The sequence below is a fragment of the Micropterus salmoides genome, unplaced genomic scaffold (genome assembly GCF_014851395.1).
Source record: "Micropterus salmoides isolate LMB-PRFRI ecotype aquatic unplaced genomic scaffold, ASM1485139v1 Ms_hic_scaffold_5, whole genome shotgun sequence".
Classification (NCBI taxonomy): Eukaryota; Metazoa; Chordata; class Actinopteri; order Centrarchiformes; family Centrarchidae; genus Micropterus; species Micropterus salmoides.
This window is the reverse complement of record NW_024044237.1, coordinates 26,635,710-26,697,087: the sequence shown is the minus strand read 5'-3', so window position 1 is coordinate 26,697,087 and position 61,378 is coordinate 26,635,710. Positions and strand designations below refer to the sequence as shown.

Here is a 61,378-nt window from a genome sequence, read left to right as displayed (position 1 = left end):
TGTGAAACGAAATGAAATATCTTGCAGTGACAGAGATTGAGACAAAAAAGGATAAGAGTGGATCTAAGACTTTAGTTAAGTCGGCTCTGCCAGAAAGAGAAGCCTAAGGAGTCTAGAGACATACAGTGATAATGATTTTAACATTGAACACTGAAAAGTAGGATGCTTTTTGCCTCTCAGTTTGGTGCCAGTTGTCAAAGATAAGCATATTTACCAGCTCAGTTGATTGATCCATTATTGACCTGTCATGTCCAGGGTTACAGTAGGCACTCTTTGCTTCTGCTGATAAAAGCAAAGGCTTAGAAAGTCTTTACAGTTACACATCCGACTCGTGTATCTGTTACACATCCAACTCGTGTATGGTATCAGAGTATGACATAACTTAATACTACTAGAATTTAAGTATTATTTAATATAATGTTATCAGTGTAACAGCTTTGTGTGATTTCAATTAGACAAACACACATATTGTGTTACTCTTTTTCATAAAGTTTGTCAAATGAAAACAGAATGTTTGGATAAATGTCATAAATGTATTTTAAGGTAGTAATCTTGAAGTTTACCCGTTGAGTTTTTCTTAGATAAATTCATTCTATTTATTCCAAATTTACCACAAAACTGTAGTTATTTGTTTTCGAAACTCAACATGCAAAATGTATGGTGAGCTTATAAAATTACATTAATGTGTCTTATTTTTCTTTAATTGATTATTTAAAGGGTGAAAAAGATTAGACTCTTGTAATGTTGCCATGGTATCTTTTACATATGTTACCATAATGCATACATAACATTACTAAAACTGATAAATTACTACCTAAAGTGCAAAAAAGTTATTCAATAGTTTATAATTGCAAATGTAGGTGACACATAAAGGACAATTTCATGTTGGAACATGAGCATAGATCAATGCATTAAAAAAATCTAAGAACATTTGAGGAACATACCTTTGCAATATTTGCAAACTCTGATTCGATTTATGTGGAATACAAGGAGAACAATCACAATCACACAGCAGGCTAACAGTGCCCCGAGCACAATGGCAACAATTGAGTCGAGTTCTGGTCCTGCAATTATAAAAATGTCAAAAGAGGCAAATCATTATTCACATCATTCACGTTAGTTAATTTCAGTGACTACCTAGAGCAGTATTAAGCAATAATGCAGTTTTTTCAACATGCCTAATGAGAATAAATTAACAAATATAAGAAAGGCATGAAAAGAACAATTTAAAAAGAAAATGGATAGTGGATGTGAATGTGGATAGCTTAGTTGGTAGAGTGTGCAACACATGTGCAACGCTGAGTCCTTACTGCAGCGACCCAGGTTCGAGTCAAATCTGCGCCCCCTCTCTCTCTCCCTCATTACCTCTCTCTGTCCCCCGGCCTATCAAATAAAGGCAACAACAATTTGTTTTTCAAAAACCTCTTCTTTGTCTAACATTTAACATATGACAGATCTTTGATTCTGTCTGACTTAAGTATGCAATTTGAAAGGGAACTTATGCACATAGATTAGACATTGACATGAACTACAAATTTAATTGTGTTATGCATATATTTTGAGCTGTATAATGACAAATAAACAATCTTCTACCTTCTACATATATACATAAATATATCAATGAATTATTGATAGTCCTTATACGTTTTTGAACAACATAATGTATCAAAATTATACTCACATAATGAAATAGTTGTTAAATTAATTTAAAACTTGATGACTGGAGCTTTTTATAGCGTCCATTTTGAACTGGAACAACTAATTGGAAGCCATCAGAAAGCTAATTCATTACAATATGCTATGACATATCTAAATGGCTGCCATGACTGTTGCGTTTTTATCAAATAACATAATATTTTAATCTGACAAATCTGACCTGCGTTAATAGTTAAGATGTGTTAAAGATTCACATTTGACATTAAAGACTTTAAAAACATACTTGTCTCCACTTTTGTTCCTTCACCAAACAGGATCTCTCCACATGTGACCACAGCACAGTAGTAAGTCCCAGCATCAGAGGAGCTCTGTATAGTTTTGGACAGACTGTAGACACAGCTCTTTTCCACTTGTTCGTCACTGCTCTTCTTGGGAGTGTAAATGATGCTTGGATAGAATTTTTCTGATTCAGCTCTGAACCAGTACACACTGTGTTCACCTGGACACTGAGATGTGTTTCCTTTATTCTTGGAGGGAAGTGAACACTGGAGAGTCAATGTGCCTCCTGACTGGACTGATGCTGTCTCTGGAGTTTGTTTCACGTTGACAGATTTCTGCTGACTTCGATCTGTGTGATTGAGTTAAAAAAGGCAACATCAAAAGTGATTCACAATCTCAGTTATTTGTATGACTTAAAACTAATGGATGACTGTCAGTTCGATATGGAAAGTAACTAATTTTACCATTCACAGCCAAGAAGGTGCCTTTAACAAAGCTCTGTGAATATGGTGTTCCACTTTGACACAAGTATGTTGCTTCATCCTCTTTACTGACATTTCTAATGGTGAGCAAATACTCAGCCTGCCCCTCTGTGACTGTAAAACGTGAGTTGTTAAATTGTGCTGTAAATGTTTGTCGGTTAAAAGTTCCTGCAGCAACTGATTGGACCATATAGCCAAGAGACTGCTTATACCAGTGAAAGAATTTCCCTTCCTTCTCAGAAACTGGACAATGCAAAGTAACATTCCCACCAACTTCAACCACAGTCAAACAGATCGGGCGAGGATCATCTGCACTTTGAATCAGGTCTGAAGAGATAAAAAGAAATTTACAAAGATAAAAACAATAAATGACGGAAAGTATCTAGCGTTAGAAAGATTATTGCATTGCCTTCTCTTTTAACAACATTTTAGCGCAGGTCAATATATAAACAGTCATTGTTTAGAGTTGCACTTACACACTGTACTAAGCAGAATCAAAGCAGTCAGTCTTCCGGTCATTGTGGTAAAACAGCTTTCTCAAGCACAACTGATGCCTTCCTACCTAAATGAAGGTTTAGTCACAAGATCATCAAAGTCTACAAAGTGGAAATCGTCCTGATTGGCTGAAACGCAGAAAATGCACTTCCTCATACTTGCTTCAAATCCATGTTCCATTTTCAACGACTTTTAGATGAACTTGTATTGTTTATTATTGTTTTTTAGTTAGACTAGTTAATCGTGAGTCAAATTCAGGTGTCACTTCACTTTTTCTGTGTGTTGTCCCTAGTTTTTTTAATGTGGTTTAAAAATAACTGCATGTGTATTGTAACTAACAATAGCTTGTAGCTGTAGCCACCTCAGATGTAGTCTTTTCCTGCATTTGTGACATAAACCTTGTGAACAAGTTTATAAACTCATAAGCAATAAATACTCATACTAAAAGAGTCTGTTTGTTACAGAGTTGCCTCAACATTTGTGTAAAGGGTGTTCAAACTAGGTATTTTTTTCAGTTCTATTTTGTCAGTGTCAAAATGACTTACAATTCTTCTGGAAGCAGTGTGTCATAAACAGTATCGGACTGTCTGAGGGGCAGGGTCAAAAAGTGCCTGTGGTGAAACAGTAACCTACTGTAAATGGTATTGCACCACATTTTCTCCACTGGAAGGGAGTCATAGAGAGCCCTACATCAAGTTTTCTCCATTTTAAGGGCACCCATTAGTGTACTGCATAAACTTTTCTCTACTGCAAGGGCATTTTCTTGGTTGGTTATATGTTATATGTTTTTAATGTGCCGTTAATGTGTCGTTTGTTGTATGTTGGAGAACCTCAATGGCAATAAGACTTTTAGGCTTTATTATTGTGTGTCAATCCTCGATGATCGTTGAGTGTTGTGTATTTTCATGATGGGTGTGGAGAGCACTGACTTTCATGCTAGAGAGATCATCTATGACACCATGACTGTAATCTTTCTCTGATCTCACGTTTTGCTTTCCTGATCTGAAAAATACTGTTACATTGACTGGAGATGGGTACTTTGCCTTTCTTGTCTCAAAGCACTTCATAAAGGCATTTTGCATTTGTGTCTGGAGAACAACATGCAAGGCCACATGCAGAAGCTGCACTCATAGACAAGTTCTGTGACGGGCCATTTCTTACTCAAAAGAGAACTCAATAGGCTTCAACAGGATATGTAGCGAGGTTAGAGATGCAAGCAGCTACAAGAGGTTAATTTTAGTTTAAACAATGGACCTTGTTGTTAGTTACTTTTACTTTACTGTATATATGCACATTTATAGTGTAAATCACTGTCTAAAAAAATCTTATTTTAAAATTTTGATCATCATAAGGAGCCTACTTTCTTTGCATCCATTACGAAAAAAGTAAGGAAGTCAAGCAGTCAAACAATACACTGCACTTTTGATGTCAAACAGGATTCTGCATTACATGGTGCAAAGTTCAGCTGTGTTCTATTTTATTATGTGATGGATCTTACTGAGCACATAGGAGTGCACATGGACAATAAACTTGATTGGGCAAAGAACACTCTAACCCTCTACATGAAGGGTCAGAGCCAGCTCTACTTTCTGAGGAGGCTAAGGCCCTTTAATATCTGCAGGACAATGCTGAGGATGTTTTATGAGTCTGTAGTGGCCAGTGCTATCCTGTTTACTGTTGTATGTTGGGGTAGCAGGTTGAGGTTAGCGGATACTAATATACACAACAAATTGATCTGCAAGTGACATTGTGGGTGTGTTGCTGGACTCTCTGGTGGTGGTGTCAGAGCGGAGGATGCTGTCCAAACTGCATGTCGTCTTGGACAATGTCTCCGACCCACTCCATGACGTGCTTGTCAAACACAGGAGCACTTTCAGTGACTCCTAGATGTACCACAGAGCACCACAGGAAGTCATTCCTGCCTGTGCCTAACAAACTCTTTAACTCCTCCCTCAGAGTGTCAAACACTTGATCTCATAGTAAGTGCATTACCTGACATATAGTAGTATATTATCTGTTTCAACACTAATGTGCAACATTCTCTGCTTCAATACTCTGGTTACTCTGTCTCAATACTGGAGTTTTTAAGGATTGTGTCCATTCCACATCAACACTACAAGTACTCATTATGACTATTAGTTTTAATTATCTTCTTCTCTTTATCATTACACTTCTGTTAATACTGTAAAATACTCTACATATCCACACTCCTTATATTTAGATTTTAGATTTCTATCCATTCCATGTCAATCCTACCAGTACTCATTATTACTATCAAATTCACTACTACTATGTATATTACATTTCTGTTAATAAAAATACTGTACATATCAACACTCTTTATATTATATATATAATTATATATTTGTATGTTTTATATTTGCACATTTTGTTGTATTTTCTACTTACCAGTTTTCTATTATTATTTCTATTCCTTTTTGACATGCAAGTAAGCAATTTGTACAAAGAATTTCCCCTCAGGGATCAATAAAGTATTTCTGATTCTGATTCTGATCTTAAAGGAGTGGTTTAACATTTTGCTTATTCGTTCTCTTCCAAAAGTAAGAGAAGAAGATTGATACCACTCACATGTTTGTGCATTAAGTAGAGGAGCTGGAACAAGACAATTACCTTAGCTTAGCATAAAGCCTGGAAACGGGGAAACTGCTTACCTGGCTTTATTCCAAAAATAGACTGACAAATACACCTAAAGCTCACTAATAAGCACGTATGTTGTTTAATTAGTACATATAACAGAAATGTAAAAACATCAATGAGTGGTTTTATGCAGAGTTACATGTTATTATGAACAACAATGAACAACAGAGGTGCGGTGACTTCCCAGAATCTTTGATGTCACCACGTGGTTGCCCGGCAACCAGTGAAGACACAGCACAAACAATCTAGGCGGATTAATTGTTTTTTGTCAAGAAATAAGTACAGCACATAACTGCTCCTAAAACAACAAATTGTCATGTTTACAGTCTTTCTTAAATATAAAAGAGCCGAACTTTTTTTCTTGACACTCAGTGGATTTCCGTCTTCTTGCTTTCTATTGTAGGGAGCTCCACTGATTCACTGTCTCTGCCTCACCATCACCATAGATTAAGACAGGACTTAAGGGCTCACTAGAGCGAACAATGTTCATGAGCCTTTGGACAAACCAGCTCTGCTCACAAACAAGACTTATCCTGAAAAGTATACAGTATCTTTTGATTTCTTTACAGTAGAATGCTCATGCAGGGGTCACAGATACCTTGTGTTTTGATAAGTTAATTGTGCCAAATTGCCCATAATGGGTAATAATCTCACATTGCAAATTATGGCTTGTATGGTAACAAAATTTTGCATCACCTAGGCTTTCTGTGATGTCCTGGATTTTTCCCTGGATTTTTTGAATTTTCTAAAAAAAAATTAAAAAATGTTCTCCATGTTTGCAGCGTTACTAAACTTATCTTCAGTCTCTTGAGAAAATAAGAATGCCAATTACAATCACGCAGAGAGTCAATAGCATCACAAGGATGATGATAACCAGGTCCGATTGTTGTCCTGAAATAAAAGAAAATTGTCAGCAGAGATTTAACTTTTTGTTCCACATTTACATTTACCTCATTCATGAATTTTGGGGGGCTCAACACAAAAAATCTTACGTAATTCAAAATATATTTTGTTTAAAAAGTTATATAATTGAAAGTACAAATTTTTAATGATTTTAAGAACTATTTTGGTGTCTTGTGTCAGCCATTCCTGCCATGATTTGTGTGTCAGGTATCGTAAAATTACTTTCCCTCAGTTTGCCAAGATATGTTGCTGTTGTGATGTTTGGAACATGTTAACTTCGTAGCAGCAACTGTAGCAACAGTTTGCTAACCTACAACTTAGCTAGTAGTAAGCCCCAGCACAACTTGATTTTACAGGTGACATTTTGAGCTGGAACAACTAAATGGAATGCAGCCATCATTAAGCTAAGTCATTACACCATGGTATGATATATCAAAATATCTGCCATGAAAGGAATATTGGCTGCATGTTTTATTATCAAATAACATAATATTTGAATCAGACTAAATTTAATCAAATCTGACCTGCGTTAATAGTTAAGATGTGTTAAAGATTTCACAATTCGACATTAAAGACTTTAAAAACATACTTGTCTCCACTTTTGTTCCTTCACCAAACAGGATCTCTCCACATGTGACCACAGCACAGTAGTAAGTCCCAGCATCAGAGGAGCTCTGTATAGTTTTTGACAGACTATAGACACAGCTCTTTCCCACTTGTTCGTCACTGCTCTTCTTGGGAGTGTAAATGATGCTTGGATAGAATTTTTCTGATTCAGCTCTGAACCAGTACACACTGTGTTCACCTGGACACTGAGATGTGTTTCCTTTATTCTTGGAGGGAAGTGAACACTGGAGAGTCAATGTGCCTCCTGACTGGACTGATGCTGTCTCTGGAGTTTGTTTCACGTTGACAGATTTCTGCTGACTTTGATCTGTGTGATTGAGTTAAAAAAGGCAACATCAAAAGTGATTCACAATCTCAGTTATTTGTATGACTTAAAACTAATGGATGACTGTCAGTTCTATATGGAAAGTAACTAATTTTACCATTCACAGCCAAGAAGGTGCCTTTAACAAAGCTCTGTGAATATGGTGTTCCACTTTGACACAAGTATGTTGCTTCGTCCTCTTTACTGACATTTCTAATGGTGAGCAAATACTCAGCCTGCCCCTCGGTGACTTTGAAACGTGAGTTGTTAAATTGTGCTGTAAATGTTTGTCGGTTAAAAGTTCCTGCAGCAACTGATTGGACCATATAGCCAAGAGACTGCTTATACCAGTGAAAGAATTTCCCTTCCTTCTCAGAAACTGGACAATGCAAAGTAACATTCCCACCAACTTCAACCACAGTCAAAGAGATCGGGCGAGGATCATCTGCACTTTGAATCCGGTCTGAAGAGATAAAAAGAAATTTACAAAGATAAAAACAATAAAAGACAGAAAGTATCTAGCGTTAGAAAGATTATTGCATTGCCTTCTCTTTTAACAACATTTTAGCACAGGTCAATGTAAACAATCATTGTTTAGAGTTGCACTTACACACTGTACTAAGCAGAATCAAAGCAGTCAGTCTTCCGGTCATTGTGGTAAAACAGCTTTCTTAAGCACAACTGATGCCTTCCTACCTAAATGAAGGTTTAGTCACAAGATCATCCAAGTCTACAAAGTGGAAATCATCCTGATTGGCTGAAATGCAGAAAACGCACTTCCTCCTACTTTTAGCAAATCTATGATCCATTTTCAACAACTCTTGTTGAAAATTTAGACTGATGTACATGTGTTTTTTACAGTTAGACTATTTGATGTTTCAAAAGCAGTTTTGTTATTATGACAAGTTAATTGCTTGTTAATTTAAATCCAGGTACAGTTCATGCTTTTTCTGTGTGTCGTCCCCAGGTTTTAATGTAATATCAACTCTAAAAATAACTGCATGTGCAGATGTCCTGTATTTTTCTGCATTTGTGACATCAACCTTGTGAACAAGTTGATATTGTTAGTCTCCTTCTGATGTGCAGTGGACACCTTGCATGGCAGCCACTGCCATCAGAGTGAGAATGAATGTGACATGTAGTGTAAAGCACTTTGCGTGGTCAGAGGACTAGAAAGGTGCTATATAAGCGCAGTCCATTTTACCAGTTCTTAGAAATAATATCTGTGGGTGTTTGTGGCATGAATGAATAATGCCTCAGATATTGTAGAATGAAAGTGTAGGATTCATCATTAATAAATTTAAATATGGTGTATGAAACAAACCACTGAGTGAATTAAATGATTACTTACTCTTGCAATAAAGTCTCCTTCTGATTTTCCAGATAACAAAAGTAGGTCAAAGCTCTCAGGCGTGAGAGGATCACAGCTAAAACCTCTGCTCCTCTCACAAAGTTTTGGGTGTGACCAGTGACCGAGAAGCACTCCCCTCTCTCAGTGACAACCACTAAAGAAAAGCTGCAAACCCTAGACAAGCGCAATAAGAACACTGTGGCAGACAGTCCACAACTCTAGTACCATATTATCACATGATAAATCTAATATCCAAACTCCTCCTGCACCTTTATCTATAGTACTCCTGTACACCTTTTGTAATAATATTAAACCCTTATTTAATGCAATGTTAAGTGTTATGCTAACGGAGGGATAAGTCACATTTGCTCAGTTTGTCAACACAAATTTTTATGTGAACACGATTATTATTTTCTATAAACAAGGATCTTCTCAGAAAAATTCTATTCCTTTTTTTATTAAAACTTTGAGTAATGATTCAAGATGTAGTCAACCAAAAATCAACAGAAATATCCATTCTTAAAGAAAGCAACATTAGCAAACACAAGATAAGGCTGGAGCAGGCTTCTCCAGGCACACAGATGACCTCTGAACGGCCCTTGTCTAGGCAGTATGCTAGCAGGTCATTCAGAGACATTAACATGATTTTTGTACTTGTATGTGTTTTGAGTATAATGTGTATTTTGACCCCCACCCATCACCCCCACCCCCAAGTCATTCAATCAGTTCACACTCAGGTCCAACACAACACATTGTTGAGATTTATGAAGTGTGGATTTCACTTAAACAGAAGTCTGTGCTTATCAGTGCTACAGTTGTGTCTTTTTTCTCCCTCTTCTTGCTTTCCATTGTAGAGAGCTCCACTGATTCAGTGTCTCTGCATCGCCATCCTAAAAATTAGATTAAGACAGGACTTTAGGGGTCACTGAAACAAAGACTCTTCTTAAGTCTTTGGACAAAATAGCTCTTCCACACAAACAAGCCTGATCACTGAGGCTAATGGTACAGATTTCCTGATTTATGTGCACTAAAAATACACTGAAAAACCACAAGACAAATGTGGGATGTGACCAAAACAAATTTGATATAGTATATCTTACTAAAATGTAGCCAAGACATCGCTACCAAGGTCAGTTGAGATTTTTACTCACAAATTGCAGACACACTTGTTAGTCCTACAGGACTTTACAGTAGCATGGTCATGAATAGGTCACAAATACGTTGTGTGTTTTGATTAATTAATCATGTCAAATTGACCAAAAGGGGTAATTATCTCACGTTGAAAACTGTGATTTGTATGATGCAAATTGTGTTAAAAGGGCACTCTGGATTCAGCACTCAATTTGTTATCAGCAAGTCTTTCTAGGATATCCAGGATAATTTTTAATTGATCTTTTCAATTTTGAATGGACGAATAAAATTGTAATACAAGTTACAAGTTGTGCTCCATCTTTGCAGTGTTACTAAACTTACCTTCAATCTCTTGAGAAAATAAGAATGGCAATTACAATCACGCAGAGAGTTGATAACTGGGTCCCACAGTTGTCCTGAAATTAGAAAAAATGCTAGCATACTTTTTAAACACCTTTAATTTTACCTCATCAGTGACTTTTAGTGGCCAAACACTAAGTAACTCACAAATTCAAAATATGTTATTTTGTTTATCAAATCCATGTAATTGAAAATACTTATTTTAAATGATTTAGATCAAATAATTTTTTTGCCTTGTGTCAGTAATGATTTATGTGTCAGGTAGCGTTAAATTACATTCTCATGGACATACAGTTTGCCAAGATATGTTGCCAGTCTAATGTTTGCAATAGTAGCTGGAGAGTTGGGAGTATTGTTGTCTGGAGCTGGTGTGCTGGGATTGTCTCATCCTCTATGCATGTTAGCTTTGCAGCAGCAACTGTAGCAACGGTTTGCTAACCTAAAACTTAACCAGTAGTAAGCCCCAGCACAACTTTGTTTTACAGCAGACATTTTGAGCTGGAACAACTAAATGGAATGCAGCCATCAGTAAGCTAATTCATTACACCATGCTATATATCAAAATCAAATCAAATCTGTCCTGCGTTAATGCTTAAGATGCATTAAAGATTTCACAATTCGACATTACTTTGCTTTAAAAACGTAGTTGTCTCCACTTTGGTTCCTTCACCAAACAAGATCTCTCCACATGCGACCAAAGCACAATAGTACGTCCCCGCTCTTCTTGTGAGTGTAAATGATGCTTGGATGGGATTCTCCTGATCCAGCTCTGAACCAGTACACACTGTGTTCCCCTGGACACTGAAATGTGTTTCCTTTGTTTTTGCAGGGAAGTGAACACTGGAGAGTCACTGAGCCTCCTGACTGGACTGATGCTGTCTCTGGAGTTTGTTTTACGTTAACAGATTTCTGCTGATCTGTGATTCAGTCAAATAAAGGCATCAAAAGCAATTCACAATCTCAGTTATTTGTTTGGCTTCAAAACTTGGGGGTGACTGTCAGGGTTATATGGAAATTAACTTACCATTCACAGCCAAGAAGGTGCCATTAACAATACTCTGTGAATACGCTGTTCAACTTTGACAGAAATATGTTGCTTCGTCCTCTTTGCTGACATTTCTAATGGTGAGCAAATACTGAGCCTTCCCCTCTGTGACTTTGAAACGTGGGTTGTTAAATTGTCCACTAAGTGTTTGTTGGGTAAAAGTTCCTGTTGCAACTGATTGGACCGTATAACCAAGAGACTGCTTATACCAGTGAAAGAATATGCCGTCCTCATTAGAAACTGGACAATGCAAAGTAACATTCCCACCAACTTCAACTGCATTCAAAGAGATTGGGCGAGGATCATCTGCAGTTTGAATCCAGTCTGAAGAAAGGAGACAAACAAAAACAAATTTACAAGACTTTCACAGCACTTTTAAACACTTAAAACTAAACAATCCTTGTTTAAAGTTGTACTTGCACACTGTGCTAAGAAGAATCAAAGCAGACAGTCTTCCGATCATTGTGCCTTCTCAAGCACAACTGATGCCTTTCTACCAAAATGAAGGTTTAGTCTCAAGATGATCAAAGCCTACAAAGTGGAATCATCCTGATTGGCTCAAACACAGAAAATGCACTTCCTCCTACCTGTAGCAAATTCACAATCCATATTCAGTGACTCTTGGATGTACATGTATTGTTTATTGTTGTTTTACAGTTAGACTACTTAATATTTCAAAGCAGTTTTGTTATTTTGACAAGTTAATTGTGATTAAAATTCTGGTACTGTACGTCACTTTTTCTGTGTTGTCCCCAGTTTTTTTTAATGTGGTTTAAACTCTTTCATAAAAGGTTAATTTTCAGCACTTTAATGTATTATCTAAGTGTCAAAATGACTTATATTTCTGCTGTAAGCCGTGTGACATATACAGTGATGGACTGTCTGAGGGGCAGCAGCAAAGATTGCATGTGGTGAAACAACAGCCGGTGGCACGGTGATGCAGTGGTTAGTCGCCTCACAGCAAGAAGGTCGCGGGACCCTAAATTGTCCTTAGGTGTGAGAGTGAGCGGTTCTTTGTCTAGGTGTACCCCACCATTTCCCAGATGTCAGCTGGGATTGGCTCCTGCCCCCCGTGACCCGCAGGATAAGCGGTTGATGATGGGTGGATGAATGAAACAGCGGCCTACTGTAAATGGTACTGCATCATATTTTGTCTACTGGAAGGGAACCCTCAAAAGCCCTACACCATGCTCATTTTAAGGGCCCCTGTGTCTTGAGAACAACATGCAAAGCCACATATATAAGATGCCTTCTCCTGCTTCTCCTCCTCCTCCTGCTGCATCTCTTCCTTGTCCTTCTCCAACAACTCCTCTTGTTCCTCCACCTCTTCCTTCTTCCTTCAACTGTTGTTTATAATATATAAATATATAATGTAGCCTAGTCCTATATTCCTATAAATAAATGCATATATATAAATAATCTCAGGTTAGGCAAGGCAAGGCAAGGCAAGTTTATTTGTATAGCACAATTTAACAACAAGGTAATTCAAAGTGCTTTACATAAAACATAAAAGAAACAGGGAAATATGTAAAAGTTTAAAAGCAACATAAAATATAATAAAAGTTACAGTGTTACAATCAGGGTTAAAAGAGTTATGGAAATTAATGGAAGTTAAGGAGTTAATGGAAAATAATAAAAAGCTAAAAACAAAGAAAAAGAAAACAGGACAGTAAAAGTTACAGTGCATTGTAAGTTATCAATAAAAAGAAAAATCTTAAATATTTAATTAAAAGCAATGGTAAAAAGAAAAGTCTTCAGTCGTAATTTAAAAGAACTGACTGTTTCAGCAGACCTGCAGTTATCTGGGAGTTTGTTCCAAATATACGGAGCATAATAACTGAACGCTGCTTCTCCTTGTTTAGTTTTGACTCTGGGGACAGAAAGCAGACCTGCCCCAGACGACCTGAGAGGTCTGGATGGTTCGTAACGAAACAGAAGATCGGAAATGTATTTTCGCCCTAAACCATTTAGTGCTTTATAAACTAACAGCAGGATTTTGAAATCAATTCTTTGACATACAGGAAGCCAATGTAAAGACCTCAGAACTGGAGTGATGTGATCCACCTTTTTGGTCTTAGTGAGGACTCGACCAGCAGCGTTCTGAATCAGCTGCAGCCGTCTGATGGATTTCTTAGGGAGCCCTGTAAGGACGCTGTTACAGTAGTCAAGTTGACTGAAGATAAATGCATGGATAAGATTTTCCACGTCTTGCTGAGACAGAAGTCCTTTAATCCTTGATATATTTTTCAGGTGATAGTAGGCTGACTTTGTAATTGTGTTAATATGGCTCCTCAAATTCAGGTCTGAGTCCATGACTACACCAAGATTTCTGGCTTGATTTGTGGTTCTTAACATTACAGATTGAAGTCGAGCACTGACTTTCAATCGTTCCTCCCTGGCTCCAAAAACAATAACTTCAGTTTTATCCTTGTTTAATTGAAGAAAATTCTGGCACATCCAGTCGTTGACCTGCTCAATACAGTTACTCAGCGCCTGTATGGGATCATAGTCCCCTGGTGAAATGGTTATGTAAATCTGTGTGTCATCTGCATAATTATGGTAACATATTTTGTTGTTTTTCATAATCTGAACCAGTGGAAGCATGTAAATGTTAAACAAAAGAGGTCCCAGAATGGAGCCTTGGGGAACTCCACATGTCATTTTGTCAGCTCAGATGTGTGATTACCTATAGACACAAAGTAGTCCCTGTCCTTTAAGTAGGATTCAAACCAGTTTAGTACTGTGCCAGAAAGTAATATGTCTAGTAATATGTTGTGGTCGACCGTGTCGAATGCAGTACTGAGATCCAATAATACTAAGACTGAAATTCTGCAACTGTCAGTGTTTAAATGGATGTCATTGAAGACCTTAACAAGAGCTGTCTCAGTGCTGTGGTGTGGTCGAAAACCTGACTGGAAGACATCAAAACAGTTATTTAGTGCCAAGAAAGCACTAAGCTGTTGAAAAAAAGCCTTTTCAATGATTTTACTTAAAATTGGGAGATTTGATATGGGCATATAATTGCGAGACATGTTGACAATTTGTAGTAAATCTGAGGCCATGCATTTAGACACATTTTTGAAAAAACCTATTGGCAGAATATCAAGGCAGCATGAGGAGGATTTCAGTTGTTGTATTATGTCCTCCAGGTTTTTATGGTTAATAGAATCAAATTGTCTCATGCTATATGAATTATATAATAGCATTACTTATCAGTGCCTATGCTGGATTCTGCCTCATCTGCACTGTCACGGCACCTTTCCACCAAGGAAGAGGTCGGTAAATTTGGCGCATTTAGCTGCCTTGTACCAACATTTTTTTTCTTAATTCTTCTTTTTTCTTTCTTTCTTTCAACATATTTACCTGTTCTGTTGTGCTTGTCACACAACCCAGCCGATAGGAGCCGTTGAGCCAATCAGATTTCAGCAAAAATGAGGATTGGTCCATGTTGGGAGGGTCCTCTCGTATCCCCCCTCAATTTGAAAGTTTGACCCATATTAGTTTGGCCCAGTCTGAGTGCGGCCGCAGTTCATTTAAAGTTGAACATAAGAAACTGAAAAATAAAAACTCTTGAACACTGCCCAGTTCAGCCTATAATGGACTGGCCGTTCGGGAATGTTCCTGAAATTCCTGATGGCCAATCCACCCCTGATCCCCAGTACCGTTGGAAAGCTCTCTCTCACCTGCACAATGCTGTTAGATCCAAATATGATCATTTCCTTTGTAGCAGCAACCAATCATGAAAGTACAGAGGCGGATTTAAGCTAAGCATGAAATCTGATTGGCTAGCATCAATTTCTGACATCATTGGTTTAGATGCATCATGTGACACTTCCTGGTTTAGCTTTCCACAGGTGGAAAGTGTGTATTTTGTGTGTAAGTGTGACTGTTCAGACATGCTGACACCTTGCATGGTAGCCACTGCCAACAGTGTGTGAATGAATGTTGCATGGAGTGTAAAGTGCTTTGTATGGCCAGAAGACTAGAAAGTTGTAATGTACTCACCAGCCACTTTATTAGGTACACATGTTCAATTGCTTGCACAAATACACAACAACAAATCTGTTTGATGTTTAGACTCCAATGCAACATCGTATTGCAATCTGTTTCTATCCGTGAGTTGAACTCTAATCTGTGGAGCTAGTAAGTTCTTGTAAACATTCTTGTAAGACTCAACCTTGCCAGATTCCCAAAGAACACCAATATCTGCTAGCATGATGCCTGAGCTACTGTCTCTACCATATCAGTTTTAATGTGCATTCCCACCGAAAGCAAATATAATATTCATCTCGCTTTACTCACGCGAGTTTGACCGCTGGACATTTTCATTGTTCACACACACGTTTTCAGCGAATAAACACAGCACGCGAATACTACAGCTATATGAACACAAAGTAAACCCTTGACTGTGATTTATTTGCAATAAACGGATCAAACTGATGCTGAAATAACGATGATAATGATGCTGTTTTGTTAGACATATGAATTCATACTTTGTCAGGTCTGTCAGCAAGACAGCAGGACGACAACTTTCAAAATACGTGTTTTCTGAATGGAGTTGGGATCGATCAGGGCTATGCTATGCTAACCTGTTCACAGTAATGTACAACGACAGCTGGAATAAAGTTACAGACACATATGTTCTAAACTCACCAGGTAGTTCAACTTCCTCGCTTTCTTTTCTCCAGGTAATGTCCAGCTTTGATGAGATTTTGTTTAGATTAGGACAGGACATAAGGGCTCACTGGAATGAAGCATGTTTATGATTCTTCGGACAAACAAGCTCTTCCACACAGACAAGCCTGACCCTGAAAAGTATACAGTATGTCTTGATTTGAGGCTAACACTACCAATTTCCTGATTTATGTGCACTAAAATACACTCAGAAAGTACAAGACAAACATGGCATGTGACCAAATCAAATTGCACATTTTACTGAAATGCAGCCGAAACATTGCTGTCGATATCCGTTGAGATTGTCACAAATTGCAGATATATTTGTGATTCCTACAGGGATTCACAGTAGCATGCTCATGAATTGGTGATAATCTTGGATTTTTTCAATAGACAAAAGAATTGCAATAAAAATTGTGTATTCCATCTTCGCAGTTTTACTAAACTTACCTTCATTCTCTTGAGAAAATAAGGATGGCAATCACAATCACGCAGAGAGCCAACAGAAGCCCGAGTGAAATGATAGCTGGGTCCCAATTTTGTCCTGAAACTAGAAAAAATGTCAGCAGGTATTTCATGTTTACGCTGACCCCATCCATGACTTTAGGGAAAAAGATAAAATATTATTTTGTTTATCAAATGCTATGTAATTAAAAGTATTGGTTTTAAATGATTTTGAGAACTATTCCCATGATATATGAAAATGTCTGATATGAAAGGTCTACTGGCTGCATCTTTTTATCATATAACATAATATTTTACTGATTAAAATGTAAAAACTCTGCCCTGTGTTAATGGTTAAAATGTATTAAAGATTTCACAGTTCGACATCAAAAACTTTAAAAACATACTTGTCTCCACTTTAGTTCCCTCACCATACAGGATCTCTCCACGTATGACCACAGCACAGAAGTAAGTCCCAGCATCAGAGGAGCTCTGCATAGTTTTGGACAAACTGTAGGCACAACCTCTGTCCACATCTTCACCACTGCTGTGACACAGTGTAAACACTTTGATGAGATTCTCCTGATCCAGCTCTGAACCAGTACATACTGTGTTCCCCTGGACACTGATCTGTGTTTCCCTTGTTCTTGGAGAGAAGTGAACACTGGAGAGCAATTGTGTTGTGTTGTAGACAGATTTCCGCTGATTTTTATAATCTGTGTGATTCACAAGAAGGCAGGAATTAAGTAATGGATTATTTGGGTATTGATAACAGACATGGCAAACAAAGACACTAAAATAAACATACTTTACCATTTAAAGCCAGCAGTATGCCCTTAATAAATTGCATTTGGTATGAAGCTCCTGATTGACAGAAGTATGTTCCTTCATCTTCTTTGGTTACATTTGTGATGTTAAGAAAATATTGAAGATCCCATCTTGTGCCTGTAAATCCTGAGTTGTCAAATTGTCCCTCAAGTGTTAATTTGTCATATGTTCCTGCTGTTTGGACCATGTATCCAAACTTCATCTTATACCAGTAAAACAACCTTATATCTCTAGTCATGTCAGATTCAAAGTATCACCAAGTTCAGCCACAATCAACGGGATCTGGTCAGGAATGTCTCTGGTTCGAGCTGAAGAAAAGAGAAAAACAATGCCAGAATTACTCAACAACAGAACGAAAACAATTAAAATGTGTGTTAGCTAACCTATTTGTGATCCATACATATAATTTATGTAAAAAGTCCAATGGCCTAATATGTTTTTGCCCTCTTTTCACACAAACCACTGTTTACAATAGTACTCATGTAGAAAGTAGAAAGTGCCCTCACACAATGTACTTAGAAGAATCAAAACAGCCAGTCTTCCGATCATTGTGGTAAAGCAACCTTCTCTTGCACAACTGATGTCTTTCCAGTCAAGTGGAAGATTTTGTCACAAAGTTATCAAGGCTTACAAAGTAGATGTCCTAGTGATTGGCTGAAACAAATGTACATAGCCCTAAACCATGAATAGGTCACCATTTCAATGAAATTCATATGTACTGTATTTATATTAGGTTTTTTTGTTAGACTAACATAAATGCTTTGGATGTGAAGAATTGTGAGTCTAAAAGTATACTATATATTATTTACAATTATAATGACAAAGTATGATCCAACTCCACCATTTATCAAGAACAGCTTCAGGGAGCAAAGAAAATACGGTATGTCCATAGATTAAAAAAATAATTCCCACACACACTTTATAGCGCTGCTTGATTTATTAAAAAAGGTTGACTTTTCAGGCACAAAGACCTTACTCAAGACGTATCAACATTACTTTACTTTGACATTAGGGGATCAACTTGTACCCTGACCTGGAGTTAGATGGAAGGTTGATTAGTTTGGTCTCTGCATTCAGTGTTGTTCTAGCCGAAAATAAATGGACATTCTTTCTGACTGAGCATTTTTGTGACTTTCACTGTCATTGATATGAAGTACCACCAGGAAATAAACAATATGCTCAGACTCTAAAGTCTGACACTGACAAAGACTTTGGCCTTCTCTTACCTACTCAGTTTTTATATGTTACCAAACTGATCGCCAGACACTTTTACAACCACAAAGTGTTACACTTTCAGACATCTTGGTGACCAAACATGTATCTGGTAATGGTCTTCTGGTTCTGATTGTTTTGACGGCAGCATAAAACACTGTACCTTCAAAATGGATTATTACTGTATACCTTCAATGATTTGCTGTCAAATTTAATTTGACACAGCAATACTCAGGAATGTAGTAAAATATGAATAATATATACAATAAATAGATTTGGGTGTAAAAACATGTGCAAAATCTGTGGTGGTGGTGTTGACAGTTTAACTGTGAGTGGTCTATGGTTTTGAGTCTCAGTCTGTGTAGGTAGGAGGTACTTTGTGGAGACCTTGTGGAGTCTGATGGCTGAAGGCACAAGAGAGTTGTCCATGATTCCATGTCTAGTTCCATCCCCACCACAGAGCTGACCTTCCTCACCAGCTTGCCCAGTTTGTTGGCACTGCAAGTCCCAATGCCACTTCCCCAGCACACCACAGCAAATAAGATAACACTAGCCACTAAAGACTGATAGAACATCTGTAGCCTAGTGCACATACTGAGCCTTCTCAAAAGTTGGGCCTCTATGTGATAAGTCCAATTTGTTGTTGAGTTGCATTTTTAAATTTCCCACTTGTAAAAACAATATAAATGGAAGATTTGTGCTAGTTTAAAATCACACATCTTGTCAAATGTCAAAATGTGAGAAACTGCATGAGTTGGAATAGGGCTATCTAAAATATGTGTTTAAAGAATGAATAAATGTACAGCACCTTTCTAGTCTGTTCAACCACTCAAAGTGCTTTTACACTATATCTGCATTCACACACTGAGCCTAAGTGCTCAAACTAACATTTACACACACTGATGGAACAGCCACCAGGTGCAATTTGGGATTCAGTATCTTGCCCAAGGACACTTTGACATGCAGCCTGGAGGAGCCAGTGATTGAACTGGAGACCTTCTGACTAATAGGCAGCCAGCTCTACCTCCTGAGCCACAGGCACCCCCAATACAGAAACAGAGAGAGACCAGACATAGCAGACAGACACAACAACAGTTGTTTGGAGTAGTTTTCCACCACTTACCAGATAAGATAACAAATAGAAGGACAAAGCTTTTATGCTGTAAGTACTTTCAATTTCATTCAGGAATGTTTGAAAAATACAGTATTAGAATTTAATATTATTCAATATTAGTATTTTCTGGAGACAACTACTGAGTTTTTTTCAGTCTCACAACACTTTGTAAGCGCAACTTGCATTCAAAACAGCAAGCAAAGCCACATGCAACAGCTACACTGACAGAGAAAAGCTGTGGTGGGCCATTTCTCTGCCTTTGACCAACCGCTGAAGCTGTTTACTCATAAGAGACCTGACTATGGGCGTAGACAGGATATGCAATGAGGTTAGAGGTGCAAGTACGGAAGAGCTACAAGAGAAATCAGAAAGTTGTTTAGTTTAACCAGCATATCTGATTGTTTTAATTTTATTTGCTTTAATATGTGTTCATTTATAATGTGAAAGGATTACAGGGATCTATACTGTCCTGACTTTTGGTTGGTGACAATGTGTGAGCTTAATTGAGCTTAATGTAAGTTAGGGAGAGGTACAATAGCCGAAATAACAATCAGACTTAATCTACTTACATGATCCAGCTGTGTTCTGTACACTTTCTATGGTTTTATCAAGTGATGTTAGTTAATCCTTTATTTAAACAGATTAAACCGTTTAAATAAAGGATTAAGACCTCTTGTTCAAGAGACCTGTGCAATGCTATGTGCTATGAAAACACAGACAAAACAAATTAGCATGTAAATTCACTTTACATACTTAAGACATAGTTCCACATTAAAGAAAACATTTAACATATAAAGTACAACATATGAAAAAAAGGAAAGAGATTTTAATCAGATCAAAGTTTTTTGTAACATGTAAAAAGAGGTGATATTTGAGTCAAGTGAGTTCACCACACACAGGGAAAATGTGTTTATACAGTTTCAATCTGGCCTGAAGGCACATCATGTCCGTCTAAGAACATCTTTACCAAAGATCAGCCACCTCTTCATTTGTTCTTTAAACTGCATGTTTCACTCTGACAGGAATGTAAAGCCCAAGGAGATCATGAAAGTCAATCTAAGAGAATAAATATATTTAAATATTTGGGTGTCTCCGTGACATGAATAAGGAAAGTAGAGCATATTTTGAAGTACATTTAAACATAAATATGGATTAGATAAATTAAGTCAGCAAGCATGCAGTTTCCTTTTGAGTTACAAGATAAAAGAAGCAGGTCAGAGTGGTAGTTTCGCCCTGAGTAGGACGAGTAAATGTGTAGCATGTCCCTGTCTCTTAACAAACACCAAAGAAAAAACCACAAGCACAGTGAAAACACTCACTGAATGCATGATTAAAGTACTGTTATCACTGACCAGGTCCTGCACCATGAAACTATAACTATACCACCTGCTTTGTTGAAAAGACTTCATAACCCCCCTTCCTGAGACTAAAACGGTGAGAATGCGGCTTTTAAAATCACACCTTATTTTGCCTGCCCAACCACAACCATGCAAAACTTTCCACTCGTAATTTGTCTGTTAGGGGTGACTGTAAATGTGTGTGCACAAACATTGGCAAGAAAATACCAGGCAGCATTCAAATGTATTTATTTATTAAGGTGGTTAATTAATTAATGACATCTTACAGTAATTTCTTTCCCCGTGTTCACCGCCTGCAGTATTTTGCATAGTTTCAAGATACTATTTTTTGATCTTTTGATGAGTTTGGCGTTTTGTTGTAATGGACTGCTTTCAATTGTGAGGTTTTACTATTATTTTATCCACCCCAAGATCCCATTATGTAGTGATGTACATCCCTTTTCACCATATCGGCCAACTTATTGCTTTGAGCTAAATCATAGAAAAAGTCACATATTTTAAAAAGATACTGGCATGGTCTCTTCTATGTCTATATATGTCATTCACACAAACGAATAAGATCCCTTTTACCTAAATGGTACTGACACAGCTGTTGGATTTTGCATTGTCATGAGAAATATACATTTACAAATATATTACATGAGCTAGTGTTTGTTGAATCTGGTTTTCATCAATAGATGGCAGTGATGAGAGGAGAGCAGATGATTAGTAGCACTGTCTAGTGATATAAAGTCTCAATACAGAGAGAGGGAATGCAGAAGGCCAAAAATAATGCAGCTACTGAATCCAAACAAAGTGTTTTGAATCAAAATTGTTTTGTGTGGGTTACACACTGGAAACAAATCCAGTCTAATTCAAACCTTAAACTGAAGTGTTAAACAGGCAGACACTTTTATTGATTTTGCATGTCATATAAACTCACGTTATATATTTTAACTTACCTTTCTGCACGGCCAGAACTGTCATGCTCAAGTTCAGTTTTTGGGGGCTTGGCTTGGGAACCAGAGGGGGACCGGTTCAAGTTCAGCAGAGACCAGTCAACCAGAGTGTGGACTGGTATCTCGGGAGGTGCCAGTTCATCTCCTTTGCCCTGCTGAGCTGCCCTTGAGCAAGGTACCGACCCCCTAACTGTTGTAATTCATGTGAACTTTTACATGAACAAGTAGCCACTTTGTGTAACAACAAAGCCAGCTGACCTTGCATTGGAGTATGAGGTTTTCATTTCCACATCCAACCTACTAGTAACTGGCTTTAAATGAGGCTTTACGTTCACACAATTTCTCTTGGCTGTGCCTCAATATTAAATAATCCAACATTTCTCCAGTTTTACAATATATACTAGGGATGCACAATATTGTATTTTGGCTGATATTCGATATGCCGATATGTTAAAACTCATTTTGGCCGATGCCGATACTGATATTTACACATCTTTTTTTATTTCACTGAAGAGAAGTCTCTCCTATACTACTCTTACCCTATTACCCATTTGTTGGAGAAACAGATATTGAACAAGACAAATAACATTTCGTTCTACAAAAAATTATCATTTTACAAATGTAGACAGACATTCACCCCTTAAAAATATAAATTATTTCACTTGGGAGAAGATTATATGTCAGTGCCACATTTTATTTTTATGTAAAACCATAACAACCAAGCTCCATATATTTTCTGAACTGCAAACAGCACTGTAAAAGTGAGTTGTCTATGGTACAAAATAAAAGCAGGTCCAGACCTAAAACCTCAGTCCTTGGGATGTGCTTTAGCTGTCTTCTTCTTAAACAGTGAAAAACAGCCGAACCATCGATAGCATTTTTGTTTGGCTCTAGCTGCCTGCACCCACGTCTGCTTGGCTCGATCCAGGCGCAGCAACATGACGGATAAGAGCGCAACAATAGCAGCGGCACATGTTATAGCATTGTTTGATTCTCATCGGCTAAATTATTGGCCAAAATTTAATTTTCCGATATGATTCCGATAGTTTAAAATCACACATTTTGTCATCTGCGGATATTTTATCGGATTGATGATTATCATGCATCCCTTATAGATGTTATAGCCACATTTAGCACAGAATGCCAAGCTCAACAGGCTAACCTGCAAAATAAACAGTAAAGCAACATAAAAATAGCTAAACTTGACATTGTCCACTGCCGATGGGTGACAGACATCATAATGTTGTGCCGGCATTGTGATTGCAGAACTTGTCCCTTTTCCGGATTTCTCCAACCGCAAACAGTTTTTACGGCAGCAAATGCACCGCTAGCTGGCTTGTAATTGACGTAGCCTATCAAACGATTGAAACCAGTGAAACATTGAATGGCATTTGCAATCTGTGTCCACTATTGCAAAATCCAGAGCACCATGGACCGTCCTGAACTTTGTGTAAACAAAGTCTGCAGTCTCCAAAGACTCAAAGCATTAACTGTTTAATTACATAATCTTTTAGTTACTTGATTACGTTTGCCTCTATTTGAGTAGTTATATTACCATGTTGTTGCTATCTGTTGTTGATATTATGGCTAAAAAGAATCTAAATAAGTTACTTTTGCTGTGTTTTTATTTTCAGCAAGATTAAGGACACTCCTTCATCTTATGTGTAACCAATGCTTGTTCATAATACTTTCTCACACAATTCCTTTAGAAATGTTGATAAAGAAATCTCATACTATACTCTATTAATTGCTGGTTTGAATTTAAGGCTAAATAACTAAATTTCCCAGTTCCTAAGGAAAGATTGTTCGGATTAATGTAAGCTTTCCTCATGTAACCTGAGCTCCCCCAAGTGGACGAAATAAGTATTACATACCATCGTCAAAATGCCGTTAATGTATTCACTCATTTATCATGACCAATAATTTGACAATTGTTTTGCTGTTACAAAATGCTTAACTTAGAACTGTTTGACCTTTTTAAGCTTTTTCATCGAGCTAAGCCCACGGAGGTCGGACGACGCCACGTGGCTCGCCAGCAACCACAAAGGACGACTTAAACCTGACCCACTGCAAGTTTCTTCCATAAGCCTTCCAGAGACGGACCCCGGAGAAATTCCCTGACAGAGAAAGCGACTGGCCGACAGCTTTAAGTTGTCCTAACCGAGAACGCACGGACTCTGCCAGTGTGAGGCCGTTTACCATCAACCCAGCGGGAAGAAACGCAAGCAGTAAGACCAAAACCCTACATTCTGTGGTCAGTGACGTCCAATAGTTGCTAATCCATTTTTCTTTAGTCCAGCATATGGAATCTTTATACCCCTAGACAAATTTAACCGAGTTATCATCTAATTGCATTCGTTAGTTGCCGTATGAGTCAAATGCTTCCCACAATCGAACCTCCATTCTCATTGTTCAGCCATTGTTTATTGCCCTGATGTATTTAATGTAATTATATCGCTTTAGTTAGTTATTAAATTCACTGTAATCAAGGAATTGTGTGTGTTGCCTATTTCTACGTCCCTGCCAAGAGAATTGACCCTTTAGATATGAGACTGACTGATTGATTTAAGATAATTGAGCGATTATTACCTAACTGATCTGGTGAATAATTGTATAATTATTAAGCTACCTAGAGGTCCGGAGACTCTAGGATAATAACGACTCCGGTGGTGCCCTTTTTAACGAGAGGAGAGATGGATTAATGTATTTTTGAATATTAAAATTCATAATTGGGTATTAATTCTCATAAATTTATTAAAATTCATAGCTAGTTTTAAATAAAATAGAAAGCACAAAGCAAGACACAAAGTATTTATTGCAGAGCTTTTATGTTACATTTTGCAGTTGTTACTTCTTCTGTGTTTGTCTTTATATTTCACTGTGTGTGTGTCTTATTCATAAAGGAAACTGAGACAAAATTTTGTTAAGGAACTATTGATTTAACTGTATAGTATTGTTTTTGTTGCTACAGACTCTGGACTTGTATGTATACTGCCTAATATCAAATTGTCAGAGTTCCCCACTGTAAATACTGTATGTGGACCCAGGATGTCTTTAGGTTAAGTAAAATCTTTCTTTAAAATATTGCCCATATCTGCATGACTTTCTGTTATCACCCTGCAATAGAGTAGTAATATCCCTCTGCCTTTCACATCATGCATATTGCAATAGGCTTCTGTCCAACTGAATATAAATAAAGTAGTTACTGTACGATGGATATAACTCTGTCTGGTATGCTCTCCCTGCACATGTGTTTCACAACAGATGACTGACAGAGTGGGAAGGTCATAATTTGATGATTTGATAGATAATGTCTGTCAACTGCTTACCTTCCAGGGAACATGGCCGGACCTGCTGTGAACACAGTCAATACAGTGCCACGATGTATTACAGAGGCTTCGACCAGGACTCTGACTCATGGTACGACAAAGACACAGTGTGTTCAGGCAGGGACAGGAGAGGTGTTAAGTGGGAGAGGAGTGAGCTCGAGAATCAGAGAAGCTGCCACAGAGTGTAGAGCCAGAATATTTTCACATCTTACTGTGTTAAGGGTTTATTTTGACCCTACCAGAGCTGTTGAGGTTAAATGAAGTGTGTTTTACGATGAGTTTAAAGCTATTTAATTAGTAAAAAAATAAACTTCAATTCAGAATATATTGGATTGTATTTTTAAAAATAGGTGTAAAAATATTTCCTTTCTTGTTTATTTTGTTTATATATTCAAATGAAAAAGTTAGGTGACCCAGCTAAAACTACAGGAAGAGATCTGCTATACTAATGGCCTATTGCTTCTTGGAGTACAAAGCGTTGTTACTTAACAGGGCTAGCTGGTTAGCATGCTAACTTGAGTAGATATCTCTGCAACAACTGTTAGTTCTTCATTGTGTTGATAATGTGTGTTAATTTTCTGAATGTTTTAAAGTTCTGGCCATATCTTTCACATTGCACCTTGACATAAACAATGTCCACATCCCCATTTATTGTACTAGCAGTGATTGACTGAGCACTGACATTTCCTTGCATCATCAAGAGATGCCAAGACCAGCTGTCAGCATTCTGTATGCATACTATGTACTCCTCAGAGACACAGGAATCATTTCTACTAGCACAAATTGTGATGGCTATACGACTGGGTCAGAGCATCTCCAAAACAGTCTGCACCTATGGTCAGTACCTATCACATGTGGTCCAAGGAAGGAAAAGCAGTAACCAGTGACAGGGTCATGGATGGCGAAGGCTCAATGATGCATGTGGGGTGTAAAGGCTGACCCATGGGGTCCAATGCTACAGACGAGCTAATGTAGGACAATTTCCACTGATTCTGATAGATAGGTGTCAGAACAAACAGTGCAGACACAGTGGAGTCTATGCCTCGACAGGTCAGGCCTGTTTTGGCAGTAAAAAGGGAAACCTAATGTTCATAAGGTCATGGCTGCTGGGTGTAAAGATTTCAGGGATATTTTGAAATGATTTAACTCGTATCAAAGTCAATGCTCAGGAATTATCGGCCTCACGTAACTGAATGGAAATGATGATAAATGAGAAGTGTTTCTTATTGACAGACCCTCCTACTCTGTAGTCTTTCTTTGTCTCCATAACAAAAGTTAATGTGTGAAATAATGGAATAAAAATTTTAATAAATTTCTAATAAGAATGTGGTTAGTGGTCCTTCACAGACCTGATTTCCTCGGGCAGGCTGTTCCAGAGCCTCGGGGCCCTGACAGCAAACGCTCTGTCCCCTTTAGTTTTCAGTCGAGACTCTGGAACAGACAACAGACCTCTGCCCGAGGATCTCAAGGTACGTGCTGGTGCGTATGGGACTAAAAGGTCAGAAATATAACAAGGCAAGAGGCTATGAAGAGCTTTAAAAGTGATCAATAGAATTTTAAAGTCAATTCTAAAACATACTGGGAGCCAGTGTAATGAAGCTAAAATAAGAGTAATGTGGTCATATTTCTTTGTTCTGGTTAAAAGCCTGGCAGCTGAGTTCTGGACAGTCTGGAGTCAATCAATAGATTTTTGGGTTAAACAGGTGAAAAGGCTGTTGCAATAATCCAGGCGTGATGAGAGGAAGGCGTGTAAAATGGTCTCGGTGTCCTTAAAAGTTAACATAGATTGAATTTTTGCTATATTTCTAAGTTGATAAAAACATGATTGAACAAGCTTTGTGGTGTGCTGCTCGAAATTTAAATTACTATCAAACCAAACACCAAGGTTCTTTGCCACAGGCTTAATGTGATTTACTAGGGAACCAGCAGAAGGCAGTATTTGATTTGCCATCTGCTGAGACCCGATGACCAGGATTTCTGTTTTGTCTGAGTTCAGCTGGAGGAAATTATTTGACATCCATTTTTTAACTTCACAAAGGCAGTTGTTAAGCGAACTCAGCATTCCAGGGCCTGTGGATCTGACGGGCAAGTATATTTGTGTGTCATCAGCATAAATATGAAAAGAAATGCCATGTTTATGGATAATATGTCCAAGGGGAAGCAGATACAAGGAAAACAAAATGGGTCCTAAGACCGACCCCTGAGGCACACCATATTTAACTGGACAGAAAGAGGAGACATAGTTGTTTACAGACACACAAAACTTCCTATTTGACAGGTAGGATGAAAACCATTCTAAGGCAGTACCAGAGATCCCCACCCAGTGCCTCAGTCTGTCTAACATGATGTTGTGATCAATGGTGTCAAAAGCAGCGCTAAGGTCCAGGAGTACCAGGACTGAGCACATACCTTCATCAGCAGACATTAAAAGGTCATTGGTGACTTTAAGCAGGGCAGTCTCAGTGCTGTGGTACTTCCTAAAACCAGACTGAAATTTTTCAAATAATTTGTTATTTTCCAGTACAGTGAGCAGCTGTTTGGACACAATTCTTTCTAGAATCTTTGCAATAAAAGGCAGTTTTGAAATTGGTCTAAAATTATGTGGGAGGGAGGGATCTAAACCAGGTTTCTTTAAAAGTGGGTTCACGCAAGCCGTTTTAAAATAATCAGGGAAACAACCAGTAGATAGGGAGCTGTTGAAAACAGAGATCAAATGGGGCCCAACAGAATCTATTACTTTCAGTAAAAATTTTGTAGGTATTACATCAAGTGGGCTGGAGGACACTCTCAATTGTGATACTGTTTTTAAAAGCTCAGACAAGTCGATGGGATAAAACTGGTTAAAACTCTCTTGTTGCTGGTGAGGCTAACCTCTGAGTAAGAGGCCACGGGGGTAATAGAGGCTCTGATTGACACCACCTTATTGGTAAAATAAGATAAAAACAATTCACAGTCATCATTACTTCCAGCTGAGGCACAAGGAGGGGTTGGGTTTACCAGCTGATCCACAGTCTTAAACAGAAACCTGGGATTGTGTTTATGTGTAGGAATGAGTTCAGAAAAATAGTGTGTTCTCGCATCCTTAACCATGTTATTGTAGTTAATTAATAAATCCTTCAGACTGAGGTAATGGACTTGGATTTTTTCCATCTGCGCTCTGCTTTGCTGCATTCCCTTTTTAGGCTGCGAATGCTGTCATTTATCCAGGGTTGCTTATTAGCTTTAGACGTAGGCCTAACCTTTAGAGGAGCAGTAATATTTAGTGACGACAAGCAGATATGATTGAAGTGAGCGACCAGATTGTTGGTGTTGGAATCAGACAGGTGTTGGCTTTGGCTCTGAAAGAATGCGCAAAACTTTGAAACACTTTGTTCATTAAAGATGCGAGAACACACGGAGCTTGGTGAGGCGGCATGAGTAACAGGCGAATCGCAGCTAAAAACAATACATCTGTGGTCAGATATGGTCATGTCCACCAATTCCACAGAGGAAATGCTGAAACCCAGGGTAAAAACCAAGTCCAGTGTATGACCACGGTTATGTGTTTGCCCTTTGACATGTTGTTTGAAGTTAAAAGAAGTCGCCATACTTAAAAGATAGTTGCATTAACATTGTGGGGGTCATCAACATGAATATTAAAATCGCCACAAAGAACAGAACCAGAGTAGATAAAAATTCAGGAAGTTCTGATAAAAATCCTCCAGGCGGTTTTGGGGGGCGATAAATTATAACAAATATGATAGGTTGCAGCCCTCCAACTTTAAGAGTGAGAACTTCAAAGGAGTTAAATTCATCACAGCGTACTTGATGACATTTAAAATTTTTCCTATACACGCTCACTAGCCCACCACCACGACCACTGACCCTCGGTTGACTAAAACAATCATATTGAGGCGGACACAGTTCAGCTAGCTGGCTATAGTCATTCATCTGCAACCAGGATTCAGTTAAAAACATAAAATCTAGATTTGCAGACAAGATAAAATCATTTAAGATAAAAGTCTTACTTGAAAGTGATCTCACATTGAAGAGAGCCATTTTAAATGAGTTTGTTCTGGGTGCTGGAGTTGGTGCAGTTGTCCTAATCCTTAAGAGATTACTAATATTTCTGTGTGGGATGTGCACATTTCGGTTTACTGGTCTATGCCTGATGACGACAGGAATAGAAGTCTTTGGAACAGCGCTGGGCTCTACATGCCAGCAGGTGGAGACAGTTGTTTGTGGCAGTGAGCCAGAGATCTGTTCAGTGACCGGTGGTGCGTCCAGGTGTGCTGCATGAATGATTAGTCATTCACGTAAATCATGTGTGGACCGCACCACATGCTGTATGTGCGCAGCTAACATTTCTGAGCCCCGTTTTGTTTGGGTGAAGTCCGTCTGTCTTAAAAAGAGACATTCTTTGCCAGAAAATATTAAAATTATCCACATAACACACACGATGAGCCCTGCAGGCGGACTGGAGCCAGTCGTGGAGGCCAAGGAGTCTACTGAAGCGGCCAGCACCCGACCAACTGTGGGAATGGGACCAGAGATAAAAACGGACTTTCCACACTGCTTTAAAAAGTTAAAAAGACGGTTAAAATCTGATTTTGTCAGCTCAGACTGCCGAAGAGCTGTGTCATTTGTTCCGACATGGACTATCACTCTTGTGATGGAGGACGGGAGCGACAGCATCAGGTCCTGGAGTTTTTTTTTAAATGTCAGCTGTGGTGGCACCGGGGAAGCAGTGAGTGGTAGCGTTAAAGAAACGGATGTTTCTGGTTATGGAGTCACCAATTATTAGTGTGGTTGGGGAGAAAAGGGGACGAGGAGATGCCGGTTGTGGGGTTCCAGAGCAGGACTGAGCAGAATCTGTGCGCCGAAAGAGATCCGTATCAGGGAGACTCGAAGCCACAGGTGTATCCGCTGGTTGGACCAGTCATTAGACAAGGCTGCATAGCGGTTGAAGAGGCCGGAGGAGGAGAGGCAGCCCCATCCGAGCCTCTCTTGCAGCCACGGACCACCACTTCAGCCCAGGTTGACTGATGCTTTGGTGTCAAGCAGGATGAAAGCCTGGGAAGGCTAAAGGGGTCCCAAAACACGGTGTCCTGGATGTTAGCGGTTGCGCTAAGAGAAACAATCTGTTTGGCTTGTACTGAAGCCACATCCATAAAGCCAGTCAGCAGGGAATCTTTCTCTTTGAGTTTGAGTTTGATCTGTTTTCTGTCTTCACTCCGGCATTAAACTCAAGTAATGCTGTGATTTCAGATCAATCTGAACAGCTGCAACGTCCAGTCAATAACTGACATCCACTGAGGAATGTTGGCCAGTAAAAGACTTCTGTGATGACTGCTCTTGAGTATCCTCACTCATGGATTCTCGTTCGCTCCTTGGAGCAGAAATAAGATCTCTGGGACAGCTTGCAAGAAGGCAGACCAGAACGACTTCCGGTTCGAGCACAGAAAAATCAGAGACGAGACATGGGATGTACCCTTCCAAAAATGAAAACCATTGCATGTTGAAGAAATGTTAAAAAGCTCCAGACATTCAGAAAAATATGATTCTGTTTTAACATCAAATAGTTTAGTGAATGGATAAGATTGAGAGATAATAAGGTTTACATAGACCAGGACAAGACCAGTGTAGCATGAAATGCTCTTTGATTGTATATCCTGTGATAACCAATCAGATGCATGTGATGGTCTGCCCTATCACGGTCATGTCACCGCCTTCACTCACAAAATCACAAAGTCCCCAAACAAGAGACAAGACAGTGTCAAGATGATCCTGTTTTGGGTTACACTGCTTCTTCATCAAGGATGTAAGTTATATGTAATAATTACTAAATATTTTGTCATTTATCTGTATCTGCATGCAAATTATGTATAATGTATGGTGGTTGATGTATCTTTTTCCATCCTAACATGTTTACATTAAATGTCATGTCATTTACATTTCAATGTATTGTATAATTTAATTTAATTCAGATACGCTGGTTCCAGTGACCACAGTTCAACTTGGTGAACCTGTAACCTTCCTCTGCGCTCTGCCTATTACTGAGATCAGCCATAGAAAACTCCTATGGTATAAGCAAAGTGCTGGGGATACTCTGAAATTAATTGTGACAATGCGGAAATCCCAGGAACCCGAGTATGCACCGGAGTTTTCTGAATCGAGATTCAGTGTAAACAATTTAAACAATTATTTCAACTTAACCATTCTGTGGACAATCCAAGAAGATGAAGGAATGTATCACTGTGAAATAGCAGAGTGGACTGCAAATCCTGAATGGAGTGGGACATATTTGTTACTAAAAGGTAATCATGTGATCTACTATTATTAAGTTTTGCAGATGCTTCAGACACTGATTTCAAGCTGCACTGTGTTAATGTTAAAAAATAAGAACTTTTAGTATTGCAGGCCTGTTTTGAAAAATCACAAAATTGCCATCCAGTTACATATAGATTTTCAGAAAAAGTTCATCTATTTATTCCAAAATGTTTGCAATTACTTCACCCACTGATTGACTGACAGGCCACCAGTTGTATTGTCTTAATAGTTTATCTGCTTTGTCTATATTGTAGCTCCAATCAATGTTCCAACAATCAAATTTTATTCTGGGAATACTTGTACTGGATTAAACAAATCACCATTTTCTAGATTTCAGCAGAATATGATGTGAAACTATTAAAGTCACTATGGGATGTATTTAAATTATTTTTGTACTATGCAGGAAAAACTCAGAGGACAACAAACTATACTGTCATTCAGGGACAGACAATATCTGATCCAGACTGTCCAGGAGACTCGATGACTCTCCAGTGTTCAGTCCTCTCTGAATCTGAGAATAAGACGTGTCCAGGAGATCACAGTGTGTACTGGTTCAGAGCCGGATCAGATAAATCTCATCCAGACATCATTTACACTGATGGAAATGGACATGATGAATGTGACAAGAGATCTGACTCTCAGAAAAGCTGTGTTTATCACTTCTCTAAGAACGTCAGCTCCTCTGATGCTGGGACTTACTACTGTGCTGTGGCCGCATGTGGAGAGATATTATTTGGAGATGGAACTAAAGTGGACAGTCAAGGTAACTGTTTTATTGTTCAGTTGATTAGGAAATTATTGAATTTCTTAACACACAAAACAATTTTACCACAACGGAATAGTAAAAGTAATTTACTTTGATTCATTGGTAACTTTCATTATTTCCTGTGATAATGTTCCAGGAGCCAGTTTTTGGTCACAGAAGGCCAGTGCAATTCTTTTCCTGCTGTGTGCTGTCTTGGCTATAAGTCTGATTGTTATAGCCTTCCTCACTTACAACATGAATACAAAAAATAGGGATTGTGGGAACGGTAATAGAAGTTACTCATAGTTCTCTATTAAATTAAAACTAAATTAAAACTACTGAATCCTTTTTATGTCGATATATTTTCTTTCTCAAAATCCAGCCGCTGTCATCCTGGAACAAAACAGTGGTTATCAGAAAACACAACAGGTAAGGATTTTAAAGTTGGGATTAATCTTATTAAACTAGTTATGAAGCTTTTTAAATTTGCCATCTCATGTATTTTCTCAGAGAGATGAGGAGACATGGATTTATTCTGCTGTCGTCTTCGGCATGATGAAAGCTGATGGTGCAATAAAGGATGCAAAAGCAGCGGAGAGACAGGGGATCTATGCTGCTGTCAAGGCTTTTGGGTTGGATTAGAGAGTTAACAGGTGTGTTTGTCATCAGTTGGTGCTGTATGATCCAGTTAATGTTAGTCTGTAAGGAGCGAAAGGGTTTGTTATACTGCCTATGGCTTTAAGGCAGTATTGTACACGTTATACTGTTTATAGTTTTTAATGTTGTATATATGTTTTTTCTATATGTTTAAACATAGATAGATTGTGTCTTTTTCATGCAAATATGAACACATGGGAGGGGCGCCCCTGTGGCTTAGTGGTTAAGATGCCGAATATAAACTAAGTCTGCCTGGAGATCTTTGTTGCATCTTTGTCCAACATTTCCTGTCATGTTTCTACTGTCTGTAATAAAGGTTAAAAATGTCCAGAAATACACAAAGTAAAATTTTTAATGTTAAAATGGATATTGTTGTTTTTTACCACTAAAAGTTAAAGGCAAACGTGATGGTTAGTAAAATCCATTTGAGGAAAAACTACTGTAGTCAAAATGAAAGACCAAGTAAGGAAATAGGGATACATCGTTAAACCTGTCCAATCCATTGAATCAGTACTGGTGAACCAAATATAAAGAGGTTTACAGATTTTAAATTGGAGTTAAATAATCTTGTATACTAGATTAACATAATTTGATCCATATAATAATTTGGATCTGTACTCAGTATCAGCCAGTACCCTGCAATGAAACTGGTATCAGGAGAGAGAAATTCAGATCAGAGTAAGTGAAAATAAGTATATTGCATCATCATGAATGAATCTTGTTTGGAGAAAGAAACTATATGGCCATTAAGCTGTTGTGAGTAAACATATTTAGAATTTAAGTATGTTGTTTTTCCTTGAATGTTTTTGTTGCGTGTCAGTTATTAACATGTTAACGACATCTATCATTATCTTACAGAAATACTGGCACATGTGTTTAATTACCAAAGTAACTGAAATGCTTATACTCTCCTACAAAATCAGCAGTGGGAGGCAGTGCACAGGCTGTGACTGCCCGTAGAGAGAGGTGTTGCTGGGTGTTGTAATCTGTTTCATCCTGCAAACAATATAAACTTATTTGGGTTAATGACAAAGGGCTGTAACTTCAGCACTGGAAAAAGAAGAAGAAGTGCTTAACCTCTAATTTTCTTTTATGTAATGTCTCAGTCATCAGTAGTAAATTTATATCTCCTGACCTTAGCAAAATTCATTACATTGAACAGCGCCATAACCCATCTAGTCTTTTAAATCACACTTAAGTGTGACTTTTAGCACTTCATTTGAAGATAGTGTTACGTTGATGTTAGCGAAGAGGGTGGGGCTCCCCTAGATGGAAAAAACAGACAGGGAAAAATGTTCAGGGGTTCCCCACCTTCGGCCATCCTAGACTGACTGCTCAAACCAACCGGAGGGGAAGGGTTCGTGTTACTCTCTACGCTGCACACAATCTGTGGGATTCCTGTTCTTGACATAAAAAACTGCTCAAAAATTTTTGTGCTTTTATAACCTTGACTTTTTCATCCCATTGGATACCTTGAAACCGGAAATGGTCCATGCCTACTTGGAACCGACAAAACCAAAAAATCATTTTTGACAGCTAAACTAACATTACTGCAAACAAGTGAAATCTTTTTGTCTTTAGTTGGCTCAAGTTAGATAACATTAGCTTGCCGGCTTAAGCTGACCAGGTGCTAAGATTATTTGGTGCAAAATACAACAGTAGAATGGCTTGTCACATACTCCACCAGCTAACACGATCCATATAATACTGTATAGTACTGGTATTATGTGAAAATGTTGATTTAGCCTGTAAGAAATGATGCAGTGGTACAAAGCAAATGTGGAACTATTTGTTTACTAGTCTATAGTGATGCAAGTCAGGGGCAACCAGCTACATTAGCATGGTTCCACCGCTGTCATTGTCTTTTTACCAATACTCAGGTACACATCTTCTTCACTGTCTCAGTTGCTGTAACTAACGTGACCCACATAATGTACAATATTGAAACATAACAGGACAACCCCACAGTGGATGTCATGTCAGTGGATTCACTACAGTAATGTTACTAACTGCAGCTTACTGATAACTCATTTATAATAGTCAATGTAACTCACCACTTTGGTAATTATCCAATACATTTAGCTGTGCTCACATTGTTGAGCCTCCTTTGAAAAATACACAAATAGTTGCTGAAAAGTGGCATCAGCTAAATGCTGTCAATGTAATGTTATCATGCAACAAGCATGGATTATTTCAATGTCAAGCTGATAAAATTATTACTGTAATGTTGCTGTGGGAGTTTACATTAGTTTCCACCATGTTGTGTGAAGCTATCTCCCAGTGTATCGGATATTTCTTGATCATAAGATCACGCATGCGTATGAGCAAATACCAGGTTGCGATCTAAAACCACACTGTTAGTGGCCGCTGAAAACTACATAAGCCCCTCTGGGCATTTCTGCAATTAAGTCTTTGTGTTAAGAGTTTGTGCTAGGGAAGGTTACATGCAGCTACAGCTACAGTAGAGCAAGTGTGTGTATAACCCATACAAAACTGGAATTTGCAATTTTATTATAATCCATGATATATTGGCATCCAACATAAGACCATGATACACTTTATGGATTTCACTGACTGAGTGTTTACTTGGTTAGCATCACCTTTTTTTCTCCCCTTGAAACAAGTCGGCCCATCTTGTACAGATTTAAACGTCTGCTGTGAAGAAACATTTTTCTAACTTTGAGACACAAAGAGAGAGAGACTAATAGACAATCAGTGGTTCTATCTCACACAGGCGCCGCCCTCTACTGGACTATATGGGTACTACCTCCTCCAATCACACGCACGCACTCGCCCACTAAAATTTTATCGTGCACGTAGCCGACCAATAGGTAGTCGCTACTGATACGTGCGTGACGTATAAATAGCAGTTTCCCTACTGCCACAAACGGCGAACTGCTCACTGAATTCACCACCTCCACGGATGTAGTCGGGAATTCCGCTGCCACGAAATGACAGCCCAGAAACAAACTGTTCTTACCGTGGAAACTGGGCAATGCAGCAGTCTACTCTAACTCTGCATTCCCAGCGTGCCCACAAGGACTCGCACGGGCACGTTGCTAGCTCATGGTCAGTGAAATCGTGTTACATAAACAGACACGCCACCCTGCCGACATCTCTTTCTCTCGTTCTCTTGATAAAATTTCAGTGGGCAAGTGCTTGCGTGTGATTGGAGGAGGTAGTACCCATAGAGTCCAGTAGAGGGCTTCACCTGTGCTTATAGAACTAGGGTTACCATATCGTAACCTTCATAGAACTGCTATATATTTGTCAACCACTGCTAACCATGATACATCTCCATCTCAGCAGCATGACAAACAAAAATATGCATAGAGCATTTCATGTTGTAGACACAATTTTTTAAAATATCTGTTAGAAAACATCCATCCATCGTCAACCGCTTATCCTGCATACAGGGTCACAGGGGGGCTGGAGCCAATCCCAGCTGACACTGGGCGCAAGGCGGGGTACACCCTGGACAGGTCGCCAGTCCATCGCAAGGCCACACATAGATGAACAACCACTCACAACCAAGGACAATTTAGGGTCGCCAATTAACCTAGACTGCATGTCTTTGGACAGTGAGTACCCGGAGAGAACCCATGCAGACACGGGGAGAACATGCAAACTCCACACAGGGATTGGGGTTTGAACCCACGACCTTCTAAGCTGTGAGGCGACAGTGCTAACCACCGCACCACCGTGCCGCCCCTGTTAGAAAACATGTTAAATAAAATATACTATGTAAACAATATTAGACAATAACTACTCAAATTAATAACCCCACTCCATCTTTCTGGTCTCGCAGTACTTTATAAAGGCCTTTTACATGTCTGCACAAGTAAAACCACATGCAGCAGCTACACTAACAGACAGGCTGCGGTTGGCCATTTCGCCACATTTGATCAACCATCAAGGCTATTTACTCAGAACAGACCTGACTATGTACTTCAACAGGATATGTAGTGAGGGAAGAGCTGCACAAGGCTTCAGCAGGTCAATTTAAGTTGAACAAATTGATTGATTTAGTTTTTATTGACTGTTAACATGCTCATTTAAAGTTGTTGTTGTATACGTATATAATGCGAAACCTACAACAAATATGCATTCAAATCTATACCCGTATACATTTGCAATCTTTGTTTTAATTTGCACACACACACACACACACACACACATACACACACAACTACTACCAAGAAAAAAGCCACAGAAAACTTCAGTAAACACAGTCATGACTTAGCATGGGTAGGTGTGTGTGTGTCTAACCTCCTGTACCCTTAAACTACTAGACACTACAGTATATATTGATAATAATTAGTGATGTAGTGTTGTTCTTCTTGCCTTCTTAAAACAGGTAAAACATCACTCAAACCAAACTTTCTGAGGCCAAAAAAAGAGAAGGAAGGAAAGCTGCTCTTTCTTAACACCTTGGTTTGAAGCCCAACCACAACAATGCTTAAGTTTCCATGCACCATTTGTTTGTCACTGTGAATGCATGTTTATTTCTGTCCATTTAATGTCTGTATGTGTGTGTGTGTGTGTGTGTGTGTGTGAGAAAGTACACAGCAACAAATGTACATGAAAGTACTGGAGGACTTTTGTTTTGTGTAGTATGTGTATGAGTCAAAACTCCAGCAACAATTGTAGTATTAAATACAGCTGAAAGTACATGAAAGAATTTACTGCTACTATTACTGTTACTATTACTGAATTTACACTGGGCTGTTCTAAATTATATTCTTCAGATAAAAATATGCAGGTTAGAAAATCTTAATCACTTCCAGTTGACTGTGTTCCTGGGATACTGGGAGAGTGGTGCAGTCCACCTCACTACCAACCAGGTATTTCAGAGGTACCACTGACAAGAAACACAAAGCACACAAGAACTTGAGGTTCACCACAGCGTATTACAGACGAGGCTAAATACAAAATCTACAGTTCATTTTAAATCTCAATCCATATCTCAACAAAGTCCTCACCTTTGGGTTTACAGCTAACTGAATAAAAAATACTCAGTTTGAATTTCAATACAGAAGTTGTCCAACAAAAATGAAACCTAGTGACTACTCTTGCATCTAATAGACAAACTTCTCTGACACCACTGGAGTTACCTCCTGTAGTCAGGCCGGTAGGCTGCTGGTAAGCTAACCAGCTGCTTATATATATATTATATGGTAAATATTTCTGGGTGTGTGCAGGGATGATTGCCACAATGTGCTAACCTCACGAGACTTTTTGTTGTGCGTTTTTCGTATCTGCCAAAGTGGCAGATGGACTGATGATTTTACTCGTAATTTAAGACCGTGGTTGTACTGTAAACCTTATCTTCTTTTTATCATCTCATTTTCAACATAGGATGGCAGTGATGTAATTAGAGAGCAGAAAATAATGTTTTGATCAAATTTGATTATACCCCTAACCTAATCTAATGTTAATTAATGTTCTGTGTTCTTCTACACATCCTAGAGGTCATACAGTGAAATAGTTTAGAGTAAAGCAACTGTCCTCCTGATAAACCCTGCGCTCCATCAGAACTGTCTTAGAAAAAATTCAGAAGCTAAAAATTGAATTGTGTTCCCTCTGGAGACTTTCTTCAGTCTGTCCTGTCAAGTCTATAACTAAAGTTTTTAGTTTTGCTGATTAGATGTATCACTATATTTGCTGTGACTTTACTGCATGCATGGAGACGTTTAAGCTCTCTCTCCTCTCTCTCTCTTTCTCTGTGAGTCTGCATCTCACTTTAGAAAGCAACACACAGGTGATTTCAAGTACCCTGGCCAATTACAAAGATATGCACATGAAAGTTGGGTGCTAAGCTGGAAATTACATGATGTCATCTAACTTGATATAGTAGTAAGCATGATTATGGTGAATGCTGTCCTGCGCTGACAGGTGAGACAAAACCAACACAAAGGTGAGCATAGGTCAAGTACAGTTTGTACACACAGTTCTGAGTAGAGGTATAAATGAAGTTTTTATAACTAAGGTTCAAAAACAAGACCACACCTCTATCTCTCTAATCAAAAAAATCACTCAGAGAAGACATTTGTTAAAAAAAAGTGAGGCAATATGCACAAAAACCAGGATGAGACAATGTGACAGTGTATGCACACAAAGAACCTTTAATACTTGAAACAAATTAATAATATTTGTACATTTCAATTTAAAAAATGTTATGAAACTGCATATAAGAGGGTTGTGTTATGTTTAATGAGAGGATTTTTTTTTCATGTAAATCTAAAATTAACATAATGTTAAATGAAATGGATGCAATGATAAAACTATAAAATATTACCCAAATATCTAGTTGTTTGAGTTTACATTTTCTGTATAGTTCAGTAGGTAATATGCACAAACACAAGGATGAGACCAATGTGACAGGAAGTGTACTTTGCATATTCTGTGATAACCAATCAGATGTATTTGATGGTCTGATGTATCACGACCATCTCACCTCCTTCACTCACTGAAACTGTTAAGTTTCTTAACAAGAGACAATGTCAAGATGATCCTGTTATGGGTTACACTGTTTGTTCTTCATCAAGGTTGTAAGTGGTATTTTATTATGTCATTTTAGAAATTGAAATGATAATATGCATTATAACTTTTCCACAGCATAGACTAACTATTATTTTATTTATTGTGTATTTTCATTTCATTCAGATACATTGGTTCCAGTGACCACTGTTCAACTCGGTGACTCTGCGACCTTCACGTGTGTTTTGCCTAATGAAGAGCTGAGCAGTAGAAAACTCCACTGGTACAAGCAGCGTGCCGGGGATACTCTGAAATTAATTATGACACTGTGGAAATCTGCAAAACCTGAGTATGCACCAGAGTTTTCTGAATCAAGATTAAAGGTAAATACTGATAAGAATATTAGCAACCTGACCATTTTGAGGACAATTCAAGAGGATGAGGGAATGTATCACTGTGCAGTAACAGCCTGGATTAATCCTGAATGGAGTGGAACATATCTGTTAGTAAAAGGTAATAATGTGATCTACTTTAACAAAGTTTTAAACTTTCATTAAGCATGTGAAATGAGCTATATTCTATGTCTGTGGTTCTTAAGCTTTGAAAAATTTTTTGGAGATCAAATTTTTAACAGTTTTGTATCGCGCAGGAAACACTCAGAGGACATCAAACTATACTGTCATTAAGGGGACAACAGTATCTGATCCATACCGTCCAGGAGAATTGATGAATCTCCAGTGTTTAGTCCTCTCTGACTCTGACAATAAGACGTGTCCAGGAGATCACAGTGTGTACTGGTTCAGAGCCGGATCAGATAAATCTCATCCAGAGATCATCTACACTGATGGAAATGGACATGATGAATGTGACAAGAGATCTGACTCTCAGAAAAGCTGTGTTTATCGCTTCTCTAAGAACGTCAGCTCCTCTGATGCTGGGACTTACTACTGTGCTGTGGCCACATGTGGAGAGATATTTTTGGGAGATGGCACTAAAGTGGAAATTGGTATGACTTGGTGTTCAATAATGGAAGCAATTTTAAAAATGTGTTGATGACATTATGATTGTCTTTGTTTGTTTTCTAGTGCAAACAGCACATTCAGTATTCATTGCAATGGCGATATTAATTGTCTGCTTGGTCATTTCTGCTGTTGGAAATGTTGTCCTCATCTGCAAACAAAAAGTACATCAACAATGTGAAGGTAAGTGTTGTGAACAATGAAAAAGTTCCGTGGTTACATTGACATATAAGATTCAAATGCATTTATGCATATTATGCACAAGATCAAACAAACTTTGCAATGCAGGTTCCAGAGTAGAATTATCAGTAATTTTTTATATTATTAATGAGTTTATTAATAATAGCATACATTCTAAAGAAAAACATCTATGTCTCTATAGTGCTTGTTGTTCTTTTGTGCACCTCATTAAACTCAATCTCTATATTTTATCTGACTAATTTATTAATTTCCACCTTTAGGATTTTATAACAGTATACTCCTACTGAAAAATCAGATTCAGTGCATTTATCTATTATATATTTATTATCATATTCATCTTTAGGAATGGAAAGTGCTGTTTCAGAAGCACAACATGAACACCCGTGCCAACCAGAACATGACATTGTAAGTGATAATACCAAGTTAATTTATTGTTATTCCATTCCGTATTGTAAGTGTATTTGGACCATGCTGCATATATATACTGTATATATATATATATATATAACATTATTATTTTCTGCACAGACTGACGGTGACGACAAATTGAACTACGCTGCACTGAATTTCTCAGAGAAAAAAACAAGAGGAAAAAAGAAAAGAGACTTTGCTGAGGACAGTGTGTACTCTCAAGTTAAATGTTGATACTGTTTATAATGTTGATACGGCTCAAAAGTTTTCCATGTGCAAATGGTTGCAACCCACATGTGAATGCAAACAACCAGACAGAGAGAAAGAAGAGCAGACTAAAGGAGAAATCTGCTAAAACATTCACCTATATATCATTTTAGTGTGTCTATAGATTAGAGCGCTGAGTCTGTTCAAAAGATAAAACCAAAGACAAAAAACTCTTTTCCTTAAAAACATGAACCAGATCAAATTATTATCTTGAAAATTAGTAAATGTGATTTTAATACTTGAAACAAATTAATAATATTTGTACATTTCAATTTAAGAAATGTCAATACTTTTCATGAACTAAGAGCTTTAAGAGGTTATCAGTTGGGTAATGTTTCATGAATTTTTTTAATGTAAATCTAAAATGAATTATGTCAAATGAAATGGGTGCAATGATAAACCTATAAAGATAATATTACCCAAATAGCTAGCTGTATAGAGCATTGTAGCCTCTTTTAGCTAGTTGTTTGGGTTTACAGCCCACACATTATCTGTATGATCCAGTATCAATTTTGTAACAGGAAAAGTAATTTAAAGAAGAGTGAATGTTACATTCACCACGTTAATGCAAATGTCTGTAGGCCAAGACAATCAATTATTCCAGCTTATGGCAACTTCCGTTTCTAAACATTAGTTTTTTTGTTTCCTTTGACAAACAATGAAAGAAGAATGTAAAGTGTGTTTCAGACAGGAAATAGTTTTTAGTCATGCGACATACACGTTGACCTGGAGGGCAAAACAACGGACCAACATAGCAGCACACACCGCAACTCCCCCATACAGATGCTGCAAAAGCAGTCAAAATGTATTTGGATCACCTTTCAACTTAAGAAAAAGAACACAAACTGTAAGTGTTGGGCATATCTGATCCGAATAACGTTACAGCATCCACTGCCGCATTTCTATTGTAAAAAACCACCAGGTCCCTGCCACCGCTCGGACTGCAGTAATATTTACTTTTATCTTTCTGGGGAATCCCTCATCTAACACAGGCTTGTCTCCTGGATTAGTAAATCCGAAAGCACAACAACCATCCAGCATTTTGGCAACACAAAAAGTAACAAACTCAAGGTAACTGTGTACCACTTGCATATTGGTTTGTTTAAATAAGTTTGGAATCTTTGAGTCATGTTTTAAACAGTAATCCTAATCATGGTAATACTCTATACTTCAGTTTCCCAGGTAGGGGTAACTTACCTCTGCACTTACCAGTGCAGTTAAAAAAGAGAGAGCAAAATAACTGCATTCTCTTTGCTCTACTGCTTTCTTTTACAACCCCATTTTCAAAAAAGGTAGCACACTATAATGTAAATAGAAAAACAATGAGATGATGTGCAAAATTCTGAAACCCCATATTTAATTAAAAATAGCACAAAGACAACTATTTATATGATGAAATTGAGAAATGTTATTGTTTTTGAAAAATGATAAGCCCATTTTGAATATCATGCCAGCAACACGTTTCAAAAAAAGTTGGGACACAGTCATGTTTACCTCTCTGTTGCATCTCCCACATTGTGGAATGAGTATATAAAGAGTTGATTGGGATCCAATTGCAAGAGCATAGTGATACGTAACATGGAGCCAGCAGGTGATCCAGGTCACAATGGAGGTCGAGCAGTGGTGGGAGGAAGACGTGTTGGTCAAAGGAATGGCAGGGTCCTCGTTTGAGAGGTGTGGGGGAACGTGGTAGAGGACAAGGCCACGGACCAAGACAGCGGCAGCATAGAGTGTCCAATGAAATTGGGCAATAGTTGTAGACCATGTCATAAATTATGGCATGACAGTGACTGAGGCGGCTACAATGATACAACCAAACCTCAGAAGGTCAACCGTGGTAAAATTCTAACTGACCAACAAACATACAGCATATCTTGGACAATGAAGACATGTGGGATGTGGGACACAATGTGGGATCCATAAGTTTGCCGACTATTGCACGCATACTGAAAAGGCACCAGGTATCTATAAAACAACTGTTCAACTGTAAGTTCAGTTTCAAGACGGCTGTTGTAAAAACATTCCCAAAAATTCTACATTGTACAGTAATCTCTAAATCTCTTTCCAAAATGTATTTTTAGAGGGTGATGGAGCTGGATGATGATGACGACCATCACAAATTCATATATTTGGATGAGGCAGGTTTTAATCTGGCCAAGACAAGGAGGAGAGGTTGGAATTTCATTGGCCAGAGGGCAGCCATCCAAGTACCTGGACAAAGTGGGGCCAATATTACCATGTGTGCGGTTATATCAGAAGATAGTGTGGTGGGACGCAGAACTCATATTGGACCATATAATGCAGCTCTCCTTGTCACCTTTCTTGATGAGCTCAATCAGGTTTATAGAGCTGAAGGTGTGACCTATGTCATTGTGTGAGACAATGGTTTCAGGCCCATGCACAATTGTCCACCCTGGATTTACCCCCATACTCTCCCTTCCTTAATGCGATTTCATAGGTAATTATATTTGCTTTGATTCAAATAAACCTATGTTGTGATTGTACTGTAGTGTTTTGCATCAATATATTACAAACTTTGTTCAACGGTTCCACTGTGTCTGTAGTATTCTCTCTACTACTGCAGTACTTTTACAGAGATGTATTTACTGTACATGTAGTTCCATAATGAAACCTGTATCACCTATTTTGTTCTACAATATTTAATGATTGTACGAACAATGACACAGTGAAACTATTGCTTGTGTATTGTTGCTTGTGTGTGGGTGATCTATAGTTATGTTTCAATGGTATTTCACAGTAAATTTGTTTTTTGAACCAATGATTGTGCAAGTGCAAGATTTCTTTAAAGATGCACAATGCAATGTTTTGAACATTAGACAGCCTGTGTTACAAGTGATAACTGTTTTGTGTCTAGAGTAGTGAAAAATGACATTAAGGTTCTGAAAATAGTAACAAAAACTGTAACAACACCCTCTAAGCTACTTGAACTGGGAAAACCAACTGCTGTTATCATAAAAGATGTTTTCCCATTCTTGCTTGATGTAGGAATTCAGCTGCTCAACAGTTCGGGGTCTTTGTCGTATTTCACATTTGATAATGCGCCAAACATTGTCAAAGAGTGACAAGTCGGAAGGTCAGTTTTACAGTGGAACATTTGAGCAAACTCTGTTTGTATTATACAATTATTACTAGTGATCAGTTAGTTAATAATCGCTCAATTATCTTAAATCAGTCAGTCAGTCTCATATCTAAAGGGTCAATTCTCTTGGCAGGAACTAGAAATAGGCAACAAACACAGCTCTTGATTATATTACAGTGAATTTATTCTCTAACTAAGGTGATAAAAAGATGGTTGGATACAGGGAACATAAACATTTGCTGAACAATGAGCCTGGAGGTTCGGTTGTGGGAAGCATTTGACTCGTACGGCATAGAAGAGCTAATGAAAGTAAACTAATATATAATAGCTATAATTTAGGAGTTAAAATGGACATCTGATCACAGAACGTGTGTTAAGTCTTACTACTTGTCGACAGCCCGCTTTTGGCCTGTTGCTGGTCCCACGCTAGCTGCCGATCCTGGCTTTTTGCTAGGGATTCTCCGGGGTTCTCCGTGTCCGATTGAAAACGCCTCCTCCATCTGGCAATTCGGCTGTTTGCAGGTTTCCTTCGTTGTAGCTGGCGAGACCACGTGGCTTGGTCTGACCTCGGTGAAGTTGGCTCGACGAAAAAGGCTTAAAATAGAACTTGGTCGTTCCTGAATTAGTCCAGTGTAACTTAACGGACTCATAACTTTAACAAACAAAAGAAATAAAGAAAATAAAACAAACTGAAGGCAGATCGATGTCGCGGCACTTCAGGTGTATAGCTTCAGGCGAACAAAAGGGCCTGTTTGTTTCGCTGGCCAAGTCTGGGCGTTGCCTGGCGAGGCACGCTGCACGTGCCGAAGCGTCCAGAGGGCCGAGCAGGGTGGAAGAGCCAACAGCGAAGAGAAGAGAGCGAAGCGAGGTCGCGTGTCGCTCTTTTGTTGCCTGGGGCGTGGTTCCCCAGGGGGCGTCTCAGGTTTCCCAAGGGACTGCCTTTCTAAACTTAATGTCTAAAAGAAATCTATTTGCACGTCTTATAATCAAACATTTTCCACAATCGAACCTCAATGGTCGAACGGATGTACTGTTCTAAGCATTTGGTAACAGGAAACAATTGTCACATTATTGGTCAGGATATTTATACATTTAACGGCATTTCCGATGAGGGCATGTAATATTATTTTGTCCACTTGGGGGAGCTCAGGTTACATGAGGAAAGCTTGGATTAAATCAAAGATCGTCTCTCCTTAGGAACCGGGGAATTTGTTGATTCATCCTTAAATTCAAGCTGGCGATTAAGAGTATAGTAAAACATTTCTTTGTCATCATTTCTAAAGGGATTTTGTAAGAAAGTATTATGAACAAGCATTGATTACATCAGATGAAGGAGTGTCTTGCTGAAAATAAAAACACTGCACAATTAACTTCTTTTCAGCACTAATATCAACAACAGATAGCAACAACAGTTAACATAACTACTCAAATAGAGGCAAACGTATTCAGGTAACTAAAGATTTAATTAACTTAATTAGATGCTTTGAGTCTTTGGAGACTGCAGTCCTTTGTCATCCAAAGTTCAGTGTCTGGACCATGTCACACTTGGGTGAGACAGGGGTTTTCCTTTTTGATGTGGTAATAAAACAAAGAATAAGGTCAGTTGCCATGGAAATGTGTGTGGGGGGGCCAGTTTTGATAGGCTGTTTAGGGAAATGCCAATGGCTGGTTCGTGTCTCTTTGTCAGTCCAACAGTCAGGCCCCGCCTTATCAGCTTCGGAATCAAAAGGGTGCCAGTTTTATGGTCGGGATAGCACTTAGAGAAAGCAACTTTGACCCCTCCCCTTCTTCTCTGGGGAGGAGAAAGGAATTTAGGGTAGCTCCAAATTTATTCAATGTAAAATGCACAAATCCACACCGTTGTTCACTACAATGTATACAACAGAAGCTTAAAACATAAAATATGCCGAAACAGATACACAAATGTAACGTCATTGCGTGTGAGATTGTGTGAGATAGACCTTCCACACTGCCGTTGTCATCACTTAATTTAAAGTGCTCCCACAAACCTGAGGTCTTCATTGTCTTTTCCCCAGGATGTAAACTGGAGCATTACGTTCACTGCTGTTGTGAGCGAAGGTCAGGTGTGCGAAGCAACGCACCCGCCACATTTGATGTCAACTGGATGAACAGTTCTTGACTTAATCATTATACAAACAGGCACACACACAAACACACAGATTCCTGCCTTTCTCATTACCCAAAATTCCACCTCCTCGACTCCTCACGGCGCATGTTAGTCCCTCCCACCAAAGATGCGAGCTCGAGGAGTCGAGGAAACGGGCATTTAACGAAATGAGATGTCCTTTCCTCGGAGCGTCATTTTAAAGCAACGTCAACTGTAAGAGCTGTTATCTCTGTCAGAGCAGCAGACCAGCATTTGGCACTAAAGGCTACAGATCATATCTTCACAATCCAGAAACATGTCTGTTAACATTATAACACGAACAAACATCTCGAGATTCCAATAAACATTAAAGCATCTGTTGAAAACAGTCAGATTACAGCAGCATCATTCGCTATGCTACACAGTGGGCTACTACTTTGTTTGCGATGCGCCTTTTGCCTGTAAACAGGAGATCATTTCAACACTCAGCCTGATGAGGTGAGAGTATCATCATCATTCCCTTTACAAAATGTTTCCATCCGTGCAGTAATGTCACAGCATATATCACGAGACAAAATGGGAAAAAAACTGTTGTAATAAACTTGACAGGACAGAAAGAGGAAACAGAATTAAACTTTCAGTTTCTATAATCCACATTTAGACTCTGATGGAGCTCAGGGTTGATCAGGAGGACGGCTGATTTACTCCAAACAGTCTTAATGTATGAACCTGGACTGTGTGTGAGATCCTTTGGATGTGAAGAAGAACACAGAACATGAATTAACATGAGATCTTGTCGGCGTGTCGGGAGATTTTTTATTATTCATTTCTGTTGCCATGGCTCGTGCGTAAATGCGCACAGTGTTACTGGGGAGGCGCTTCATCCAGCCGTTATTTAATGTTAATTTTTACAACCCTGCTGCCCATCCACACATCACATTCAACAATAACATCTGTGATATCAAAGTGAAATGACATTAAGGAATGCGGTTAGAACAGTGCCTTATGAGGCGCTACACAGTGCGGTGAAGGGCAGAAAGTTTGATCGTGCATTTGATTTCTGGGTCACACGCTCGAGGATCAAGGAGTCGAGGAGACAGAAATTTGGGAAATGAGAAAGGGCCTTCATTAGAGAGATAAGAGTTAAATGTTTTGGCAGGTCCAGCAAATTTAAGCCACACACTTTGTAAAACTGAAAACAGCCTAATATCACAATATAAAGAATGTGGATTTTATTTTTGTTTCTTTATATGTTTAAAGGCAATACATGTTTTTGAGTGATTATTCAAGATCAATCTGATAATCAATAAAATAATAATGGTAAAACAAAAAGAATAATAAAAATTATGATAAATATCTATTCTTGGTTCAACCAGGCAACGTCACAAAACATAAATGCTGTTTTTATACTAAACTGATCCCTCTGATAATTAACAATAACAACACTGGAAAATCTTATTTCATTCACCTGAACAGTAATCAAAGCTGAATAAACATTATGGCATGTGATAATGTTCATATTAGGCACCAAGACACCCAAGCAAATACCTTGTATGTGTAAACCTACATGGCAATTAAGCTGATTCTAACACTTGTTTTAGTCTGCCATGCCAGAGTACATACAGTCCTGTGGAAAGTCCCTTTTATTCATCCATCTTTGATTTTGTCTTGAGGGAAAATCCAGCACTACGTAGTTCATTGCCGCTGCTTCGCCATCCTGCAGATAATAATCATGATCGTTAGATGTTAGAGATGTAATACCACAATCAGTTAATCGATAATTTGCTATAAAGGTTCTAAAGATTGCTGTTTAATATTCTCACCAAATAGGAAATCTATTTGACCTGGAACAGTTTTTAAGCAGTAGGTCAGTTGTTTTGTTGAAGGGTAAAAACAGACAGAACGTGGCTGCCATAAACTGCCAACACCTCTCACACCTACTCACTCATGTCTGTGGGCTGATTCATCGAGCTGTTGTATAATCCAAATGCAGTTTAAGGTTTACTTCCACTGTTATTTCTGCAGCATTTCAGTTCACAACGATGCAGATCGATGAGGCAACCCTGTCTTCTAGAAATGTACTTTATAAACAACTAATGTGCAACAACAGATATGTTTTGAAGGAAACATATTTCCTCCCAGATTACTTTTTCAACATTGTTTTTTTCTAAACTATGACCAAGATTGTTCGATCACCTTAACCTAGTGTTTATTATTGTAACTATGATGATGAAGGTCTCCTAACCTTAACCAAATCAATTTTGTTTTAGTTTCGCTAACCAAGTTGTTCTAGTGTCTAAGACTGACCAAACATTAACCACAGCTGTGTAAGATTAGAGAACAGTTACATTTCTTAAAACCTTGATATTATCCTGTTGATGTGTATGTCAGAATAGAAAAAACGGTATATGTGTTTTTCTGCAGGACATGGGCCAAAGACTTTGGACTGGATGTCTAGTGCAGCAATTCCCGAAGTGTGGTGCACGCCCCTGGGGGTGCGCGAGATGCCTCTAGGGGGTGCGCGACAGGAAAAATGTAATGGTGGTAACTACAACAATTGTTTTTTCATGACATAAAAACCTGAATTAAAAATTTTCCTATCTAAATTTAATTTAAAATTAAAAACGTTATTATCAATAGTTAGCTTACACACCTCTTTCCCTCTCTCTCCCTTCCCTCTCTCTCTCAGGCTGAGCTACCCGTTCTGTAGGCTACTTACAAATGCTCATATGGATCCTCTTTTTTTCCATGTTATCTGTTTATGAGGCTATAACAGGGCGCGATTTGTAAAAAAAAAACAGTAGCGGAAATGTTGTTGAAATGTTAAATTTTTTTTGTCTTGAAAATACGCCCCACCTCCCTCCGCACAGTCGGCACACAGGTCAACTGTGGATATATATATATATATATATATATATATATATATATATATATACACACACACACACACACATATATATATATATATATATATATATATACACATATATCTATTTTACTTATAAGCAAACCAAGCAAGATGTAGAAGGGGGTGCGTTGCCTCAAATGTTTGGGAACCGCTGGTCTACTGTGATTGGTTCCATTACAAAAATGCATTCTAGCTCTGAGGTCATTAATTTCAACTTTGCCCTCTGCACTACCTGCCCGTCTCTCAACAGCAGCTATCCCATCCCATTTGCTGCTTCTTATTCAAAATAAGAAAAAGACATGCTGAAAATCAGCATTTACTTTGCCATCAATGGCATGGATCCAATGTTGAATAACTATATATTATGATTAAATTGTAGTCATAGATAAAATGATATTTAAATTATATTTACCACATTCCTTGCTTGATTCTCAGCTGATCTGTCATTTTCAGCATGATTGGAAAAAGTTACTTCTCCTGTAAATGAGAGCAAGTAATTAATAGCTAAAAAGTTATTAAAAAATAGATCAATGTCACATGACTTGTATGTATCAAATAATACACACATGCAAACCTACCTTTGCAATGTTTACAGACTGGCTTTTGATTTCTAGAGATAATTACAGTCATAACCACAATCACACATCCGGTCAGCAATATCACAAGCACAATGACGAATGGGCACAGTTCTTGTCCTGGAATGACAAAAAGAATCCCAAAGAGACACTTAACTACCACTAACTGAAATTTAATGTATTTTTTCATGACTATTAAAACAGATCTTTGAATATTATTACAAGGAACTTTGAATGGATTGGCTGTGGCTTGAGCTCGGGTTTGGTAGAGCGGGTCAAGGATTAAGGAGCAGCAGACCACGATCCACCAGGCCCAAACAACCGGACCAGGCGCTTACTAGTATGTATTGTCAGTTGTAGTTCTCATGCTGTATTTGATTTTTGTTCCTCAAATGTAAGTCACTTTGGATGAAAGCGTTGCCAAATGAGTAAATGTAATGTAAGTGTAAATGTAAACTCTTATTTAGTTTCTGTTTTAATTTAGATGATGCGGTTTTTTATGAATGTTGAATGGTGTTTTTAACAAGACAGTTGAGGCCATAGAGAGAAAAAAACAGCAACAGACACACAAAGGAAACACACAGATAGAACAATGACAGGAAGAGTGGAGGCAGCCAAACCCCACATGAAAGGACTGTATTACAGGTGGATTACATAGGTGTTGCCATTGCAAGTCCACCTCAAGCAGCCTGAAAATACTAACCAATTCAGTGGTCCGCAACCTTTGTGGCTTATGACCCTTTGAAGCTAACTCACCATCGCTCATCAAAGGTTAATTGTAGAAGTGAGCACATCAAGCAGATCTACTGTAAATCATTTTTCTGACCTGACTGAACAGATAAAACTATCCATTATTTTACAAGACAAACCAAAGATACATTTCCTAAAAATAAACATAATTTTATGGAGCAGAAGAATGTTTTTGTTTCTCTTTCCTATTATTAACACTGTACTTAGAAAGTAACAGAATAATTATCAGTATAGTTGCATTACGATTTAAATAGGACTTTAAAACATACTTGTCTCCACTTTAGTTCCTTCACCAAACAGGATCTCTCCACATGTGACCACAGCACAGTAGTACGTCCCAGCATCAGAGGAGTTCTGGATAGTTTTGGACAATCTGTAGTCACAACTCCTGGTAACATCTTTATCAACGTGACTCTGAGTGTAAAGAACACTTGGATAAGATTTTCCTGATCCAGCTCTGAACCAGTACACACTTTGTTCCGTTGGACATTGACCTGGGTTTCCTTCGTTCTTGGAGAGAAGTGAACACTGGAGAGCAATTGTGTTGCCCTGCTGAATTAACTCAGTCTCCGGACTTTGTTTCACGTAGACAGATTTCTGCTGATTTTTACAATCTATGTGATTCACAAATAGGCAGGAATTAAGTAATGGATTATTTGGGCATTGATAACAGACATGGCAAACAAAGACACGACAAAAAGACATACTTTACCATTTACAGCCAGCAGTATGCCCTTAATAAATTGCATTTGGTATGCCGCTCCTGATTGACAGAAGTATGTTCCTTCGTCTTCTTTGGTTACATTTGTGATGTTAAGAAAATATTGAAGATCCCATCTTGTGACTGTAAATCTTGAGTTGTCAAATTGTCCCTCAAGTGTTAATTTGTCATATGTTCCTGCTGCAACTGTTTGGACCATGTATCCAGACTTGAGCTTATACCAGTAAAACAACCCGCTTATATCTCCAGTTAGTGGGCATGTCAGATTCAAAGTATCACCAAGTTCAGCCACAATCAACGGGATCTGGTCAGGAACATCTCTGGTTTGAGCTGAAGAAGAGAGAAAATCAATGTCAGAATTACTCAACAACAGAACAGAACAAAAAACAATGAAAACAATTAAATTTTCCATCTTTTCATACAAACTACAGTTTACAATAGTACTCATGTTAAAGTAAAAAGTGCCCTCACACAATGTAGTTGTGTACAATGTAAGAATCAAAGCAGTCAATCTTCCGTACATCGTGGTAAAGCGACCTTCTGTTGCACAACTGATGTCTTCCCACACAAGTGGAAGATTTTGTCACAAGGTTTACAAAGGAGAAGTCCTAGTGATTGGCTGAAACCCAAACAATGTACATTGCCCTAAATTTACCAAATCCAGGATCACATCTGAAAATTCAGGTGTTCTGTATTTGTATTAGTTTTTTTGTTGTTGTTGTTATACTAACACTGCATTCGGTGTAAAGAATTGTAAGTCTAAAAATAGATTATATATTATTCCTAATTATAATGGCGAATGACGAAGTGTCACAAGTGTTTGACCTAACCCCACCATTTATCAAGAACAGCCTCAGGGAGCAAAAGACAAATAGCTTGTAGTTGTAGCCTCCACTGACGTCTGGTGGTCCCTGTTTTTTCAGTTTCCTGCATGGGCGATGCTGCAACATGTGTATTGAATGTAAAGGTCATCGTTAAATGTGACCCAGGGTTGTAGAATCATTCGGTATCAATGGGATTAGTAATCACTGTAATTTTACAAAACTGCAAATAGCAGCATAGTCTAGATACATTTTTATTCACAACAGCTCTCTTCCTGTGTGAAGTGATTCAACTGAAATGACAGCTGACAGCAGAGGAGAGAACAGATTTAAAGTGTAATACTGACTTTGTGATTGGCTGAGCTGATCGCGGTGACCTAATTCGAAGACTCAGAGAGACATCCGTAGTAAGATGTTAGGGGCATAGTGAATGAGAGAGAGGGGGAGAGAGAGTTTTGAAGGAGTGACGTGAAGACAGCTTCCTTTGTCATTTGTTAATACAGCTTAGAACCTCTCATCACACCCAGCATCAGTGATTCGGGGTGACACTTTCAGACATCTTGGTGGCCAAGTGCTTAAGATGCATACCGTGTAACTCCAATGCCTCTAGTTCCGGCCATGGTTGTTGTTACATGTCATACCCTTCATACCCTCTTACTATTTCCTGTCTGTCTCAACTGTCAACTATGCCAAAAAAACAAAAACAAACAAACAAAAAAACTGGTTGCCCTGGCCTTTCTCTGTGGAGTTTGCATGTTCTCCCCATGTCCTCTCCAGGTGCTCTGGCTTTCTCCCACCGTCCAAAGACATGGGGACTAGGTTGATTGGTGACCCTAAATTGTCCTTAGGTGTGAGTGTGTCTGGTTGTTTGTCTATGTGTGGCCATGTGATGGATTGGTGAGCTGTCCAGGATGTACCCCACCTTTCGCCTGTTGTCAGCTGGGATTGACGATGGAGATTTATATATATATATAAGGAAGTCAAACAGTTAAACAACACACTCCACATGTTCTATTAATGTTTCCTTACCATGTCATGCATCTTAAAGTTATAGTTCAGCTTATTCATTCTCTTCTAAAAGTTAGATGAGAAAATGTATACCATTCTTATGTCTGTGAGATTAAATACTGAGCTGAAGCAAGATGGCAATTAGCTTTGCTTAGCATATAGTGTGGAAATGGGGAAACTGCTAGAATCAGAAGGAGCTTTATTGCCAAGTAGTGTTTTACACATACGAGGAATTTGCTGTGGTGATAAGGTGCTACACGTAGACAAACATGCAGTCGACATAAATAAATGTATTTATTAATATGGAATGGAAGAACAACGTTGCAGATATATACACATGTACATTATTCTGGGTCTGTGCCATGCAGCAGTAACGTAACGGAAGAGAATATTGTGTACATATCAATATATAAACTGACAACATAAAAAACAAACAACAAAGGCTTGGCCTTCTTCCAAAAATACACCTACTAACCACAACTAAAGCTCACTAATTAGCACTGTTTAATTAGTACATTTCTGCAAAGTTATCTGCTATAATGAACAACATAGGTGCAGTGACTTCGCAGACTCCTGTTGTCACCGTTAGGCAAATAATTTACATAGCCCTAAATTTACCAAACCCATTAGATGATGGGTTGATATAAGTTTGGTCTCAGTGTTCAGTTTAGTGTACTTGTGCAGTGTTTCTAAAATATATATACATTACACTACACACACTCATACAGTATCTGTTTATATACTGTCAGGATTCATGGTTGGGTGAGCAGGTTGGAGGACCCAAATGCAGGACACAAGGCTGAAAGGTTCAGTTCAAAGATTTAATTAAACAAAAGGCGAGCACACGTACAAGCAGAGTGACTGAGTCCAAGGAATTCAAAGTAAAATTAACAATCCCAATGAACAAATAATCAAACTGGTAAAAAAAACAGGCAGACAGAGGACATCACAGGACTGCACATTACAAGCTACACACTACAATACACTGCAATGATCAGACAAAGACTAAACAGAAACACCAGGTATATATACACAGGGACTAACGAGCTGGGCGGGAGCAACACAGGTGACAGGGATCAAGTTTAATGCGGCAGCCAGAGAGACAGCAGGGAAAACAGAGAGACAGGCAGGCAGAGACAACAGTGGGCAAAATTAATAACCAACACAGACAGAACACGTTACAAAATACCAGACAACAATCTAACTTCAGACAATAATAGAAACCCATGTAAACAGACAAACACTGACCAACTGTAACACAGGGATCATAACAGACAAAAACCTAAACGAGAACACAGAACTAGAACACAGAGTACAGAGCAGACTAAACCAAAACCATGTAGAGAAAGAACTAGAAGCAAATACTACAACATGAACTAAGGCACAGTACTAGGAATAAAGACATGGAACAAAAACCCAGACTCCCTAAAAAGACACAGACAGGATCATGACATATACATGTACAACATCTGTGGTGGTGACAGTTAATCTGTGAGCAGTGTATGGTTTTGAGTCACTATCAGTGGAGATAGGAGGTTCTGGGTGCTGTGGCTTTCTGATGTCTGATGGCTGATAGCTGAATAGAGTCCCCAAAACACTTTGAAGCATGTACAGGGATTGGACAATGAAACTGAAACACCTGGTTTTAGACCACAATAATTTATTAGTATGGTGTAGGGCCTCCTTTTGCGGCCAATACAGCGTCAATTCGTCTTGGGAATGACATATACAAGTCCTGCACAGTGGTCAGAGGGATTTTAAGCCATTCTTCTTGCAGGATAGTTGCCAGGTCACGACGTGATGCTGGTGGAGGAAAATGTTTCCTGACTCGCTCCTCCAAAACACCCCAAAGTGGCTCAATAATATTTAGATCTGGTGACTGTGCAGGCCATGGGAGATGTTCAACTTCACTTTCATGTTCATCAAACCAATCTTTCACCAGTCTTGCTGTGTGTATTGGTGCATTGTCATCCTGATACACGACACCTCCTTCAGGATACAATGTTTGAACCATTGGATGCACATGGTCCTCCAGAATGGTTCAGTAGTCCTTGGCAGTGACGCGCCCATCTAGCACAAGTATGGGGCCAAGGGAATGCCATGATATGGCAGCCCAAACCATCACTGATCCACCCCCATGCTTCACTCTGGGCATGCAACAGTCTGGGTGGTACGCTTCTTTGGGGCTTCTCCACACCGTAACTCTCCCGGATGTGGGGAAAACAGTGAAGGCGGACTCATCAGAGAACAATACATGTTTCACATTGTCCACATCCCAAGATTTGCGCTCCTTGCACCATTGAAACCGACGTTTGGCATTGGCACGAGTGACCAAAGGTTTGGCTATAGCAGCCCGGCCGTGTATATTGACCCTGTGGAGCTCCCGACGGACAGTTTTGGTGGAAACAGGAGAGTTGAGGTGCACATTTAATTCTGCCGTGATTTGGGCAGCCGTGGTTTTATGTTTTTTGGATACAATCCGGGTTAGCACCCGAACATCCCTTTCAGACAGCTTCCTCTTGCGTCCACAGTTAATCCTGTTGGATGTGGTTCGTCCTTCTTGGTGGTATGCTGACATTACCCTGGATACCGTGGCTCTTGATACATCACAAAGACTTGCTGTCTTGGTCACAGATGCGCCAGCAAGACGTGCACCAACAATTTGTCCTCTTTTGAACTCTGGTATGTCACCCATAATGTTGTGTGCATTGCAATATTTTGAGCAAAACTGTGCTCTTACCCTGCTAATTGGACCTTCACAGTCTGCTCTTATTGGTTCAATGTGCAATTAATGGAGATTGGCCACCAGGCTGGTCCAATTTAGCCATGAAACCTCCCACACTAAAATGAGAGGCGTCTCAGTTTCATTGTCCAACCCCTGTAGCTGGTCAGTCTGTAACTGTACGTGCCCGGCATAGAGAGGATGAGAGGGGTTCCATGATTCCATGTCTAGTACCACAGAGCTGGCGTTCCTCACCTGCTTTTCCAGTTTGCTGGCACCACATGTCCCAATGCCACTCCTCAGCACACCACAGCAAAGAAGGTAACACTGGCCAAACAAACTGGTAGCAGCCTAGTCCATACATTGTAGGACCTGAGCCTCCTCTGTCGTTTCCTGTAGAGGTCCTCAGTGTGAGTTTCACACCTAGGAACATATTGGTAGATTTAAACTTGATTGTTATGATTGAGTCACTTCAGAATGTGGCACTTTTTACTTTTCCCAATTGTTAAATCAATGGACATGGCAGATTCATTTTAAAATCACACATTCGGTTTTAAATGTCTCGGGGAGTTCCTGCGTGAGTTGGAATAGTGGTTTAGAGTAGTTGTCTACTGTGTTTGTCCACCACTTCCCACAGTTGTAGATAAGAAAACAAATATAAGCACAGAGTTTTTATGCTGTAAGTATCTTCACATTCTTTCAAGAATGTTTGAAAAATAGCATACTCAAAAACATTTTCTGGGGACTGCTACTCTGTCTTTCTAGTCTCACAACACTTTGTAACGGCAACTTGCATTCAAAACAGCAAGCAAAGCCACATGCAACAGCTGTACTGACAAAGAAATGTTGTGGCGGGGCCATTTCTCTGCCTTTGACCAACCACTGAAGCTGTTTACTCAGAAGAGAACTGGCTATGGGTGTAGACAGGATATGCAGTGAGGTTAGAGGTGCAAGTACGGAAGAGCTACAAGAGGCATCAATCAGAAAGTAAAATTTTAACTAGCATTCCTAGTTGTTTTAATTTTACTTGCATTGAGAAGTGCTCATTTATAGTGTAGGGGGATTACAGGGATCTGTACTTACACACATGACTTGGTTGGTGACAATGTATGAGGTTAATTGAGCCTAAGATAAGTTTGGGAGAGCTACAATAGAAGGAATACCATTCAAACTACTGACATGGTCCAGCTGCGATCTGTACACTTTCTATGGCTCTATCAAGTGATGTTAGTTAATCCTTTATTGAAACAGATTAAATAAAACTGTGTAAATTAAATTATTAAGTCTGGTGCACATGAAAACACAGACAAACAAATTACCTAATATACATTAGTTCCACATTAAAGAAAACAAATAGCATTCATTCCAGTGATGCACACATTTGAATTGGATTTTTAAACAATAACAATGTAGATTTACTACATGCACTGGGCATCACACTGTAAAGGAAAGGAAAAGAGGTGACTTTTGAGTCAACCGAGTTCACCACACACAGTGATAATGTGTTTATAATGTTTTCATCTGCCCTGCAAGGCCTCAGAACATTTTTACTAAAGATCAGTCACCTCTTCATATGTTCTTTGAACTGCATGTTTCACTCTGATGTAAATGTAAAGCCCAAAAAGATCATGAAAGTCATCCTAAGCAGAATAAATATGGGGGTCTTTGTGGCACTAATAAGTGAAGTAGAGTAAATTTGGCAGCAGTATATTTCAACATGGATATTCTGCATATATTTCATTTGCTTATGCGCTCAAACTGACAAAAAATAATTTCAGCAAGCATTCAGTTTCTCTTTGAGTTATCAGATAAAAGAAGAAAGTCAAAGCCAGAGTGGGCGGTTCACAGTTCAAACCCTCTGCTCTTGACACAAAGGTTAGTAGGACGAGTGAATGTGTAGCACCTCCCTGTCTCAACAACAACCACCAAATAAAAAAACACAAGCGCACTGAAAACTGCATGACTAAATTACTGTTATCACAGACCAGGTCTTGCACAATGAAACTATAACTATACCACCTTCTTTGCTGAAAAGACTTCATAACTCCCCTTTCTGAAACTAAAATGGTGAGACTGACAGGAAGAAAAGAAAAGTAAATGTGTGTTCTTTTTTGTTAAATACAAAAACAAGACAAAACTGGACAACATAGAAATGTATTTATCACTGTGCACATGTTCTTATTTTGAATTATATTTTACAGTTGTTTCTTTCCCCATGTTCACCCCCTGCATATTTAACTGTACAGTATTTTGCATAAAGTGATGGACACAAGATAGTGTCAAGATACTCCTCTGCAAATGTTTTCATCCTTTGATGAGTCTGGTGTGTAGAACTGGATTGCATTCAATTGTGGGGTGTTCCAATTATTTTATCCACCCCAAGATCACATGATGTACATACATCCCTTTGGACCATGTCAGTCATCTTGTTTATTTTAGCTACTGTTGCATCACGATAAGGTCTAAAGTCCAGTATCAAGTCGGGATGTGAAGTGCCAGAAATTGTCCTCTACTGGGTTATTTAAAATAGCCAATCTGGCTTCCTCTTATTTGAGTTGACACAAAAAAAGGATTGTTGCAATGGTTATCTGCATTTGTTGAGTTGAGTTGTCTGTTTTTTCTACCAATAAATGGCAGTGATTTGAGGAGTAAAGGTGATTTGTGGCTCTGTACAGTGCTGTAAAATTCCAATACACAGACACTATCTGTGAAAGACCACAAAAAATGCTAAGTTAAGGTTTGGTTTGTAGTACAGCATTGGATTTCACCCACAGATAGCACCACTGTAACACTTGATGGATGTGTCATACCTGATCAGACCATACCGTGCTTTAATTATTTCCCCCTCATTTCCCCCTCCCCCTCAACTATGTAAACACAGTAATTGTGTAAACACTGTTTCTGAGTTACTGTCTTTTGTCTTCTTTGTGATACTGATCTGCGGTGGGCTGCACACATTATAACTGAAGCAGCTTGTGTTTCACCTGCACTCATTACTGAATAGGAAACTACTCACATGCAGTCACCATGATCGCTAAATTCTGTGTCACGGCTGCTTCGGAGGATTCTTCCACCGCAGCCCCATTGCAAGTCATGCACTGCAGAAGAAACGAAGGTTATGATATGGTAACCCTAGTTCTATAAGCACAGGCGGAGCCCTCTACTGGACTCTATGGATACTACCCCCTCCAATCACACGCACACTGAAATTTTATCGTGCACGTAGCCGACAAATAGGACGTCGCTACCGATACCGCCTCTTCAGCAGATGTCGTCAGAGTGGCAGGGCTCATCGGTAGAGGGCTCCACCTGTGCTTATAGAACTAAGGTTACCATATCGTAACCTACGTTCTATCTCACACAGGCTCCGTCCTCTACTGGAATCTATTGGGTCCAGCGACCCTATTGTATGTTCCCCCTCTACACCCAGTAGTCACCAGATCCTCACTTTTCAGATCCTAGGTCGCACTTGTTAGCAGGATCCCGAGAATGAGCCCAACATATCCAAGAGATAGAAACGCACCCCTGAGAAGGTTTCTGGACCAATAGGGTCTTGGCTTGACCATTAACACCTGGACTACCCTGACTCCTCACTGGAATGTCAGGCACTGCCATTGTATGTTCCCCCTCTACACCCAGTAGTCACCAGATCCTCACTTTTCAGATCCTAGGTCGCACTTGTTAGCAGGATCCCGAGAATGAGCCCGACATATCCAAGAGATAGAAACACACAAACAGGCACAGTAAGGGCCAATGCTATTGTGCAGATCTCTTTGACACACACCCTGCTGAAAAGGGTCGTAGACACTTCCACACTTCCGAGTGGAATGTGCAAGCACCGCTAAGGGTGGGTCTGTTCCCGCCCGTGTACAGGCTTGGGAGATTCACTCACAAAGCCAGCTGGCCAGGCTCTTCTTGGACAGGGTTTTACTTACTGCACTATCACTGAAACAGACGAACAGCTGTTCATCGAATGGGGGCTGTGTGCTCGACATAGGACGTTAGCATAGCAAACATGGACACAACAGATGCACTCTCACCCCCCTGCACCCTAAGTGGGGTAAGGGGATAGAAAGCATCCAGATTTATTGTCCTGGACCTGAACATGCTCCTTATGTTCTTAAGAAAAAAGGAGGTGTGTTGTCTCAATCCGGCTGCACTGTGGACACCAAGAACCAGCATGCAGCTGGGGTGAACCGACAGGCACACAGCTCACTCATCTTCTTAGCAGAGGTGGGTGTAAGGCGCAGAGCTGTGCGAGAGATAGTATTTTCAATGAGGACTGCTCCAGGGGCTTATAAGGTGCAGATATTAGAGCCACCAACATAAGCAGCAAGTCCTACTGAAGCGCCAAGAGACACGACAACCGTTGCTGTCTTCTCACACCTTGCAGAAAGCGTATCACGAGGGGGTAGGTGAAGACTGTCCTGTCACCAAACCCCCCGTGACAGAGAGATAGCTGCAGCGCAACAGCCCCTTCTCCATCAGACCTTGCAGGAAAGAGAAAACGGATCCCACCAAACAGGTAGGCAGATCCATCTCCCTTTCAGCGCATCAACGCTGAAAGCCCAACCACTTAGCTTTACAGCAAGACATGGTGGAGACTGCCCGCCGCTTGGATGGTCTGTACAACCTCAGCGGATAGACCAGCCTGAGTCTGCCTCTCCCCACTTTTAGGAGCAAAACCTGGAGAGGCTGCACCAGCATTATGCATATGAAGCCTCACCCTTATGACAGAGTCCCCCAGACCATAGGTACAGGCCAGGGCAAACAGCATGGCAATGCGTGTGTAACGCGTCAATCCCCAAGGGTGGGCTGTCCGGTGGCTGAATTGAGAACCACAGCAGGCTGCTCTCCCGAAACGAGCTCAGATCTGCTGAACCACATTGTTATGCAGTCTCCACCCCAGTTCTCCAAGCCTGGGACGTGAAAGGCTTTCAGAGACAGCAGGTGTTCTGATGCCCACGTCCTTAGGTTCCCTGCCAGTGCCAACAGAGCCATGGATTGGACTCCACCCTGTCTGTTGATGTACACTCTGGAGGAAACGCACCACCACACTAGAAACACAACCTGGAGTGGATTTTGGATGTGTGGTGTGTGGCCCCCTCGGCTCTCCTCAGGGGAGCCACAACACTCACTGCACTCCCCTGGCAGGTCCCTCCCGATCCAGTGAGAGACTCATCTATGAAGACTGACACGGATGAAGATACCCTGCCGAGCAACACCCCCAGAACCGCAAGTCCTCCTGCGCTAGAGTTGAAGAGGGGGGGCAGCGCTTTCGCAGCTGTCCCCTGCTGCAGTCTGTGGACCACCAAGCGACACACCTGTCTCAACATATACGCTCTTGGAGTGTTGCAGTTGAGCACAATCCCCAGATACTGCGCTCGCT

The 61,378-nt window shown here is 39.1% G+C and overlaps 4 protein-coding genes and 1 pseudogene across 5 annotated transcripts; 2 read left to right on the top strand and 3 right to left on the bottom strand.

Moving 5' to 3' along the window:
- Positions 1-921: 921 nt before the first annotated feature.
- On the bottom strand, positions 922-8,057 carry LOC119888438. Its single transcript, XM_038698993.1, has 6 exons — positions 8,015-8,057; positions 7,811-7,867; positions 7,063-7,407; positions 2,400-2,744; positions 1,940-2,284; positions 922-1,064 (listed from the first exon to the last, which is right to left on the bottom strand). The coding sequence occupies exons 1-6, from the start codon at positions 8,055-8,057 to the stop codon at positions 922-924; spliced, it is 1,278 nt and encodes a 425-aa protein (XP_038554921.1).
- A 2,800-nt stretch (positions 8,058-10,857) lies between these two features.
- LOC119888437 lies at positions 10,858-21,887 on the bottom strand (annotated as a pseudogene).
- Positions 21,888-30,928: 9,041 nt separating this feature from the next.
- LOC119889413 (signal-regulatory protein beta-2-like) lies at positions 30,929-33,451 on the top strand. Of its 2 annotated transcripts, XM_038700340.1 has the most exons (6): positions 30,929-30,988; positions 31,155-31,484; positions 31,901-32,260; positions 32,400-32,528; positions 32,625-32,671; positions 32,753-33,448. In XM_038700340.1, the coding sequence occupies exons 1-6, from the start codon at positions 30,949-30,951 to the stop codon at positions 32,882-32,884; spliced, it is 1,038 nt and encodes a 345-aa protein (XP_038556268.1). In that variant the 5' UTR covers positions 30,929-30,948; the 3' UTR covers positions 32,885-33,448. The 2 variants fall into 2 exon arrangements, with proteins under 2 accessions (XP_038556268.1, XP_038556269.1); XM_038700341.1 differs by lacking the exon at positions 32,400-32,528 and having other exon boundaries at positions 32,753-33,451.
- Positions 33,452-39,348: 5,897 nt separating this feature from the next.
- Positions 39,349-43,972, top strand: LOC119888895. Its single transcript, XM_038699680.1, has 6 exons — positions 39,349-39,450; positions 39,566-39,892; positions 40,029-40,385; positions 40,465-40,581; positions 40,943-41,004; positions 41,128-43,972. Exons 1-6 carry the CDS (start codon positions 39,408-39,410, stop codon positions 41,242-41,244), a joined length of 1,023 nt encoding a protein of 340 aa, XP_038555608.1. The 5' UTR covers positions 39,349-39,407; the 3' UTR covers positions 41,245-43,972.
- A 3,729-nt stretch (positions 43,973-47,701) lies between these two features.
- On the bottom strand, positions 47,702-52,085 carry LOC119888894. The gene is made up of 6 exons (XM_038699679.1): positions 51,910-52,085; positions 51,430-51,768; positions 50,987-51,331; positions 49,971-50,087; positions 49,805-49,869; positions 47,702-48,201 (listed from the first exon to the last, which is right to left on the bottom strand). Exons 1-6 carry the CDS (start codon positions 51,959-51,961, stop codon positions 48,082-48,084), a joined length of 1,038 nt encoding a protein of 345 aa, XP_038555607.1. The 5' UTR covers positions 51,962-52,085; the 3' UTR covers positions 47,702-48,081.
- Between the last annotated feature and the right edge of the window lie 9,293 nt (positions 52,086-61,378).

What these genes read in the sequence shown, in the direction of transcription:
- LOC119888894 (XM_038699679.1), bottom strand. Translation starts at nt 51,961, where the DNA reads ATGTACGGAAGATTGACTGCTTTGATTCTTACATTGTACACAACTACA. An exon ending in ATTGTACACAACTACATTGT is followed by an intron (nt 51,769 to 51,909) that starts GTGAGGGCACTT and finishes TCTCTTCTTCAG; the next exon opens with CTCAAACCAGAGATGTTCCT. An exon ending in AGGAACTAAAGTGGAGACAA is followed by an intron (nt 50,088 to 50,986) that starts GTATGTTTTAAA and finishes TTGTCATTCCAG; the next exon opens with GACAAGAACTGTGCCCATTC.
- LOC119888895 (XM_038699680.1), top strand. Translation starts at nt 39,408, where the DNA reads ATGATCCTGTTATGGGTTACACTGTTTGTTCTTCATCAAGGTT. An exon ending in TGGCACTAAAGTGGAAATTG is followed by an intron (nt 40,386 to 40,464) that starts GTATGACTTGGT and finishes TTTGTTTTCTAG; the next exon opens with TGCAAACAGCACATTCAGTA. An exon ending in AGTACATCAACAATGTGAAG is followed by an intron (nt 40,582 to 40,942) that starts GTAAGTGTTGTG and finishes ATTCATCTTTAG; the next exon opens with GAATGGAAAGTGCTGTTTCA.
- LOC119888438 (XM_038698993.1), bottom strand. Translation starts at nt 8,057, where the DNA reads ATGACCGGAAGACTGACTGCTTTGATTCTGCTTAGTACAGTGT. An exon ending in AGGAACAAAAGTGGAGACAA is followed by an intron (nt 2,745 to 7,062) that starts GTATGTTTTTAA and finishes TTATCTCTTCAG; the next exon opens with ACCTGATTCAAAGTGCAGAT. An exon ending in AGGAACAAAAGTGGAGACAA is followed by an intron (nt 1,065 to 1,939) that starts GTATGTTTTTAA and finishes TTATAATTGCAG; the next exon opens with GACCAGAACTCGACTCAATT.
- LOC119889413 (XM_038700340.1), top strand. Translation starts at nt 30,949, where the DNA reads ATGATCCTGTTTTGGGTTACACTGCTTCTTCATCAAGGAT. An exon ending in AACTAAAGTGGACAGTCAAG is followed by an intron (nt 32,261 to 32,399) that starts GTAACTGTTTTA and finishes ATAATGTTCCAG; the next exon opens with GAGCCAGTTTTTGGTCACAG. An exon ending in AAATAGGGATTGTGGGAACG is followed by an intron (nt 32,529 to 32,624) that starts GTAATAGAAGTT and finishes CTCAAAATCCAG; the next exon opens with CCGCTGTCATCCTGGAACAA.